At 41.6% G+C, this 71,155-nt stretch overlaps 2 protein-coding genes across 11 annotated transcripts; one reads left to right on the top strand and one right to left on the bottom strand.

The window, feature by feature from the left end:
- Window positions 1-29,475: 29,475 nt before the first annotated feature.
- Window positions 29,476-33,790, bottom strand: NAIF1 (nuclear apoptosis inducing factor 1). Its single transcript, XM_043981537.1, has 2 exons — window positions 33,105-33,790; window positions 29,476-31,921 (listed from the first exon to the last, which is right to left on the bottom strand). The coding sequence occupies exons 1-2, from the start codon at window positions 33,601-33,603 to the stop codon at window positions 31,449-31,451; spliced, it is 972 nt and encodes a 323-aa protein (XP_043837472.1). The 5' UTR covers window positions 33,604-33,790; the 3' UTR covers window positions 29,476-31,448.
- Window positions 33,791-34,617: 827 nt separating this feature from the next.
- On the top strand, window positions 34,618-69,444 carry SLC25A25 (solute carrier family 25 member 25). Of its 10 annotated transcripts, none has more exons than XM_043982702.1 (11): window positions 34,618-35,021; window positions 61,601-61,727; window positions 61,880-61,967; window positions 63,153-63,188; window positions 63,442-63,553; window positions 64,417-64,575; window positions 65,485-65,637; window positions 65,924-66,031; window positions 66,138-66,305; window positions 66,659-66,739; window positions 67,016-67,158. In XM_043982702.1, exons 1-10 carry the CDS (start codon window positions 34,782-34,784, stop codon window positions 66,716-66,718), a joined length of 1,251 nt encoding a protein of 416 aa, XP_043838637.1. In that variant the 5' UTR covers window positions 34,618-34,781; the 3' UTR covers window positions 66,719-66,739; window positions 67,016-67,158. The 10 variants fall into 10 exon arrangements, with proteins under 10 accessions (XP_043838637.1, XP_043838629.1, XP_043838631.1 ...); XM_043982694.1 differs by having other exon boundaries at window positions 34,628-35,021; window positions 66,589-66,739; window positions 67,016-69,444; XM_043982695.1 differs by lacking the exon at window positions 34,618-35,021 and adding an exon at window positions 52,005-52,663 and having other exon boundaries at window positions 66,589-66,739; window positions 67,016-69,444.
- Window positions 69,445-71,155: the final 1,711 nt, after the last annotated feature.

Genomic DNA, 71,155 nt, shown 5'->3' with positions numbered 1-71,155 from the left:
GTACTCCTGAATCCAGGGCCAGTGTTTTATCCACTTTGCCACCTAGCTGCCCCTCAATCCATAGAGTCTTAACCCTTCTTCTGCTATCACCCCTCAAAAATGGTATTTGGGGAAAAAAATTAATGAAAAAAAAGGAAAAACTGGTATTTGGGACCACTCTGATGAGGGGAAAAAGAAGAATATTGTTTTGGTTTGTAGAGGAAATATTCATATTGGCTATAATAAAGACCAGTAGGAGAGGGTGACACAAAGCTACTTTTTTTGGTCCAGTGTAGACTGGTCCCTTGCTCTTTCAGGAAACATCTGTAAGGTTGTCCATTACTACCACTGATCCCAAAGCAGGAAATACTTGAGTCAGTGTAAATGTTTGCCTCTGGCAGGGAAGATGGTACTCCTTTGTGGGAGCCTGGTGAGTCTGAGATCTGGGAGGTCAACATAGGGCCGTTCCCTGTTTATAACACAGGCACTTATAGGAGTCAGGACTTTCAGTTCCTCTGTTAAAGAGGTCCTTAAAGAAAGATCCCACAGTTTCTGGAAGTAAACCAAGAAAAGGTCAAATGGGCTGGAAGGGCCCTGGCAGGCAAACAGCAAAGTAGAGCAGGGAGCTGAGGCTTCCAAAGCTGCACCAGGGCCTTGGGTTCCTCTGTGTATAATAGCAGGCAATGAAAATGTCAACTTTATAAAAATAAGAACCATAACAAAATTTGACAAGTACAAAAAAGAAAAGGAGATGGGAAAGAGTCATAGAAACAAAGAAGATGTCTTTATTTTGTTAGAATGTGTGCATTTTTCTTTTTTTTCCTTTTTTTTTTTTGATGAGGCAATTGGGGTTAAGTGACTTGCCCAGGGTCACACAGCTAGTGTGTCAAGTGTCTGAGGATGGATTTGAACTCAGGTCCTCCTGAATCCAGGACTGGTACTCTATCCACTGCGCCACCTAGCTGCCCCACATTTTTCTTTTAATAAAATAGAATTCATTTGGACTTAATTGTTTTGTGTGTGGCTGTATTTTATGTTTTGTTTGCTTACTTGACTGTTTTGTTTTGTTTAAGATAATGTTTTAAAAAGAATGCAATGAACTCATTTTCTCTTTCTTTATGGGAACAAACTCTCTGGCTGGGGGAGGGGGAGGGTATATTAGGAAATGAAGGTAAGGTGATATGAAAACAAAAAAGTATTGATAAATTTCAGTTATTAATAAAAGGGCAGCATGACACAGTAGCTAGGTAGTGGGCCTTAAAACCAGGAAGACTTGGGTTCAAATCCTGCCTCTGATAAATATTGGCTGTGTGACTCTAGGCACAGGGCAGCTAGGTGGCACAGTGGATAGAGTGCTGGGCCTGGAGTCAAACTCATCTTCCTGAGTTCAAATATGGCCTCAGTCACTTACTACCTATATGACCTTAGGCAAGTCACTTAACCATGTTGGCCTTAGTTTCCTCATCTGTAAAATGAGCTGGGGAAGGAAATGGCAGACCACTCCAGTATCTTTGCCAAGAAAACACCAAATAGGATCATGAAGACTCAGACATGACTGAAAATGACTGAACAACAAGACCCTGGGCAAGTCACTTAACCTGTTGGTCTTATTGACAACTCTCTAAAACTATAAATTACTGAGAGGGGGTTGACATGCCTTGGTAAAAAACTTTCTATACCTAGGAGTTGTCTATACCAATGAAGTGACAGGTCTAGCTTCTATCCCCTATCAATAAAAATAAGATTAAAAAAAATTAAAGGGTTTGATGAATAGAGAGAATTTTCAGGCAGATATCTTGGCTCCTTTTGACTTTGTAAAGGGGATATTATTTAATCTATGCCTGTGGTGATAAGGTCTTCAAGAAGATTTGAGTTGGTGAAGGGAAGACTTAAGTGGGAAGATGATCTTGTCTCAAGACCAAAAAGCCTTCTTTGAAGAGCTCAAAAAGACTTTTAAAAACCAAATAAGAGGGATAGAAGAAAAAATGGAAAAAGAAATGAGAGAAATGAGAGTTACACTGCAAAAAGAAGAGCAAAAATTGACTGAGGAAAACAATTCCTTAAAAAATACAATTGACCAAATGGAAAAAGAAGTACAAAAGCTTACTGAGGAAAATAAGACCTTAAAAATTAAAATTGAGCAAATAGAAGCTGATAACTCCATGAGACACCAAGAATCTGCCAAGCAGAATCAAAAGACTGAAAAAATAGAAGAAAATGTGAGATACCTCTTTGGAAAAACAACTGACCTGGAAAATAGATCCAGGAGAGATAATCTGAGAATTATTGGACTACCTGAAAGCCACGATCAAGAAAAGAGTCTAGATGCCATATTCTAGGAAATTATCAAGGAGAACTACCCTGAAATTGTAGAATTAGAGGATAAAAATCATCATTGAAAGAATCCACTGATCACCTCCTGAAAGAGACCCCAAAAGGAACTCTTCAAGGAATATTGTAGCCAAACTCCAGAATTATCAGGTGAAGGAGAAAATACTCCAGGCAGCCAGAAGGAAACTATTTAAATATCATGGAACCACAGTCAGGATTGAACAGGACCTGGCAGCTTCAACATTAAAGAATCACAGGGCTTGGAATATGATATTCAGGAAGGAAAAGGAGCTTGGATTACAACCCATGATCAACTACCCAGCAAAACTGGACATTGTCTTTCAGAGGAAAAGATGGACATTCAATGAATTAAGGGACTTCTAAGGCTTCCTGAGAAAAAGACCAGAACTGAACAGAAAATTTGATATCCAAATACAAGACTCTAGAGAAATATAAAGAGGTAAACAAGAGGGTAAAAAAGGCTGTTCAATGATGTTAAACTGCTTGTGTCCCTATGACAATTCATATTTCCAACAGCGCTTTAAGGTACATATAGAATTTTCCTCACAGCACCCCTAAAAAGTACATAGTACACATAATCCCCATTGATAGTGTAAGAAACTGTGGCTCAGATATGTTAACAGATTTTTCTTTAAACAAAAAAAAATCTTTTTTGATCCTTCCTTTTTTAACATTTCTTTCATTCTAGGGGCAGCTAGTAGTGCAGAGCATTGAGCCTGGACTCAAGAACTGAATTCAAATCCAGTCTCAGATACTTACTAACTCTCTGTTCACCTCAGTTACCTCAACTGCAAAATGAGGAGAATAATACCTACCTCCCAGTTTCTGTGAGGATCAAAGGAGATATTTGTATTTGGTGCATAGTAGGTGATATATAAATGCTTCTTCTCCTCCCTTCCTTTCCCTCCCTTTCTAAATGACTCCCCTCCCCAGTAGAACCCTCCCTTGCAATAGACATACATCAAAGTGAAATCAGTCCCATGTGGGCCATGTCTGACAATGTATGCCTTATTTCACACGCATAGTTTATCACCTCTCTAGGTAAAGGAGGAAAACATGTTTGACCACAGTTTCCTGAACTTACAATTAGTCTGTACATTAATCAGAGTTCTGAAGTCTTTCAAAGCTCGTTTCCTTTATATTGTTGCAGCTGCTGTGTAAATTCTGTTCCTGGTTCTGCACAAATAGCCTTGTATCAGTTCATATAAATCCTACCTAAAAGACTTTTCCATGATCACACACCTGGTAAGAAAGTGCCAGAGCTAGGTTAGAACCTAGGTTTCCTATCTCTAAGCCCTGAGTTTTTTCTATTCCAGGGCCTCTGAGATGGATAGATAGATAGCGTGGTTAAAAAATGTAGCTCTAGGAGGAACACAATAATTTCCCAAAGCTGAGTAGCAGTAGCAGAAAGAGGATGTTCTAAAACCACAATTTACTGAGCAGGAAGAAGGCTGAAGGGTTAGGGAGAACAGACCCTGCTTAGGCTCAGCCTCACCCTGCTAGAGCCCAGAGGTGAGTGCAGGCGGAAACTGGGAAGAGAGGCAGGAGGTCAGCAATGAGAAGGAATGTTATTTCTACTATAAGAGCATCAGTCAACCCTAATCTCGTGTCTTTCCGAATTGTTCCCATCATCTTTTCCTATGACAAATATTATTGCTGAAGAGAATGTGCAACATCAGCACTTCCTTCCTTGGGCATCTGGGGACTGACCTTTTCCCAAATATCTCCAGGCATAGACTCAGGAAAAGGAGGGGGGTAGAGCCAAAGGAAGATGGAAATGCAGATCCAATTCTCTGGGGGAGGATGTCCATTTGCGGAAATTCAGGGGAATCGAAGAGTTGAAGTGGAATTCCTGGACATTCTAAAGGGGCCAAAGGCCAGCAGTTGAAAATACTCTGAGTCACTGAACTTAGGAGTGAGGAAGATCTGGGCTCACAATGCCTCATGGTGAGGTGATGACTGCAAGGTACAGAATGAGACATGGTATTTTCTCTTTTTTTTTCCCCAAAGTTACATGTAAAAACAAAAATTTTTTTTTCACATTGATTTTTTAAAACTTTGTGTTCTAAATTTTCTTCCTCCCTCCCTCCCTCATCAACCCTCCCTATGAAAGCAATCAATTCAATATAAGTCATACATGTGAAGTTATGCAAAACATCTTCACATTAATCAGGTTGTGAAAGAAAATAGACAAAATAACTTTAGAAAGATGAGCTAACAAATAAAACTATACTTCAATCTGTATTCAGATACCATCAGTTCTTCCTCTGTTGATGGTTTGCATTTTCATGCATCCTTCTGATATCCTCCTGCTCATCTTTTCTTTCATAGTTACTATTGCTAACTACATTACCCTCCATCTTATTCCCTCCCCATGATATTTACTCTATTTTCTATCTTCCTAAACCCTATCCCTCATCAAAAGTGTTTTGCTTTTTACTGTCCCCTCCCCCAATTTGTCCTTCCTTCCTTTGTCTCCTCCCCCCCATCTCCTTCCCCTCCCACTTTCCCTCAGGGCAAAATATATTACTATACCCACTTGAGTGTGTATGTTATTCCCTCTCTGAGCCAAATTCTGATGAGAGTAAGGTTTACTCACTCCCCCACTCCTTCCCCATCTGCCTCTCCACTCCATAAACTTTTTCTTGTTTCTTTTATGTGAGCTTCTTTTCCCCAATCCACCTCTCCCTTTCCCTTTCTTCCAGTGCATCCCTCTTACCTCTTAAATTTATTTTAAAGTTGTCATCATGGGTCAGCTAGGTGACACAGTGGACAAAGGAGACATGGTATTTTTCAATGTGGGCAACGTGGGGATTTGTTTTGTTTGACTAACCATATTGATATAAAGGCATTAGAGGTAATCTTTCTTTCAAACAGGGAAGGGAAGAGCTGGAGGAGGCAGGGCTAGTAATAGGGTTATCAAGGTAAGAAAAGGGGGTCATTAATGATGAGCAGGCAGATTTCAGAAAAACCTGAAAAGACTTAAGTGGACTGATGCTGAGTGAAGTGAGCAGAACCAGGAGAATATTGTACACAGTAACAGCAACATTATGTGATAATCAACTGTGATAGACTTAACTCTTTTCAGCAGTGCAATGATCCAAGAAAATTCCAAAGAACTCATAATGGAAAATGTTCTCCACATCCGGAAAAAAAGAACTGAGGATTCTGAATTCATATTGAACCATACTGTTTCTACTTTTTTGTTGTTGTTTTCTTCTTTTTCGAGGTATTTCTCTTTTGTTCTGATTCTTCTTTCACAACATGGCTAATACAGAAATGTGTCTAATGTGATTGTACATATATAGCCTGTATCAGATTGCTTTCTGTCTTGGGAAGCGGGGAGGGAAAGGAGGGTGGAAGAACAATTTGGAACTAAAAATCTTTTGAAAACAAATGTTGAAAACTATTTTTACATGTAACCAAAAAATAACAAAATACTTTCATGATACAAAAATTAAAAAATTTTTTAAATTTAAAAATAAAAGGGGGTAATTGAAATAGTTTTTTAAATTCACATATGAGAAAAGAAGGAAGGTGAGTAGAAAACAGACAGGCAAGACAGTTTTGAAAATAATAGTTGAATTGGGAGAAGCAAGCTAAGCAGATTCATGTCTGCATATGGAGTCCTTGGTTTTCTGTTGTGCTTTGTAAATGGAAATGTTTATCTAAGTTGGTGTTTGTTAAAAATAATTTTGTCAAGGAAGACCTGGATTCAAATCCCACCTCTGACAGTTGCTAGCTAAGTGACAGTGAGCAGATTGCTTAACTTTTCTGGGTTTCAGCTTCCTCATTTGTAAAATGGAGATAATACTGCCTCATTGGGTATTTCATGAAGATCAAAGGAAAATCTAGGTCAATCACTTTACAAAACAGAGCTTTGTACACCTTAAAAAAACAACACACTCAGCTAAGAGGAAGAGACCAATGGAACTCAAGAAAGAGAGATTTAACTTGGGACAAAAGCCTGAGGAGAGTGGGGTTGTGTTGGCCTCTCAGAGTGTCTGTTTCCCCTCTAACACATCAGGCCATTGCTTCAATGTTTAGACCAGTATCTGGGGCAGGGTAGTGATGCGCAGTGGAGCAATGGATAGAGCACTGGCCCTGGAGTCAGAAAGACTCATATTCCTGAATTTAAATCTGGCCTCAGATACTTAGTAGCTGTGTGACCCTGGGAAAGTCACTTAACCCTGTTGGCCTTAGTTTCCTTATCTGTAAAGTGAGCTAAAAAGGCAATGGCAAACCACTCCAGTATCTGTTCCAAGAAAGCCCCAAATGAGGTCATGAGAAATTGAACACGACTAAACAACAGCAGTGATGTGCAGCAGATGGCCTGTATCGGCCCTGTGGAAAAAGAGGGTATTTTTTTTTTAAATTTAAGTTGTGAGTAGTTGCTTCCAAGTCAGAGGGGTGAAGGCAGAATTTCCCACGAGAGCTCTTCTGAGAAAGGGATCAGGGGAGCTTTTTTTTTTTTTCAGGGCAATGGGGGTTAAGTGACTTGCCCAGGATCACACAGCTAGTAAGTGTTAAGTGTCAGAGATCATATTTGAACTCAGGTCCTCCTGATCCAGGGCCTGTGCTTTATCCTCTGCACCACCTAGCTGCCCCCTCAGAGGAGCTTTTACCCATCAGGCCTGAGTAGGGGTATTCAGCTCTTATTTTCCTGACTCAGTGAAAGTTCATCGGATCAAATATTTAGAGCCAGAAAGGACCTCTGAGGCCATAGTCTGACTTCCTCATTTTAGATAAGGAAACTGAGACCTATAGGTGTTCAGTGACTCGCCCAAGGTTTCACAGACAGTACATGACAGAAGTGGGATTTGAACCTAGATCCTCTGACTTTAAATCTAGTACTCTTTCCACTGCATCAATTCAGTATATGCTCCCTCCAAGGTTTATTTCTATCTCTATTTCTTGGCCATGGCAGCCAAGTAGAGCTAAAGTGCACAGAGAGCTGGGCCTGGAGTCAGGCTGACTTGAGGTCAAATCCAGACTCAGACACTTATTATCTGTTATGTCACAACCTCTGTCTGCCTCAGTTTCCTCATCTGTAAAATAGAGATATAATAGAACCTATCTCCCAGGGTTGTCCTAAGGATCAAATGAAATAATGTTTGAAAAGAGCTTAGCAAGGTGTCTCCAGCATAGTAAGCTCTATATAAATGCTAGTTATTATTATCTCCAAGTCATGCTACTACCTGCTCCACCCCATCCCCATCTCCAACTCTTGTTCCCCTGGGTGTGTTGTCTTGCTCTATTGGAATGTAAGCTCCTTGAGGGCAGGGATTGTCTTGCTTGCTTATATTTAGCACTTAACACAGTGCTTGACACAAAGTAATTCCTTAATAAATGTGTTTTCAGGGGCAGCTAGGTGGTGTAGTGGATAAAGCACTGGCCCTGGATTCAGGAGGACCTGAGTTTAAATTCAGCCTCAGACACTTGACACTAGCTGTGTGACCCTGGGCAAGTCACTTAACCCTCATTGTCTCACCCCCCCCCCCCAAAAAAGTGTTTTCATCCATCTTTCCATTCATCAGCTTTTTTTTTTTTTTTAGCCACACCACACATATTAAAGCAGTTAATGGTGAAGTGGATAGAGAACTGGGCCTGGAGTCAAAAAGACTTGAGTTCAAATCTAGCCTCAGAAACGTACAACCCTTGTGACCCTGGGCAAATCGCTTATTCTCTGTTCACCTTGGTTTTTTTCAAATGTAAAATGGGGATAATAATAGCATCTACCAACCAAGGCTTCTGGGAGGGTCAAATGAGATAATATTTGTTTTTTAAAAAAATGCATAGCACCATGCCTGGCACATAGTAGGTGCTATATAAATGCTTATTTCCTCCCTTCCCTTATTTCCACACACTATCGGTCTATACCCTTACCATCTCCACTACATCCCCCCAAAAGAATAAATATTGTGAATTCTGTTCGTCTTAGAGTGGTTGTGAGCTGTGGAAGGCAGATATTACTTGTCTTTTATTCTATAACTCTGCCATATTGAGCACCTATGGGTACCTGATAAATATTGAAGAGGAGGAAGATGGCCAATGACAATCCAAAAGCAAGACCTAGTGTTGACACTGTACCCTTCCCCGCTCAAACAATAATTCTAGGCTCTGGTCATTACATCAACCCAGGAATTCTGCAAATGGGCATTTCTCTGTACCCATCTACCATTCCAGCTGTTTCCTTCATTGCCTATATGGCTTTTCTCTTAAAGAGCTAAAAGCACTTTAAGAATTTGATTTCATTTATCTTTTTCCATCCCCTTGGAGGCCTGGGAAAGAATTTTGGGTTAATAACTCTGGATTAATGGTGAGCAATCTGAAACCACACAAAAGGGAATAACAACCCTAACTTTAAGGTGGAGGTAAGGTCTGTATTATGATAGATATCAGGATATAAAGGGTGGCTAGGTGACCTAGTGGATGGAGTGCTGGGCATGGAGTCAGGAATATTCATCTTCCTGAGTTCAAATCTGACCTCAAATACTTACTTAGCTGTGTGACCCTGGACAAGTCACTTAATCCTGTTGGCCTCAGTTTTTTCATCTGTAAAATGAGTTAGAGAAAGAAATAGCAAACCAGAATCTTTGAAAAAAAAAAAAATACCCAAATGGAGTCGTGAAGAGTGGGACACAATTAAAAAACAACTGAATAACAATTCAAGAGATAAAGATTCACATCTGTAAGAATCAATTGCAATTTGGGACCCCATCTTTGGCTAAAATTAGAAAGCCTAAGGAGCGCTCCACAGGGCTCCCTCCGCCCCCGGGCACGCAAACCTTGGGCGTGCCATGCCCCAGGTCCCTCCGCCAGGGGTATACACAGAAACCCCAAGCTCCGGGTGTACCCTGCATGGAGACTCTGTGCCCCAGCTGGCCTTGGGCACAGCCCCTAGAGGTGCCAACGAATTAGCTTGGGGTGTGTGGGTGGTCAGCCTGAGTTTTCTGAGAGAGAAGGTTTTTTTAAAAGGAGCGGGAATAGTGAAAGGAGACGGTAGATGGTAAATGGTAGAGGGGAGACGAGAGAGGAGCTACTGAGCAACGGAGACAGAGGGAGGAGAGATGAAAGGAAGCGTAGTAGGCCTCGGTGGCGGCCAGCCACAGAGCGAGAGAGGTGCAGGGGGATAGAGAAAGTTAAAGGCAAAGCAGCTGAGTCTGTTGGCCGAGGTTACAGGTCATATATCCTACTTTTCTTTGTCCTTATTTCTAAATTTGTTCCACATCAGTAAACCCTGTTTTTTGCTTAGTCTGGGAGAAGCAGTTGGGGAGGGGGCAGGCCCTTACAGATTGGGTCCCTGTACGGGGCTTAACAAACCTGGGGGATCTTTTAAAACGCCCCCCTTACAGACTGGAAGCTCCAGCCAACCAGGAGTTTACAAATTGGTGAGGCAAGTAGGAGCTTACACATCTTATTTCAGCTATGAATTCATTACATGACTTTGAGAGAAACATTTCATAAGTAGGCTCATAGATCAAAAACTAAAGGGAACCTCAGAGTTCATCTAGTCCAACCACCTCAAGGTGCAGATAATGAAAATGGGGCTCAGGGAACTGGATTTGTTTGTTCAAGGTCACAGAAGTGAGTATCTAGGGCAGGATTTAAAGCCAGGTCTTTGGCCTCTGATCCAACACTTTTCACTGTAGCGTTTTGTCTTCCTTAAACCAATGGATTCTTCAATTGTAAAATTTAGGATTGACCTTGATGGTCTCTAAGGTCCCTTCTAGTTCTAACATCGTTTGTCTATGTTCTACCTTTCCATTTTCAAAGGCCCCTTCCAATTGGAACACTGGTTCTAGGCACCTAGAAAAGCCTCTAGGTTGGTTACATTGATATTCCCCTGCCCTCTCTCTCTCTCTTTTTTTTTTTTTGGTTTGTTTTGGTTTTTTTGTGGGGCAATGGGAGTTAAGTGACTTGCCCAGGGTCATACACCTAGTGTCAAGTGTCTGAGGCCAAATTTGAACTCAGTTCCTCCTGAATCCAGCGCTGGTGCTTTATCCACTGCACCACCTAGCTGCCCCCACCCTGCCCTCTTTATATGCAAGAGTTTAGTGGTCAGAGAATATAGATTTCTATGATTGGCTCTAAGAAGTATTTGAACTTTCTTGAACTCAAAAAAGAATGACCAGGCAATCAGAAAGTAATTTTTAAGTATGCAAGGAGAGAAACTATGACAGGGATAGTGGAAGGGAGGAAGAAAATGGGGAGGGGGGACGACTAATGTCCCTCAGAAAGGTTAGCTTGTTGTTCTTGTGTTGCCTGGACAGCCAGACCCAAGGCTGCATATGCTAATCCAAAGGCCTTCCTTCACACATTCTCACTCTCTCCTTTCTCCCTAGCCTTAGCTCTTTATATCTTCCTTTGGCATCCTCTTTCTATGGGAATCTGACTCTTGAGGCTAGAATCCACAGCCCTTTGACTTCCTTTCAGTGCCTCTGTCTCCAGTCTCTCACAGTCATTATCATTGCTCCTTGGTATTTTTCTATTGGCTTTTTCCAAGAAGTTTAAAGTCACCCTCTCACTCCTCCTCCCTAAGAACTCTAAATAACCCAGGGAGAGGAAGCCTGGATCAGTGGCAAGAGCATTGGAGCAGAGATAAAGAGACATGGCTAATAACCGTGGCTCTGCTATGAGGGTGATGAGAAACCCGGGTTCTATTGTTCCTCTTCCCTGGGTCTCTCTAAAATGGGGATAAAAACTCCTACCCTGCCAACCTAGTAAGAACAAATGAAAAAAACAGATGTGAAAGTACTTTATAGTCCCCCAAGTATGTGATATTCTTACTAACCCAGTCCAGCCACAGAGAGACTTGAGATTTCTGCTGGCTCCACACATCTGGAAGGAAGGTCATTACCCAGACGGACACTGTCAGTTCAGACACTGTGAGGAACTGTTTACCCGCAGCAGGAATCCAGCTGAAGACAGAAGCTGTCTCAGAATTCATAGACCACTAGAATATCAGGGCTCCATAGGGACCCTCAGGATCATTCAGTTCCTGAACCTCCTCATCTGATGCATGAGGAATCTGAGGCCCAGAAAGGGGGATTAGCTTGCTCAAGGTCACACAGCCAGTTGGTAACAAGACCAGCTAAGGTCCAGCATTTTCCAGTACACCAATCTGCCCCTGAGCTTGATTGACTGGTTGGACCAGTTGTCACCTCTCCCTTTGGTTTCATTGTCGGATGCAGTGGGAGGGGGAAGTGAGGCCAGTGGCTTCTCTCTCAGAACCCAGCAGGTTCTGCTTCCTTCTCTCTTCTCACTTTCTAGTTCTAGGAAGCTGCTTAACAAGGGCAGAGAGGTTTTCCAGCTCTGTTAGACAGCACCATCTGTTGGACATTAAGGAGAAGTGACAAGGGGATCATATTTGATACAGATCTGTGGTTCTCAAAGAGTTTTACACTCAACAATTATTGAGGACGGGGCAGCTAGGTGGTGCAGTGCATAAAGCACTGGCCCTGGATTCAGGAAGACCTGACTTCAAATCCGGCCTCAGACACTTGACACTTACTAGCTGTGTGACCCTGGGCAAGTCACTTAACCCCATTGTCCCACAAAAAAATAAGAAATAAAAAATTGAGAACCCCAAAAAGCTTTTGTTTGTATGGGTTATGTCCATTAATATTTACCAAATTAGAATTTTTTTCTAATTAAAAATTAAAACTGATTTCAGACAAAGAAATCAAAGCTATCCATAGTCATATAAAAAATGCTCTAAATCACTATTGATCAGAGAAAGGCAAATTAAAACAACTCTGAGGTACCACCTCACACCTATCAGAGTGTCTAATGTAACAAAAAAAGGAAAATGTTGGATGTTGGAGGGGATGTGGAAAATGGGGACCCTAATCCACTGTTTGTTTGTTTTTAAAGGGGGCAGTCCCTTTATTTATTTTTTATTTTTGTGGGGCAATGAGGGCCAAGCGACCTGCCCAGGGTCACACAGCCAGCAAAGTGTCAAGTGTCTGAGGCCAGACCCAAACTCAATTCCTCCTGAATCCAAGGCCAGTGCTTTATCCACTGTGCTACCTAGCTGCCCCCCTAATCCACTGTTGATGGAGTTGTGAAAAGATCTAACCATTCTGGAGAACAGTTTGGAATGATGTCCAAAAGGCTATCGAACTGTGCATACCCTTTGATCCAGCAATACCAATGTTAGGTTTAAATCCAAAAGACATCCCCAAAAAGAGGAAAAGGTCTATTTGTACAAAAATATTTATAGCATCTATCTCTTTTTGTAGTGACTAAAAATTGGAAATCGAAGGAATGCTCATCAATTGGGGAATGGCTAAACAAGCTGTGGTATATGGATTTAATAGAATATTATTGTGCTATAAGAAATGACAAGCAGGATGATTTCAGAAAAGAATGGAAAGACATATATGAACCTTTGTATAGTGAAGTGACCAGAACCAGGAGAATGTTTTACATGATGACAGCAATATTATTTGATGAAGAACTGTGAATGACAACTATTCTCAGCAACACAATGATCCAAGACAATCCCAAAGGACTACTGATGAAGCATACTGTCTACCTCCAAAGAAAGAACTGATACGGTTTGAGCACAGACTGAAGCATGCTATTTTTCACTTAATTCCTTTCATTTTTTCTTTTATTCTTGTTTTCTTGGACAAAATGATTAATATGGTAATATTTTACATAATTGCACATGTATGACCTAAAAAGAAAGAGATTAAAACTGATAAAATTTTAAATATGTGTTCATTAATTCATTTAAAATAATAAGTCCATTATATATTAGCACAAATAGAATACTTTTTTGTTTTTGTTTGTTATTGCTGGGGCAATGAGGGTTAAGTGACTTGCCCAGGGTCACACAGCTATTAAGTGTCAAATGTCTGAGACTGGATTTGAACTCAGGTCCTCCTGATTCCAGGGCCGGTGCTTTATCTGCTGCACCACCTAGCTGCCCCCTGAATAGCAGTTTCTTAAAGGTTAGTTGCAATATAGAATATAGAATCTGGAAAATTCCACTGTATACTTGTGAGAAAATGAAAGTGAAAAAAAGGAAATAAAGTCTTGCTACTACTCTGAAAATAGTTTTGACCTCTCAGTCCCCCTGAAAGGGTGTCAGGGACCTTCAGGAGTCCTAGGACCACCACCCTTTGAGAACTTCTGATCTAGTTTAATGAGGGAGGAGAAGATAATCAAGGAAGTAGGGAAAGGAGAGGAAGGGAAGATAGGAGAGGGAAGGGGTTGGGAGAGGAGAAGAAAAGAGAAGAGAAGGGGAGAGAAAGGAAGAGCAGGGAAGAAGAGGAGAAAGGAAGGGAAAGGAGGAGAAGAGAAGAGATGGGAGGGGATGGGAGAAGAGGGGAAAGGGAGGCGAAGGGAAGAAAGGATAGGAAGATGAGAGAAGAGAAGACAAAGGAAAAGGAGGAGAGGGAATATGTACTTTATAATTTGCAAATTGCTTTACAAATATTATTTCATATAATCCTGGGAATAAAGTCATAGAATCATAGAATATCAGAAAGAGCAGGAAAGGGAGCTCAAAGGTCATCTCATCCAACCCCTTTATCTTACTGAGGTAAAAACTGAGTCACAGACAGGTGAAGTGTCAGGAAATCCACACAGCTAATAAATGGCAAAGGACTAATCTATCCTCCAGGAGCTGAGGATTTACCTGCATTGTTGGAAACGGAGAGATATATACCCATGGAAGGAAAACCTTTAGTTTTCCTCTGGAACTAAATTCCCATATTCAACAGCTCTCACCAGCAAGAAACTTCTTTTTCTTCCTTCCTTCCTTTCTCTCTTCTTTCCTTCCTTTCTCTTCCTTCTTCTCTTTCTTTCTTCCTCTCTTTCTCCCTTCCTTCTTTTCTTTCTTTCTTTCTCTAACCAATGCTTTGAATTCTCTCCCATTCTCCCACCTCTATCCCCTTTTAGAATTCAAACCCGTTTCTTCTTAAATAGAATCACAGAATTTCAGAGCTGAATGGAACTGCCTAAGAATTTATCTAGCATAACCTCATTTCATATTGAGGAAACTGAGAGCCAGAGAAGGAAGTGACTTGCTTTAGGATTGAGTTAATCAATTATCAAGCATTTATTAAATGCCTACTATATGGATGCTAAACACTGTGCTAAACTCTGGATATACAAAAACAAAAGTGAAAACCATTCCTACCCTCCATGAGCATACATACAATCTATCAGGGGGGACAGCATATACCTATAACGATATCCACTGAAGTCACCTTGTCCTGAGACTTTTGGAAACACCCTGTCCAGATATATAAAAAGGTGATAGAAGGTGATTTGGGGAGGGGAAGACACCAGCAGGAGGTATCGCGGAGGATGAGGGAACCAGGAAAAGTCTTATAAAGAATGTGGCACTTGAGCAGTTAAGAGATTCTGAGATACAGGAGTGAGGGGAGGGAACATTCATTATCCCAATCCTACCAATTATTCTTTCAATTCCCTTTCTATGTCCCATTTAGCACAACTATGATCTGGTGGAGTAATCCTCTAGTTACATCCACGAAGCTCTTATTATGGGTCACTTCCATGGCACAGAACAGCTTTGACCTTGTCGTGTAAGGAGAAGCTACTCTGATACTTCAGAGTTCTGATCAATGCAACAGCCAAGAACAGACTGATGATGAAGTATGCCACCCACCTCTTGGCGGACAATGGACCTGAAATGCAGATGGAGACATGCATTTTGGGAGAAGGTCAGTATGAGAATTTGTTTAGTAGATATTCATTACAAGGGTTTTGCATTAAAAGTTGCTTTGCTTTAGAGTAGAGTCATGGAGTCAGCCAATGTAAAGGCCCAGAAATGGGCAAGGGAATGCTACATATGAACAACAAGAGGGCTGGTATGGCCCCAGCTAAGGATCTATGGATGGGGGGGAGAAGACTGATGTGCAGAGTTTGGACCAGGACCTGAAATCTGGTTCTTCTACTTACTCTCTGTGTGACTGTAGACATCTATACTTTCCCTTGCTCAGGGTCTATTTCCTCATCTGAAAAATAACAGGATTGGACTAGCTGATGTCCTCACTAGCTCTGAATCTCTGACACTAAGATCCAAGTGCCCTGATTCTCAGTGCAGCCTCTTTCTAGTACATGGCCTTTGGCCACTCCTTTTTCCTACACTATTTAATAGAGAACATCTAGTCATCTTGTCATTCCATGCCTGATTGCCAAAGGGAGGCCGCACCCTTCAAAGTACTCTTCAAACTCTGTCAAAGTTGCTGGGTGTTTGCTGGGCAAAGTGCTCCCCCACTCCTTCCCCACCCCTCCTTGACCTGGATTATCCTTAGGTCTCAGATAAAGCACTGGGATATCTTTGGGTGGCAACTGGTTTGGGCTGGTACTCATAGGGCCCATCAGGTTAGAATAGACTCGAACTTCCTAGAACAGTCTAAGAACTTTTTTACCTTGGCACTCACCCTAATTGCCCTCTCTTGGCATGGAAGAGGGAGAGGGTGTGGTAGCTCCCCAAGCTTCTAAGGATGGGATTGCAAGTTTTTACTTCCCAAGGGAGGCAAGCCACATTTTAATTTGTAAGACTCTATTACTGGGCAGCTAGGTGGCGCAGTGGATAGAGCACCGGCCCTGGATTCAGGAGTAACTGAGTTCAAATCCAGCCTCAGACACTTAACACTTACTAGCTGTGTGACCCTGGGCAAGTCACTTAACCCCAATTGCCCTGCAAAAAAAAGCAAAAAAAAAAAAAAGAAGACTCTATTACTAAAAAATCATAATGGGGAGTATTAGAGAAGTCTCATGCTACAATGGATAGAGTGCTGGACTTGGAATCAGGAAGTCCTGTGTTTGAATTGTGCCTCAGATAACTGACTGTGACCCTGACCAAATGACTCCACCTCCCTGCACCTTGGTTTTCTCAACTGCTAAATGAGGGCGTTGGACTCAAGGACTTTTAAGGACCCTTTAAGATCTTAATCTATGACCCGATAATCCCAAGATGCTTACTTTCTCTACCCTCTACAAAGTTTGTTGTTGTTGTTGTTGCTGTTGTCGTTTAGTCATGTATGATTCTTTGTGACTCCCAGTAGGGTTTTCTTGGCAAAGATATTGGAGGGTTTGCCATTTCCTTCTCCAGTGGATTAAAGTATACAGAGGTTAAGTGACTTGACCAGGGTCACACAGATAGTGTCTGAGGCCAGATTTGAGCTCAGCTCTTCCAGTGCTCGATCCACTGAGCCATCTAGCTGCCCCTAAGATCAGCTACCTCCCACAAAGATCAGTGAATAACCCCCCTCCCCCCCAACACACACATACCTCAGGACTCAGTTCAGTAATTTGCTTTCTCCACCTTCATTCCCATATCACAGAATCATAGAATCTCAGAGTTGGAACTTCAAGAGTCCATCTAATCACTCAACATTCAAACAGGAATCCCCTCTATATCCCCAATGGGTGATCATCCAGCTTCCATATGACTGTCTCCGGTGTTGTGAGGCACTGGAATTGACACTGAATCAAAATGAATCTCAAAGGCGGCATGCAACCTTGAAATGAAGAAGTGACTTATCAGCAAAAGATAACAGATAGCCAAAGGGGAAAGTGATCTTGGGCATCATGGCAATTAACCACTCCTGTTACTTAGAAACAGAAACACTCTACATTTCTATTTCTTTATCTAGAAAGTGGGCATTGTAATCTTTGCCAGCCTGCCTACCTTGACAAGAAGCAGTAAGTGGTCAAATGAGATGCTATTGTGTGTGTGTGTGTGTGTGTGTGTGTGTGCGCGTGTGTGTGTGTGTGCGCGCGCGCCTGGGATTTCATTATTGTAGGAGAGAATTCTCAGCAGAGAAACTCCTTCCACTGATATAGATTGGCTAACATCGAGTATTTAAAAGTTGCCTCTCTCACTGAGAGGTTGAGTCACTTACCCATAGTCATAGTATCAGAGACAAGACTTAAGCCAAGCCTTCCTGACTCTGAGTCCTCTGTCAACTATGCGTGACTGTTTTTCAATATGTGAAAGTCATTTGAAAAATGTCAAGTACCATTACCCAAATCCTACAGATCCTTCCTTCTAGTCCCTCTTCAATGACCTGCTTAGCATCAAGTACATACTCAGAATGTCCTTGTGTTTTCTGGAAAAGGAGAGGGAGAAGTAAATGAAGGGTATAAATAAGAATTCCTTTTCTCCAGCTTCTCCTTGGACTAACAAGTCTAGCAGTTGTTGGGGCTTCAGGATCTTGCCATATTCATTCTTTGCCCCCTGCCCCCACCCCTTTTGCTCCCTGGGTGGCCGGGTATTTGGCCAGTACTTCTTCCAGGTGCTGTGCTTGCCTGAGACTGGGGCACCACCTGGGAGTGACTCAGGAGGAAGCCTGCCTGGGCCTGTGGGTTGAGCCCCTCCTTCAGGAGCTGAGCTGTCTGCTTTCATGTCAGGCAAGGGGGATCCTAAAACTTTTCTGGGGGTGAGGGGTGGGGCAGGAACAGCACTACATTCTTTATACCTCTGTGGCTACCTGGGGTGTAGGGGTTGATCAGGGAGGACCAACACTTCTTGTGTGAGAGCTGGCAAACCCTTTTCAGGCCTGCTCATCCACCTTTGGTGTCCACCTGTCTCCCAATTTTCACCTGTGGCTCCAAAGAAGCTGTAACATGCACAGTGCAGTGACCACAGCTTGGTAAAACCATCTTGCAGACAGGCTAAAGCAGATTGAGGGGAACTGACAGACCTCAGAGCCATCAGTGTGGTAAAGGGATGTCTGCCCCAAGCATGTTTGAAGACTTCTGGCTCAAATGGGCAGATGAGAATAATGTTTGTTTGTTTGTTTGTTTGTTTTTTGCAGGGCAATGGGGGTTAAGTGACTTGCCCAGGGTCACACAGCTAGTAAGTGTCAAGTGTCTGAGGCTGGATTTGAACTCAGGTTCTCCTGAATCCAGGGCTAGTGCTTTATCCACTGTGCCACCTAGTTGCCTCCAGATGAGAATAATGTGGTGCTGTGATGTGCTTAGAGCTTGAAGGTATCGAACAAGCCAAGGTCATCCACAGCATCCCTGGCCACAGCCAGTTTTCCTGACTTTTGTCTTGCTACTGGATGTTGATGACTTGGGAAGAGAGAGTGAGGCTGAAAACTGTGCAGCTCTGGCTTGCTTAAATTGAGTTCAGTCACAAGTGAAGATATCAAGTCTTTGAAAATGAAGGACAAACAACAATAGAGAGAAGCAACTTTTTGCTTTGAAATATTTGACACAAAACACCTTTCCCCCCTCACAACTGAAGGGCCATGGTTCAACTCCATTGTTTTTGCTCAGTGTTTACTGGAGACTGACTCAATCCCATCTAGGAGATCCTTCTTGAGATCCTCCCCACAAGCCAATGACTAACCCATTCCCGGGCTAGCTCTGGGCAAAACAGCGGTTATCAAAGTTCTCTTGGTAGAGTTTCACCCACCCTCTCAGGCACTTCACTAAGATATGAAGAAGACCTGAGTTCTAGAACACATTAAGTAGTTGTGTCATCTTGGGAAAAAATCTTCTCCCCTCTCATGAGTTCAGTCTTCACTTCTATACAGATGACTCCCCAATGCCTGTGTCCAGCATTCATTTTTCTTGACTTGAATGTATTACCAGCTGCTCATTGGCCAGATGCCAAATTGGTATTCCTAAAGCATAGATCTAATCATCGTCAATCCCTTGCTCAGTAGGCTCCCTGGGGACTTTAGGATCAAGCACAAATTCTTCCATTTGGCATTTAAAGCCCTTCACAGGGGCAGCTAGGTGGCGCAGTGGATAGAGCACCGGCCCTGGAGTCAGGAGGACCTGAGTTCAAATCCAGCCTCAGACACTTAACACTTAACTAGCTATGTGACCCTAGGCAAGTCACTTAACCCCAATTGCCTCACCAAAAAAAAAAAAAAAAAAAGAAAACCCTTTACAACCTGTCTCCAACCTACCTTTCCAGGCTTATTATACATTACTTCTTTTCTTGCATGCTACAATTCGGCCTTCTTGCTGCTATTTCTCACATGCAAAATTTGATTTCCTGTCTGTATGAATTTGCATAGCCTTTGCCCACTATGCCTGGAATGCATTACCTCCTGACTTTTGCCTCATAGAAGCCTGAGCCTCCTTCAGAACTCAGCTCAAATACTATCTTCTACATGAGGCAAGCTGCTAGGATTTCCCACCTGTTTTCACTTTGTATGTATGTATACTCATGTAGTTTTTTTTAATTTTTTAAAAATTTTATTACAAAAATTTCCAATTGGGGGCAGCTAGGTGGCACAGTGGATAAAGCACCAGCCCTGGATTCAGGAGGACCTGAGTTCAAATCCGGCCTCAGAACAAAAAAATTTCCAATTATATGTAAAGATACTTTTTTGAGTTCCAAATTTTTCTCCCACCCTCCCTTCCCTCCCCTCTCCCAAAGCCAGCAAGCAATCTGATATAGGTTATGCATTACAATCATGTTAAACATATTTATGCATTTAGTCATATTGTAAGAGAAGAATCAGAACATAAGGGGAAAAACACAAGAAAGAATAAACAACAACAACAAAAAAGCCACAACAAATGTGAAAATAGTATGCTTTAATCTGCATTCAGACTCCATAGTTCTGTTTCTGAATGTGGAGAGCATTTTCCATTATGAGTCTTTTGGCACTGTCTTGGATCATCGTATTGCTTAGAAGAGTTAAGTCTATCACAGTTGATCATCCCACAATGTTGTTGATACTGTGTACAATGTTCTCTTGGTTCTGCTCATTTCACTTGGCATCAATTCATGTAAGTCTTTCCAGGTTTTTCTGAAATCCATCTGCTTATCATTTCTTCCAGCACAATAGTATTCCATTACATTCACATACCACAACTTGTTTAGCTATTCCCCAACTGATGGGCATCCCCTCAATTTTCAATTCTTTGACACCACAAAAAGAGCACCTATAAATATTTTTGCACATGTGGGTCCTTTTACCTTTTTTATGATTTCTTTGGGATATAGACCTAGTAGTGGTATTGCTGGGTCAAAGAGTATGCACAGTTTTAAAGCCTTTTTGGCATGGTTCCAATTTGGTCTCCAGAATGGTTTGATCAGTTCACAGTTCCACCAACAGTGTATTAGTGTTCCAATTTTCCCACATCTTTCCCCTTTTATCTTTTCATGCTCCTCTTGAGTCTTATATTTGTAGATTGAATTTTCTGTTTAGTTCTGGGCTTTTCATTAGGAAAGTTTTAAAGTCCCCTATTTCATTGAATGTCCATCTTTTCCCCTGAAAGATTATGCTTAATTTTGCTGGTTAGTACATTCTTGATTGTAATCCCAGTTCCTTTGCCCTTCAGAATATAGTATTCCAGGCCCTCAGATCCTTTAATGTTGAAGCTACCAGGTACTGTGTAATCCTGATTGTTGTTCCTTGATATTAAATTTGTTTCTTTATGGCTGCTTACAGTATTTTCTCCTTTACTTGATAATTCTGGAATTTGGCTATGATATTCCTTGGAGTTTTCCTTTTGGGGTCTCAGGAGGTGATCAGTAGATTTTTTCAATGACTATTTTTTCCTCTGGTTCTAAGACATTGGGGCAGTTCTTGATAATGTCATGAAATATGCTGTCTGGTTCTTTATTTTTTTTTTAATTATGATCCTCTGGTAGTCTAGTTATTCTTAGATTGTCCCTCCTGGATCTATTTTCCAGGTCTGTTGTTTTTATGAAGAGGTAATTTACATTTTCTTTTACTTTTATATTCTTTTTATTCTGCTTTACTTCTTCCTATTGTCTCATTGAATCATTAGCTTCCATCTACCCAATTCTGATTCTTTTTTTTCCTTTTTCTTTTTCTTTTTTTTTTTTGCAGAGCAATGGGGTTAAGTCACTTGCCCAGGATCACACAGCTAGTAAGTGTCAAGTGTCTGAGGCCAGATTTGAACTTAGGTCCTCCTGAATCCAGGGTAGGTGCTTTATCCACTATGCCACCTAGCTGCCCCCCCCCATTCTGATTCTTAAGGAATTATTTTCCCCCATCAGCTTTTGCATCTCCTTTTCCATTTGGCCAATTGCATTAAAAAATTTTTTTTTAAATTTTTCTTTACAAACATTTATTTTATTTTTTTCCAGTTACATTTAAGGGTAGTTTTCATAAAATTTAGAGTACCAAATTTTTCTTTCTCCCTCCCTCCCTCCCTTTCCTCCCCCCTCCACAAGATTGCAACCAGGTTACATATGTACAATCCACAAGCGTTCTTTTTATCAGTTCTTTCTATGGGGGTGCATAGTAAGCTTCCTCATTAGTTCCTTGGGATTGTCTTGGATCATTGCATTGCTGAGAGTAGTTAAGTCATTCACAATTGCTCATTGAACAATACTGCTATCACTGTGCACAATGTCCTCCCAGCTCTGCTCACTTCACTATACATTGATGTTCATTAGTCTTTCCAGGTTTTTCGGGGATCATCCTGTTTGTCATTTCCTGTAGCACAAGACCATTCCACCACAATCATATAGCACAGCTTTTTCCATCATTCCTCAATTGATGGACATTCCCTTGATTCTCAATTCTTAGCCTCTACCAAGAATTGCTATAAATATTTTCTGTACAATTTTCCCCCCTTTTCTCTTTTTCATGATTACTATTGTTAACTGTTTCCCTTCCATCCTATTCCCTTCCCCATGATATTTATTCTATTATCCCTCTTCTTTCATCCTATCACTCTTCAAAAGGGATTTGCTTCTGTCTGTCCCCTCCCCCACTCTGACCTTCCTTCTTTTGCCCCTCTCTCTTTTTTTTTTTAGTGAGGCAATTAGGGTTAAGTGACTTGCCCAGGGTCACACAGCTAGTAAGTGTTAAGTGTCTGAGGCCAGATTTGAACTCAGGTACTCCTGACTCCAGGGCCGATGCTCCATCCACTGCTCCATCTAGCTGCCCCGCCCCTTTCTCTTTAACCCCTTCCCCTCCTATTTTCCTGAAGGGTTAGAGAGATTACTCCACCCAATTGAGTGTGTACATTATTCCCTCATTGAGCCAATTCTAATGAGATTGAGGTCTTTGAGCCAATTCTGATGAGTGTTAGGCTCATTTACTGCCCAGATTAAATAGATCACTCTACCCAGTTGGGTGTGTGTGTGTTAGTCCTTCCTTGAGGCAACTCTGATGAGTTTAAGGTCTTTGAGCCTTTTCTGATGAGTGTAAAATTCATTTACTGCCCTGCTCCTCTCCCATCTCTTCCCCCACTCCATAAGCCTTTTCCTGTTTCTTTCATGTAGGATTTCACCTCTGCCCTTTCCCCTCCCCCAGTGCATTCCCTTCACCCCTCAATTTAACCCTAAAGATATCATCACCTAGCTAGGTGACACAGTGGACAAAGCATCACCCCTGGACCCGGGGGATCCCACCAAAACCCGGCCTCAGACACAAGACAGTCACCCACTGTATGACTCCAGGTATGTCCCCCAGCTCCATTTTTTTATGGTTCTCTAGGGTCTTGTATTTGAAAGTCAAATTTGTCACTCAGTTCAGGTCTTTTCATCACAAATATCTGGAAGTCCTCTTTTTCATCAAAGTCCCATTTTTTCCTCTGAAAGATTATGTGGAGTTTTGCTGGCTAGGTGATTCTTGGTTGTAATCCCATTTCCTTTGCCCTCTGGAATATCACATTCCATGCCCTCTGGTCCTTTAATGTAGAAGCTGCTAGGTCTTGTGCTATCCTGACTGGTGCTCCACAGTACTTGAATTCTTTCTTTTTGACAGCTTGCAATATTTTCTCCTTGACCTGAGAGCTCTGGAATTTGGTTATAATATTCCTAGGCGTTTTCCTTTTGGGATCTCTTTCTGGAGGTGATCGGTGGATTCTTTCAATTTCTATTTTAGCTTCTTCTTCTTCTTCTAGAATTTCAGGTCAATTTTTCCTGAGAATATCTTGGAAGATGATGTCTAAGCTCTTTCCTTGATCATGGTTTTCAGGTAGACCAATAATTTTCAAATTATCTCTCCTGGACCTATTTTCCAGGTCAGCAGTTTTTCCCAGAAGATATTTCACATTGCCCTCTATTTTTTTATTCATTTGGATTTGCTTTATTGTGTCTTGGTTTCTCATAAAGTCACTGGCTTCCATTTATTTGTTCAATCCTCATTCTTAGGCAATTATTTTCATCAGAGAGCTTTTCCATTTGGCTTTTCAATCTGTTGACTTTTTTCTCTTGTCTTTCCTGCATCATCCTCATTACTCTTTCCATTTTTTCCTCTACCTCTCTAACTTTATCTTCAAAGTCCTTTTTGAGAACCTCTGTGGCCTGAGACCAATTCATATTTTTCTTGGAAGCTTTAGATATAGGGGCCCTGATATTGACATCTTCCTCTGAGGGTGCACCTCAGTCTTCCTTGTTACTGAAGAAACTTTCTATGGTCCTCACCTTTCTCTGTCTGCTTATCTTTCCTTTCTTTTACTTGACTTTTAGCTCCTTAAAGTGGGGCACTATTTCCAGGCCACAGTATTTCAAGCTTAAGAAGTCCCAGGTGGTAGGATTTAAGGAGGATCAGGTCCTTCACTTGCCTGGCCTGTTCCCTGGTCAGTAGATGACCCCAGGCCAACTTGCTAATCAACCAGCTTTGTGTGTTGTGGTTGTTGGCTCCTAAGAGCCTGTGCCCCTCCCCCACCTGGGCCACTGCTGCTCAAGCCTACCTCCTGGTCCTCAGCAGGGGTGAAAAATCCAAGTTCTGCCTCAGCACCAGCATAGATCCTTGCAGTCTCCCCCTTGCCCAGGGTTCAGCCCTCTCAACAGACTGTGAGCTTAGTTCTAGACAACACTGGCACTTCAGCTGATTCAGAGGCTCTGGGGGCCTCCTTCTCTGGTGAGGCCTTCCTGGGACTGGATCTGTGTTAGGGTGACTGTGGGGTTGGGCTCAACTCCTGTCTCAGCACAGCAGCTCCCTCCTTCTGACCTTCCAAGCTGTTCTTGGTTAGAACATGATTTCAGCACATTCTTCTGTGAGTTTTGCTGCTCTGGGCATTTTCCTATGGTGTTATTTGGATGTTTTTTGGAGCGATCATCTAATTGCATTTTTTAATGTGTTTTCCTTAGTCAATTTTTGTCCTTCTTCCAAACTGTTGCCTCTCTCTTGCATAACTCTCATTTCTTTTCCCAATATTTCTTTTCCCAATTTTTCTTCTACCTCTCTTATTTGACTTATAACATCCTTTTTGATCTCTTCCAAGAGACCTTTTTGGTCTCAAGACCAATTCCTCTTCCACTTTAAGGCTTCACATGTAGGTGTTTTGACATTGTTGTCCTCCTCTGAGTTTATGTTTTGATCCTCCCTGTTGCCATAGTAATTTTCTATGGTGAGGGTTCTTTTCTGTTTCTTATTCATATTTTATCCTCTTTTGTGTCTTTTAAAACTGAGTTCTGCTCCTGGAGTACAGTGTACACTGTCCCAAGCTTCTTTTGCTGGGGGCCAGGGCTCTAGTCACCGGTCTTCTGCTCTGAGTCCTCAGCTGCTTGCAGCTTCTCACTGTACTGGAGTGACCCAGACTAGTTGGGCCTTTTGGGTAGCATATACCCTAACTGGCAGATTGCCTTCTGGGCTGGGGGCCTCACAACTGGCCTACTGTGCCACTAGCTCACTGAGCTAGGACCAACGGTCCTTAGCTGCTGATCTGTAGTGTGACTAAGAGCCTTTTGCTGGCTTACCCAGACACACTCTGCACTGAGCTATGCTCCCCTTTTACCCAGGTGAGACAAAACTTTCCTAAAGATCTAGTTACCTAAAGTCAGAAGATTGTTTCGCTCCATCTTTTTGCAGGTTTTGCAGCTCCAAAATCTATTGAGAGGCTTAATTTAACATTGTTTCTGAGGGAAATTTGGGAGAGCTCAGGCAGCTTCCTGATTTAACTCCACCATCTTGGCTCTGCCCTTGTGTAGTTGTTACCAGATAGAATATAAGCTCCCTGAGGGTAAGGACTTTCAGTTTCATCTTTTCATTAGTCCCCTGTACTTTGTATAGTGCCTAACATTTAGTAGGAATTTAATAAATGCTTATTGATTGGTTGGCCCTCTCTACCCAGATCTCCTAGGCATTTCAAATCCAATATGGCCAAAACAGAATTCATTGTCTTTAACCCCAAATTTACCCTCATTTTTAACTTCCTTCTTTCTGTGGAGGGCATCACCATCTTTCCAGTCATCCAGGTTCAAAACTTTGGAGTCATCCTATATTCTACCCTTTCCCCCACTCTCCATATCCAGTCAGTTGTCTAGTCCAGGGCTTCTTAAACTTTTTCTTCTTGAGATCCCTTTTTGCCCAAGAAATTTTTATGTAACCCTGGGTATATAGGTATATAAAATAGGTATACAAATCAAACATTTACTGCCAAATTTTTTGTGACCACCACATTCAATTATGTGACCCCATATGGGGTTGTGACTCACAGTTTAGGAAGCTTTTGTTTTGTCTAATCAAATCTACCTCTACAATGTATCTCATGTCTGTCCCCTTCCCTCTACTAACATCACTTATCACCTGCCTTGTTCAGAACACCTGGTCTCTGTTATAGGTTGGGACTGACACAGGTCAGTCTAATGTCTCAGGTTAAGATTTGGAACAAAATGAAGTACTCATAGACCATCTGACTATTAACAGAAGATTTATTTAGACATAGAAGAGGAAATATATTCAACAAAGATATAGCAACATTGATTCAGTCAGGAACAGCATCCTTGCCTCTGTGTTGGCCACTGGCGAGAAGCTTGATTTGCTTTTTCTCCTGTGCTGGCTTTTGTACCTAGGCCACTAGGAAGTTATATTCCCTTGACCAATTAAGTCATAAAGATGGTTTCAGTACATCTTATTTCATTTATTTATTTATTTGTTCAGCACCACTGAAAATAACTAAGTCATTCACAGCAGATCATCCTATAATATTGCTGTTATTTTGTACACAATACATTTCACTTTGCTTCAGATCATGTAAGTCTTTCCAGGTTTTTTTCTGTAAGCATCCTGCTCATTTTTTTAAAAAATAGTAAACTACATTTGTAAAGTACTTAAAGGGGAGATTTCCTTACAAAGCACCCATAAGGTTGATTATTTCAACAACAATAATAGCCAACATCTATATAATACCTTATACCTGACAAAGAATTTTCTTCACAATAGCCCAGCAAAGCAAGTATCATCAAACGAGGGTTCTGCTACTCCAGGAATTGTCCTATGACATTATTTGGATGTTTTTGGCTTGATCATCTCAGGAGGTCCAAGAGGTTACTGCCATCTTGGCTCTGCCACTGGTATCAGCACATCTTAAAGAAAAACTAGCTTAGCCTTTGTGGGATATGGTCTTAGGATATTGCTTCTACTGTAGTATTCCATTCTCCAACATCTACTCTCTCTAATTCATCCCCCACACAGGTACTAACTTCACATTTTGTTGTTAGTTCCTATTTCTAAAGTTTTTTTCTCTGATATGTTTTGTACAACTGCACATGTATAGGTTAGGTTAAATTGCTTGAGCTCTTAAGGGGGGTAGGGAGGGAGGAAGAGAATTTGGAAAACAAAATTATAAAAATCAATGTTACAATTTGTTGGTTTTTTTTTAAATTTTGTTTTGTTTTGCTTTTTGGTGAGGCAATTGGCATTAAGTGACTTGCCCAGGGTCACACAGCTAGTTAGTGTCAAGTGTCTGAGACTGGATTTGAACGAATCCAGGACCTGTTCTTATTCCACTGTACCACCTAGCTGTCCTCACAACTTTTTACATGTAAGGTGGGGAAAAATTCCAAATAAATAAACAAACAAACAACACTTGGAAGGGGAATTAATCAGAGAAGCCCTTAAACAATTTGATGAACCCTTCAGTCAACTCAATAAGATGACAACTCCAAGTCTATGCCTGAAGCACCTTCAATGAAGGAAAACATGTGACTTGAACCCTTCCTGAGAGGAGAGCCAACTATGGAGACCACTCTAATTGGTTCTCGATGACTATGACTTCCTACAAGATGTTGACTGAGATTTAGAGGGGAAGATTATTGGAAAAATCATTCCCTTTCCCCAACCCCAACCCCAATAAAATCTAGCTGAAAAGTGGCTCCAGCCTTTTGCCTCAGGCTTTCTTTCCCTTGGACTTTCAGACCTGAATGTTCCTAGGGGGGTGGGAAGGAGGGAAGGATGGCTTATCTGATAAGAGATCATCCCTTCTTCTTCTCAGGTACCAATCATGTTAGAGGTAGTTACATTCACCAAAAACCAAACAGATAAGTCTTCTGCATCCTCTCAGCAAGGACTCAAGGCACATGTACCTTGTATGGAGGAGCCCTTCAGACAAAGGTCTATGCTCTATAATCTCATCAGATTGATTGAAGGACTCATCAAATAGATCAAGAGCTACCTGGGTCAACCCATCTTACATGTTTGACCTTTTACTCCACTGTTCAAGAAACTTCAGTAGTTCCCTATTGCTTCTAGGATAAAATACAAATTCCTGTTTGTCTTTTAAAGCCCTTCAAAACCTGGCTCCAACCTATCTTTTCAGAATTATTGCACCTTAGTCCCAAATGCTACCTCCTACCCAAGCTTTTTTCTCATTCCCTCAAATGTTATTGACACCCACTGTTCCAAAACTACTTGTTGCATATTTTGCATTTACCTTTCTGAGTATGGCTTCCCCTAGTAAAATGTAAGTTTAATGAAGGCAGAGCCCCAGTTCTTTGCTCAGTGCCTGGCACATCGCTTAAAATTTGGTGAATTAAATTGAATTGCATTTGGGCCTCACTTTTCTCCCCTTGTAAAAGGAGGGACATAGAGTAGATATCTAAGGTCCACGTAAGCTCTAATATCTATTTTCCCTATGTCCTCAGATGAAAACATGACCACAAAAATGCAGCTATAATAAACAGAGGTCATTCATTACCTGACAAAACTTGCCATTCCAGTAATGTTTACTAGGTAGTAATTGCCAGTTTATTGTGGGCAAAACTGGCTGGATTTCTGTGAGGAAGTCTGTGCTTCAGATATTTACATCCGGCTTTTAAAAGGAGCACCAATATTGGACATCATTCAATGTCAACGAATATTTATTAAGTGTGTGGAGGATACTATGTAAATTGCTGGGGCAGAGAGAAGATGAAACCCATCACAATCACTATCTTTTTGAACAAGACACATTGGTGATGGTCAGCTTTGTTTTGGGGGTAGTTTTCCAATGCAATCCAGAGAGGAAAACTCAGGATGGGGAGGTCAAGACAACAGGTTCAATTATTTTCAACAAAGTCTAAGAAGGAAAAGTCATAACATGGTACATTTCAGATGTTTCTATCAAGATAATGAAATACTTACTGAATTGAACTTAATAAATGAATGTCATTGGTATTTTCTCTAAATGAAACCAATGATAACCCGAATTCTCTATATTGATGCCAAGAGCTTATGGGTAGGTGGAGGCTATTGTTCTTTTCACTTCAGAGCACACTAAGCATTGAGAGGAAAAGCAACTCATCTAGAGACCTTCAACCTATCAAATCCTCAGGAGTTTTCTCCAGATTATGTCATATCTCATCAGCACCAAATTCAAGGGCACACATTTGAGCAACATGAAATTAGTTGATGATGACAATGACAACCACTTTATCGAGGTTGGAATTCATCTACAATGACAGGTCAATATAAGAACGATTATTTATTGCTAACATTAGACCTTCATTCAGACTTTTTAAAAATTGATTTTTTTTCATTATAAGCAGTGACCAGGGTGCTTCAACACAGTAGGGTGGAAAGAGCTCTGGACTAGTAGTTTGAGGACCCAAGTTCAAATCCTGCCTCTCCCATTTACTACCTCAGTGGTCTTAGGCAAAACACAATCTTTCTGGGCACCATTTCCTTCATTTGTAAAATGAGGCAGGTAAACTAGAAAACCCCAAAGGTTTTTTTGTTTGCTTTTTGTGTTGTTGGTTTTTTTTAAAGATCTAAATGTACATTCTAGGATCCTTTAGCTGTTTAGGGGAAAGACTCCAGGAAATTATGCATTAAATACAAACCTTTCATCATTCCTATGAAATCTTTTCTAGTGATACCCCAAAGTGATGGTTAAGTTTTTGGTAGATCTAACTTCACAGATCCTTTCTTTAAGTCCATTACTATTTTATATGTGACCAATAAATAGGCAGAGAAACATTATGTACAAAAAGTGGGCTTTTATTATTAAAAATACTTGGAAAGAACTAGTCCAAGTGACCCCAGGAATCTTCTTTGTACCCAGTCAATTGGATTAGACACAATACTGGCTCAGACTTCAAAAATGGGTAAAATCCAGCTGAGCTCTCTTGTGCATAAATTTTCAAAGAGGCCTCTGCAGTTAAATCCTGATGGAGCTGCTGGTGCCATTGGGACCAAGGGCTTAAGGGGTGCTATTAGCACCCATGTCTTCAAAAACTTTTCTTCTACTTCCATCAGTGAGCCCAGCTCTTTACTGGGACTACATGCATGGCTCTGTAGAAAAGCCATCAGCATTACAGTAATAACAGAACTGGGGAAGGGGGGGGAGTGTCTCTCTTGATTGCAATAGTGGAAGTTAGCAATTCTAAATGCAAGTGCCCACAGAGGCAGCATCTTCCCTTTGTAAAGCTGGGGGCTGGTACCTTGGGTTGCAACCATGGGCCACATCTGGTCAAGGCACATACAGTGATACTACCCAACCTTGTTCATCAAAGGTGACATGGGCTTGTGTAGCTGCAAGGGCCTCAGTGATAAGTGAAAATTTAAAAACTAAACCAAAAATAGCCACTCAATTAGAATTAAACCTTCAAAAATTACTGTGGCTCCCGAAAATAAGGTGAGCAGATTCAAAGAACTGAATAATGAAGTCCAACTCTAAGTTCCTCAAGGTACTATCTCTTTTCCAAAAAGCAGGGATTTTCTTAATGCATGACATTTTTTTTCGAAGCAAGGTTGAGGTGGTCAAATTTCCAAGAATCCAAAAATTCTAGTCTTCACAATAACCTCACTCTACTCTTCCCATATGTTCAGTGTCAACCATGGCTTTGGAATCAACCCAGCTGGAGCCTGGATATCGTGCAGCAATACTGTAGAGCAACCTAACATTTTGGGGAGAAGTGCTCCAGATTGATGCTACTGCACAGTTTCTCTGTATTTAACTTCTGAGGGTTGGAGGAAACCAGAGAGAAGGGAAAATCTGCACTGCAGATCTGTACCCTGAAAATCCTTAATTTGTCCCTGTGACATATGTGTAGAAGTGGGCATGTTTTATGGAACCCATTCAGTTGTAGTCAAGAATTCAACATAGGTCTCAGCAAGAGCAATCCCTTGAGGCTAAGAGTTGAGAGCTAATGATCCTCTATCTCTCTGCTTATCTTCCCCAGCAATTGCTAATCCAGAGCCTGAGTTTAGAACTAAACATACTACCCAACTAAAGGTTGTTGGGGAAAAACAGGCATCAGAGGAGTGGTGAGTCTGTGGAAAACATGTTGGCAGCCAGAGACACTCCCCTCCAACCAAACCTCTCCTGAGCAGCACTGGTGGAGTTTAGCTTCAAGTCACAGAAGCTGGCATCAGAGTTCTAGAGAAACATTCTAGGGTATGAACAAAGGAATCTGCTGCCTGTGGGAGGATACATAACTAAATTCCCCTGGGGGACCTAGGCACAGTGAGAAGAGGGTACAAGTTCAGCCACAATCCTAATGATACTGCCTTGTAGAAGATAAAGGTGGTATTGCACAAATGTCAGCACCATTATCATCACTGTTCAAGATACCAACACCTGGGATTCTCACTCTTGGCTGCACTATTTCCAGTTATGATCTTCATAGGAGATCTTCTAGACATGGGACTAAGTCATGTAATGTTCACACAGCTGTGCCTGGTCCTCCAACAAGGAGATGCCTTGGCCAACCAGTCTTCCAGCTCATCAGATACCAGCAGTAAGCCTCGTGGAGAAGGCAACTCTGGTTCTGAGAAGCTCAATTTAAGTTCCACATCCCAACTTCCTTCAGCTCTCAAACACATTATGCACCAAGAGCACTGAATTCCTATCTGAATTCATGGAAGTTATCCATGTAGTTTATCCTATCCTAAGGACAACCATAGGACCTGCCTGAAATACAATAGAGAATCCATTCAGTCACAGAAGAGGGAGTTCAATTAATCCTGATGTCATTGGATAAGACTATCTTGTTGTCCATTCTGGGTCACCTGACCTGGATCAGATGGTGGAGCAGGATTTGGCGTGTTGCTCTGTAGATATCTGCGTAAATCTTTAATCATGGGACGGAGGATCTGGATAAGGACACTCAGGGCTGCCTGGGTCCCTTCCATTGCTTGAGCCTGGCGCTCCTGAGCACAAGCCTGCACCTCTTGTGAACGACGAATCATCTGCAGGAGGTCATTCTGTTGTTCTAAATGCTGGGCAATTTCCTTTACATGCAGGTTGGTGACCCGTTGTTCCTGTATAAGTTTGGCTGAATTAAGTGCAATACGACTTTTTAGTGCTTGAGGCTTGACAGACACATCAGCTTGGTGGGCCATCATCTCCACAGGTGCCTCAGCGGTCACTGTTGTGGGTGTCTCTGTTGTACAGTACTCTACCACTCCATCCTCCAAAGTATGATATGTGGTCTCAGTGGGAACTAAAGGATAGATTAAAAAAAAAAAGTCAAAGATCTCCTAGAGAGATTAGAATCTGCTCCCAAAGTAACCAGCTGGATTTTGGAACTGTGTAAGAGATGACATGAATATACCCCCTTAGTGGGGGGAGAGGGGAAAAGCTAGAAAGTGACTAAAAGTTTTAATGGGAATAGAAGATAAAATAAAATACAAAAAATACAAACTTCATCCTAGGTAGACTTATTATAGTCCTTCTTACAAAACCTCCCTTGTGCTCTTTGCCCCCATCTTTTCCTTTTTTTTCCTTTTTGGCTAAGGAGCCAAAATGATTATTTGTCAAGATGAAGGAAGCCACAGTGGTAGTCCAATTGACATACAGAAAAGGATAGTGGGTTGAACCAGTTGGTTAGAGGATCTAGGGATGCCAGGATAGCATACCACAGACAAACTCACAGCTATTTATGACTAGTCCATGGAACATCCATGGACACATAGATTACTGTTCTGCTCCCTTCCTGGAACAGACAACAGTCTTTAGAAGAAAGGTTAAATGACTTGTCAAGGATGTGTCAAAAGTTAGATTTGAAACCAGGTCTTCCTGACTCCAATCCCAGTACTCTAGTCACCATATTTCCTCTAGATATAGGAGGGGAAATGGAGGTCCAAGAATGGACACTGTGAATAGTCATTAGACCCAAGTGCCCATCTGTGGTAGAGACCAATAGAATAACCAAGGTAGGTCCTTAAAGCAGTTGGTATTGAAGTTGTTTTTTCTAACTTAACAACCCTTCCTAAAAAGCATCCAGCCAAGCTGCTCAAGACTTCACACATGTGGGAAAAGTCCTGGATCAACAGTCAGGAGACTGGAATTCTAGTCCCAGTTCTGCTACAACCTTTCTGTGTCACTTTCTGCCAGGACTTTCCCTCTATGGGTCTCTGTTTCCTCGTCTATAAAAAGTGGGGAGATTGGATGGAATGACCACTAAGTGACCTTCCATCCTATTCTTTGGCCTGTTTGAGCCAAGATCATCAACCTTAGCAGGGCATCAACCTCTATTGGCTAGTTCATCCTTCTCTGTAAAATTAAGTGGTTGGCCTGAATGATGCTCTAAGGTTCCTTCCAACCTTGCCATGCCACGATGCTATGGTTTCCCAAAGACCCTTCCCGCCGACCTCCTGCCCTCCAGGCAGTATGGGGCCACTCACTCTGTGTCAGGGTGACAGTGGCCGCAGCTGTGGCTGCCCCTAGGGCCACGGGGTGGATCTCAGCTGCGCCTGGCAGGCTGATGATGGTGGCCTCACCCAACAGGTTACAGATGCGCTGTTGCATGGGGGTCAGCAGGACAGGGGCCACGGAGGGGCCAGCGCCTCCAGGGCCTGGGCCAGGGCCACCGGGGCCCCCCTCCTCTGGCCCTCCAGGGGGCTCACTGCCCTCCACAGCAGCCCGGACCTGGGCCACCTTGCGGCGGACCTCAGTCTTCAGGTCGGACCACTTCTTCTTGACCTCGGGCAGCTCTCGGCGGCACGTGGCCACGGCGTTGACCCGCCTCAGGATGTTGTGCCAGGCCGCGCTCTTGGCCGCCAGGGGCACGCCTGCATTGAAGTGGTTGATGAGTAAGTGTTTCTGGCGCTCTAGCTCCTCCACGATGATCTCCACTTCACGCTCAGAGAAGTTCATCTTTCTCTTCTTGGCTGGCACCGCCATGGCCTCCCTAAAGCCCCCTTCCCCGGCTCCCTGCTACTCCTTTTCTTCCTCGGCCAGCCTCCCCCAACAGGGGATGGGCCTCCCCTGCCCACTGCCAAGGCCTAGGCCCTGGCCCAGGCCCTTGACAACCTCCGGCGCTACGCAAAGTGCGTACGGCCCGGCTTCGGCCGCCCGAACCTCCGCTAGGGAGCTGCGTAATGGCTTCCTGAATCTGCCTCTTCCGCCGGGGCGTGCGGAGCTCTCCCTCCCTCCCCTCCCCACTGGGGCCGAGCGCCGGCTCTTCTCCAGGGTAACCTCGCGCGCCGGTTGGACACAGCGTGGAGTTGGTTACTCCCATTGGTTAGCATCACTGTCCGTCATGAATACGAACCACCCTATTCCTAGATTTGGAAGATTCATTGGTCAACAGTCATGTCGATCGAGTTGGGACGCCATGCCCCCTGCTTTTTTTTTTCTGCTTCTCTATTGGATGTATTTTCTATCATTTATTCACAATGTTCCACCAGCTCTCTGGATTTGTCCATTTTATTGGAGGACTGCGATGTTAGCGTACAAAGCTCGGGCTGCTTCAAGGATTATTGGCAAAGGTCCATGCCAATTTTACACTTGGTTCCGCCCACAATCGGAATGCTTCTTTACCATTGGTTTTTACGTTTGCTACTCAAAAGATAGCGGCTTCCAGTTTGGAAGCTACACTCCCTCCTTCGTTCTTACTTTTAACTTTCCGTGAGACGGAATTTTCCCGGGGGCAATCCATTTGCTAATGATGGGAACTCGGTCTATTGTTAAGGAAAGCCCACTTCGAAAACCTGGCTCAGACAATTAGGAAACCTCACTGATGTTTGAATCTCCCCGTAGCAGAACTTTACTCTTATTGGGCCAGACTCGGGGGTGGGGGCCTCGATCCCCCCCGGTACCTCCTCCAAGGCCCCGCCTCGTGCCGGGATCGTGGTTGACGATTGGTCGCTGGAGCTGGGTGGGGAGGGGGTGAGTTGGCGCGGGGCGGGGCTCCCGGAAGCGCGCGGGCAGCCGATCAGAGGCCGGCCCCGCCCAGCCCGTTTGCCGGCGCTTTTTCACTTGAGAAGCCGGCGAGTTCCTCAACGCGCTCGAGCAGCAGCGGGGACATCGACCGCGGACGCAGATCCCTGCCGCCTCCCCTCCACTTCGCCCAGCGCCCGATGGTGAGCCACGTGCTGTGTCGCTGCGTGGCCTCCCCACCGGACCCCGGCGCTGCCCCAGCTCAGTCGTCGTCCGGGGACCCGTGTGGCGGAGCCGTGTGCGGAGGACCTGACCACCGCCTCCGTCTCTGGAGCCTCTTCCAGGAACTCGATGTCAACCGCGACGGTGGCCTCTGTGTCAACGACCTGGCAGTGGGGCTTCGGAGGCTCGGCCTTCACCGCACTGAGGGCGAGCTGCGGGTAAGGAAGTCGCGGCCTGGGGCCAGCCGGGACCCTGAGGGGCGAGAGCGGGCCCTTTGTCTCCGGCCCTCCCTCACCCCTCCTCCTGGCCGGGAGGAACCCGAGTGTGGGAGCCGCGGGCAGCCGGAACTGGGGCTTCCGGCGGGGACCGACACCTGGGAGCATTGGCCTTCCCGTCGGGTTTCCGGCAGAAGACGCCCGCCGGGCTGGGGTTCCAGGGCCATGGGAGGCATTTCCTCTACGCAGCTGGAAGGAGCCCCGGGAGGGATTGCGAGGCAAGAGGCTCGCAGGGGTTAATTCTAGCTCCTGTGGAGATTGCTCTTTGAGTTCGCTCACGACACCCCCGAGTGTGCGACCCCCACCTCTTTGACTAAAAGAAGAGCTGTGATTTCATCGTCGTAGGCGCCCCGTCCACTAATGCAGCTCGTAGCTTCTGGGGTGGCTGCTGTGGCTGAACAAAATAGCATCCCCCACCTGTTGGCCCAAGCTCTGATGGAGGGCGTCTCCAGACTTAGCTAGCCTGATGATGCTCAGTGTAGACATGCAGTCTGTGGGTAATGACGGAGGAGGAAACCGAAGCGTAGATGAAATGGCTTGCCCATGATAGTGAGAACCTGAATCCAGGTCTTATGACATCTTGTCACCGCGGAGGTGTGAAACTGCACCATGCTGTCCTTTAAACCTCGATTTCTTCATTGGAAAAATTGGGAAGTTCTTGCTTGTGTAGTTGTGAGGATGTGATGAGGCAGTGTGTGAAATCACCTTCTTGTATTAGCTGTTATCATCAAGGGGGATTTAGGCTGGGGGACAGGGGCTGGGGTGTAGTGTGTTGTTGAGAGCCAGGTCTCCTACATAGGCTGAACATGGGACTCTTCCTTCCTCTTTCGCTTTTGTGGTGGTGTTGTGCCTGATATTTACCAGAGGTCTTTTGTTCCACTTTGAAAACTTACTTCATTTAATGTGAGGTCACCGGTTGCAATAGGGAGTAAGTCTATACAGTATTAGTTCAATAACCTATTTCCAAAGTAAGGTTTTTAGTCTAGATATACATAGAATCATCAGTGAATTACTTATTACCAGATGTTTGGTATACCGAAATGAATTAAATCAAATGGGTGAGTTGTGCTTCTTTTCAGGATGATTTTTCAATAACTAGGACTATTTTCGGTATTTAGAAATTAGTCCAAGAGACATGGTATCCAAAAAAAAGATCAATTTAACATAAAGGAATGATAGAATTGAGACATTTTCTTCACCTACTGATGACATTTACTGTTTAATTATATCAAGGGTGCAATCAGTTGGTGAATCTAAGTGCTTTTAGTAATATCTTCCTGAGAATAATACTTGCACTACCTAACTCACAGAATAGTTTTGAGAAAAATGAACTTTAAAGCATTTTGTGAGTCTATATCCATTTCATGTTGTCAACAAGTAGATCTGAGTCATTTGTCAACAAGAGGTAAATTATATTTTTAAATTAATATTTGTGAATAGTTGCTATAATAAAGGTCAAGATGTACTCTTAATTCATAGTTCACTTGCTGTCGATGGTAATCTATATTCTTTGGCAACTAATTTCCAAGGGTAAACAGTGAAAAAACAAAACCTTCTGTACTTTGTATGTTGTAATCAGTTTTCTTTTCCAGTGCTGAAAGACGTAGCTGAGCCAAAATCATGATCCATATTTTATGATATGAACATTTTCTTGTGTCAATACCAGCATTTGCAGGTTTCAGCTATACATGGGTTAAATTGTAGTGCAAGAGAGTTATTGAAAATGGTCAGCAATAGACTTGAGAGCAGGGACTATTTTTATTTTACTATCTACCCAGGTATTATGATAGATTTTTCATAAATATTTGGTTGAATTTAAGAGTAAAAAAATTAAAATTAGCTTTTGGGAAAATTTTCAAGTATCAGAGAAAACACCAGCTTGTTAATTGACTGTGCCACAAGAAGAAATCCTGTGCCATATTCCTTCTCCCACTCCAACCCTCCCTCCATCTTTTTAAACTTTATGCCAAAGCATGCAGTTTTAGATAGTTCTGAGAGAGAACTATGTTGCAGTGTTGCATAGAGAGATGAAAAGAGCCAGTAAAAAGGTCATGGGGTTGGGGTGAAATGGGCAAGTTCCTATAGAAGTAAAAAACAAGAGTGAATTAAACTACTTCTGAAAACTGTTTAATATGATCTGTTCAAGAAGGTAGGCTTGGAATAGGAATTGGATCTGAGGATTTATCAGAATCAGTGAGTCAGTCCAGGCCTCGTGACTGTACTCTCTTGTCTGTGTATTATAGCAGCTTGTGGTAAGTTTTCTTTAAAAATAAACCCTGGGACCCGTCTTTGTTGCAGAAGAGATTTTCAAAGGAAAATTACTTAAAATGGAAGTGGGCAGATAAACTTGTGGCAGCATGCCAGGGCAACTTCTTTGGAAAGAGAATGTAGGCAAAGAGCCTTTTCTGGAACAAAAGGGGGGGAGAGTGGTGAGGAATGGGGAAGGAAGTATAGAGAAAGATTCTTTAAAAAAAAAATAACCCAATGATCTTGAGAAATTACTACATCAAAGGATAATTTTAACATTTTTATTATGCTACATAATTGTCACCTTCATAGGACCAAACCAACTCTTGTCTTGTTTGGTAATACATTCTTCCTTTATCCGTTGATCTGACAGGTAAACTTTCCTATGCTCCCCTAATTTGCTTATGGTATCATCCTTTTTGGTCTAACTCAGGGCTGCTTAAACTTTTTCCACCTGTGACCCTGGGTATATAGGTATATAAAATAGGTATACACAACCTTTTTCTGTTGCCAAATTTTTCAAGACCCCCACATTCAGTTACTCTATCCCATATGGGTCCACAGTTTAAGAAGCTTTGGTCTCAATCATGTACCCATTTTGACCTTGTCTTGGTATATGGTTTGACAACCCTTGTCTTAAAATACTTTTAAAACACTGCATTAGTGACTAGTCAGAAGAAAATAAGGATATAAAGGAAGGGATCTGAGACAGGCGAACAAGTTTTGCTTTTGTATTGGGCCTTTGAAGAATAGGTAGAATTTCAGCTAACAGATAAAGAGTAAGGAGAAGGGTAAAGGAAGGAAGGGCATTCTGGGTATTTTGTGGCTACAGGGAATTATGAAGAGGGAGAGGGTAGTAACATAATTTTGGAAAACTTAGCTGGACGTAAGTTGTGGAAGGCTTGGAATGTCTAGCCAAGAAATTTGAGTTTTATTTAGTAGACAGTGGGGAGCTATTGAAAATTTTTGCATAGGAGAGTGTAGAGATATGTTTTAGAATGCTTAATCTGGACAGTTTTAGGATCATAGATGTAGAGATGGGAGGGACCTTAGAGGTCATATGGTCCAACCAGTTTTGTTTTACAGATGAGTTTTTCCTAAAGCCACATAAATGCTAAGTGGCAGAGCCAGAATTCCAACCTCAGCCCTCTGACTCTAAATCCAGTATCTTTGTACTATAGGAAGTTTTGGAAGCAAAAACAGATTAAGAGACTAATATAGTGGTTCAGATGAAGAGATCATCAGACCTGACTAAGATGGTAATGGTAGAGAAGAAGATAGACTTGAAAGATATCAGAAGTTGATCACTAACCAGGATTAGGTGGTGGGAAGGAGAGGATGGAAAAGATAACCCTGAGATGTGGAGCACAGGTAGCTGGGAGATTGTATCATTAACAGAAATAGAAAAGTTGGAGAGAAGCAGTTTGTGGGGAAATGGATATGACCAAAGCCTTTGTTCTTGAAAATCTATAAGATCTCTGGTAATACATCAAAGCCAATAGACCATCAAGCTATTATGCCCCTGTTCCTCTCCTTGAACTGAGCAGTCTCAATGATGCAATCATCTATTGGCACAAATAGTTAGAAGAACCTTTATGTTAAGCCAGTGTTGCTTAACTTAGAAGAAATGTTGGACTATATACTATGGGCATAAATTTGGTAATGAGGGAAGGAGAGTATATAATCCAAATCAGCTGGGCTTTTTATAGAATAATTGGCATTTGTATGGTAAAGTATGAAAAAGGCTTTATGTACTACAAATGTATCAGATGAAATATTTGATCCTCACAACAATCCTTGAGGTGTTGGCTATTATTCCCATTTTATATTTGAGGAAACCGAAGTAGAAAGCAATTATGTGATTGGCAGATAGGAAGGAAGCAAGCATTTGTTAAATGCCTGCTATGCACCAGGCATTGTGATAAGCACTTTACCATATTAGATCTTCACAACAACCTTGAGAGGTAGATAATATTATTGTTTTGGGGTTTTTTTTTTAACAGTTGAAGAAACTGAAAGTAAGTATCTGAGGCTACATTCCAACTTGGTTCTTCCAGATTCCAGGCCCAGTGCTCTATTCGATGTGTTAGACATGAATCTGCAGCAGGCTTTGAATCCACATCTTCCTGGCATCAAGACTAGTGTTCTGTCTGCCACAACACAGTGCATCTTTTTTTTTTTTCACAGTGCCTCTTATAGAAAAATGCCTGATTCGTCCCCAACTATATCACTCTTCCTCCCTGAGTTCTTTAGCGCTATAACCTCTACCACACTCTAGCACTTATTTTGGGTTTTTTTCTAGTTGTTTTTCATGTGCATCCTTTTTTTCTCTTTGACTTGATCATAAACTCATATAATGGTCGGTGTTGATATCTTTGGTAACTCCACCAAGTGTAGCAGTGATACACATCTTAATAAATACTTGACAAAATTTAGGTAATTAACATAGACTGTGAACTTACTATGTCTAGCACTATATTAAATGCTCTAGAGGGTTATGGAAGAAATAGAAGGGAGCCGCCCTAGCCTTCAAAAAGCTTTTAGTTCATTTAGAAGCTCAAAATATGAGTCGGCATTGTGTAGTGGCAAGAATTTTGGACAAGCGAGATCTGGATTCCAGTACTAGTTCTGCTAACTAACATGCTTTGTAACTTAGTTTCCTTATCAATAAGATGGGTATAGATAACTTATTAACTAAGTGGATAGGTGGGTTTGGTTTTGTTTTGTTTTGCAGGGCAATGAGGGTTAAGTGACTTGCCCAGGGTCACACAGCTAGTTAAGTGTCAAGTGTCTGAGGCTGGATTTGAACTCAGGTCCTCCTGAATCCAAGGCCAGTGCTTTATCTACTGCACCATCCAGCTGCCCCAAGTGGATAGTTTGTGGTATAGCATTGTATTGTCTCCACAAGAAAATCTTAACTGAATGCTTAATCTGCTTTTTATAAGGTTACTTGTGATTTGCTCACGGATGTCATCCAAACTACTTATTTCAGAAATTCTGGGAATAAGTCTTCATTCTTCATTTGTATAAGGAAAATAGATGGAAGAGCTTACAAGGAAGCAAGTATGAAATTGGAGGAGACTAGTCTTCATTCAGGCTGTTAAAGTAAATTATGCTTTTGTGCTGTTATATGCCTTTTATTTGGGCCTAGACACAGACCTTTCTCTACAAAGAAATAATAGTTGCTTATTAAGTTTGCAGGTAACAGTCTACCAGTGGCAAGAAAAATGCAATGCTGGTTGAAAAGTATTGAAATGACATATTAAACTGATTTTACTATATTTTAACAAACTTGTTTCTAATAAGGTTTAACTTTGATTAAACCTACCAGTTGGGTTTTTGGGTTTGTTTGTTTTTTATGAATTGAGCAATAGATAGTCTTGGTAGGTGTCTTAACCAAATATAAAAGCAGAAAGTGGGGCAGCAAGGTGGTACAGTTGATAGAACACCATCCCTGGAGGAAGATGAGTTCAAATACAGCCTCAGACACTTACTAGCTGTGTGACTCTAACCAAATCACTTAACCCCAATTACCTCCCTAAAAAGAGAGAAGAAAGTGCTGAGAGTTGGCCTGAACCTGAATTTTGATTAGGTGGTGGTGATTGTTGTTGTTTTTAATCTCTTGAAGATGTATTCACTTCTGAAAATCTTGAGGGATCAAATGAGATAATAATTTTGACGTGCTTAGCACAATACCTAGCACATAGTAGGCACTTAATGCTTGTTTCCCTTCCTTCCCCTTCTCACAGAAAGCACTGGGGAATGATCTCAAGAGGCATTATGCTGGTGAGATACTTGATCCAGAACAAACCTAATATCTTCCTAATGAATTTGTGTTTTTATAGAACTTTATCCTCTTTTCCTCATTGAGCTTAAGGGTCTATAGACTCTTCTTACTTATTCTCATCAGACTCCTATGTCCCTCACAGAATGTCCAAAAGAGATTTAAAGACCATCTAGTCTCATTTTTTCATTTTCCTATAAAGATGCTCAAATGTTAAAGTGGCCTGCCCAGGGTCACATAGGTAGTTAGTGGCAGAACTGTAATCCCAAGTGTTGGGCATCCTTCCCACTTTTCTTCAAAGCTTGATGAACTCATAGTTAGAATCTTAACAGTTAAAAAACATAGTTTAATTTAATTAATCTAGCCCAATCCCCCCCCAACCCCCATGCTCCCTTACAAGAATATTTCTTCGGCTCTCTGGACAGATGGTCAACTGGCCTCTGCTTGGTTTGTCAGTTTTATGGGCATATTGTGTTGTTAGACCTCTACATTTGTTAGAAAGTTTTTTTTGTCATAATGAGTAAAATCTGGCTCCTTAGAGCTTTTATCTGCTAGCCCAGTTTTGTTTTTTGTAATCACATAAAACAAGTCTCTCCTGTTTGATAGCAGGCTTTGGCTATCTAAAGGAAGGACTCTGTTGTCTCCTCTTAGTTTTTTCCAGACTAAACACTCCCATTGAATTCAGTAGTTTTTCCTGTGACACCGTCTCCAGACCCACTCCTATACTGGCATCCTTCCTGGACATGTTGAAGTTTGTCATTGTCCCTCTGAAAATGCAATGTCAAATATATCCCAGAAGACCAAAGAAAGAAGGAAGGGACCCATGTGTACAAACATATTTATAGCAACATTTGTAGCAAAGAATTGGAAACAATGGTTTCCCATTAATTGAGGAATGGCTGAAAAAATGATGGTATATGAATGTAATAGAATATTTTTGTGCCATTAAATTAAAAGGAACAGATTCAGAGAAACCTGGAAGTCTTGGGTGAAGTGATGCTGAGCAAAAGGAGCATAATGAGAACAAAGTGTACAATGACTACATTATAACTCTTGGAAGATGTAAGAACTCTAATTTAATGCAGTGGTCAGTCACAACCTCATGCAGGAGCAGGCCTCCCACCTCTTGGCAGAAAGGTACAGAATGAGGGGACATTTTCAGACACAACCATGGGGTGGATTTGTTTGGCTTAACTGTACGAGGGAGGGCTTTTAGGGGGGAGGGGACAAAGATTTGTTGGGGGAGTAATGATAGCCATGCTAAAAAAGAAAGAAAAACCCCAGTGAGACATTTAAAATGTGTAGAAGAAACCAGAAGAAGGTCTAGAAGAGGATAAACTAGCCGGGCAGTGTTGGTACTACTTTGTTAAATTTCATGTTTACTCTAAAAAATGAGATTCATGGTTTCAAAAATAGTCTGGTTCTGTTTTATGGTTGGAAATATTGTTCATTGATGTTTGTGAAGTTCTTGATTTATTTTTTCATTTTCATAAGATTTAGAGTTCCAAATTTTTCTCCCTTCTTCCCTTTCCTCCCCCCTCCACTAGATCAAAACCAGGTTATATATGTACAATCCACAAGTGTTCTTTTTATCAGTTCTTTCTATGGGGGTGCATAGTAAGCTTCCTCATTAGTTCCTTGGGATTGTCTTGGATCATTGCATTGCTGAGAGTAGTTAAGTCATTTCACAATTGCTCATTGAACAATACTGCTATCACTGTGCACAATGTCCTCCCAGCTCTGCTCACTTCACTATACATTGATGTTCATTAGTCTTTCCAGGTTTTTGGGGGATCAGCCTGTTTGTCATTTCCTGTAATGCAAGACCATTCTGCCACAATCATATAGCACAGCTTCTTCCATCATTCCTCAATTGATAGACATTTCCTTGATTCTCAATTCTTAGCCTCTACCAAGAGTTGCTATAAATATTTTCTGTACAATTTTCCCCCCTTTTCTCTTTTTCATGATTACTATTGTTAACTGTTTCCCTTCCATCCTATTCCCTTCCCCATGATATTTATTCTATTATCCCTCTTCTTTCATCCTATCACTCTTCAAAAGGGATTTGCTTCTGTCTGTCCCCTCCCCCACTCTGACCTTCCTTTTGCCCCTCTCTCTTTAACCCCTTCCCCTCCTATTTTCCTGAAGGGTTAGAGAGATTACTCCACCCAATTGAGTGTGTACATTATTCCCTCCTTGAGCCAATTCTAATGAGATTGAGGTCTTTGAGCCAATTCTGATGAGTGTTAGGCTCATTTACTGCCCAGATTAAATAGATCACTCTACCCAGTTGGGTGTGTGTGTGTTAGTCCCTCCTTGAGGCAACTCTGATGAGTTTTAGGTCTTTGAGCCTTTTCTGATGAGTGTAAAATTCATTTACTGCCCTGTTCCTCTCCCATCTCTTCCCCTACTCTATAAGCCTTTTCCTGTTTCTTTCATGTAGGATTTCACCTCTGCCCTTTCCCCTCCCCCAGTGCATTCCCTTCACCCCTCAATTTAACCCTAAAGATATCATCACCTAGCTAGGTGACACAGTGGACAAGGAATCACCCCTGGACCCAGGGGGATCCCACCAAAACCTGGCCTCAGACACAAGACAGTCACCCACTGTATGACCCCAGGTATGTCCCCCAGCTCCAATTTTTTATGGTTCTCTAGGGTCTTGTATTTGAAAGTCAAATTTGCCATTCAGTTCAGGTCTTTTCATCACAAATATCTGAAAGTTCTCTTTTTCATCAAAGTCCCATTTTTTCCTCTGAAAGATTATGTGGAGTTTTGCTGGCTAGGTGATTCTTGGTTGTAATCCCATTTCCTTTGCCCTCTGGAATATCACATTCCATGCCCTCTGGTCCTTTAATGTAGAAGCTGCTAGGTCTTGTGCTATCCTGACTGGGGCTCCACAGTACTTGAATTCTTTCTTTTTGGCAGCTTGCAATATTTTCTCCTTGACCTGAGAGCTCTGGAATTTGGTTATAATATTCCTAGGAGTTTTCCTTTTGGGATCTCTTTCTGGAGGTGATCGGTGGTGTGGTAAAAAGAAATGAAAGTTTTTTAACAGTCGGTTAGAATAACTGAAAGACACCAGTTTTTGAAGGACCAACCTTTCGGGGAAGAGACCAACGGCATGAGCTACGCACGCCAGTCAGCCTGCTAGCACTCCACTTCCAGGGTGCAAGCTTAAAAGGCAAGGAGAGAACAGAAGTGGTAGCTTTTTCCTGCTCTGCTGGTCTCCTGACTGCGCTGCACAGACAGACGCTGACTGGAGTTCCACTCGGCCCAGCTCGCAGTTAGCAGCAGCACGCGCTTGACACGGTCTCTCTCTCTCCCCAAAGGTGGCCTTGGGCTTTTGGTGAGTTTTATACGGAATATAGACTAAGCCTAGACTTAAGACGATTTGTATTATATTTCTACTTTCCTATCCTTCTAATCAACATCACCTTGTAACTACCATACAATAAAAGCTCTAACTAGAAAACCAGAAGCTTCTTCCATTTACTAGTCTGGGAGATAAATTAAGGGAAAGGTTAAGTAGGGGATATTTATGATCTAATATCCAATTTTAAATCTCACAGTGGATTCTTTCAATTTCTATTTTAGCTTCTGCTTCTAGAATTTCAGGGCAATTTTCCCTGAGAATATCTAGGAAGATGATGTCTAAGCTCTTTCCTTGATCATGGTTTTCAGGTAGACCAATAATTTTCAAATGATCTCTCCTGGACCTATTTTCCAGGTCAGCAGTTTTTCCCAGAAGATATTTCACATTGCCCTCTATTTTTTTATTCATTTGGATTTGCTTTATTGTGTCTTGGTTTCTCATAAAGTCACTGGCTTCCATTTGTTCAATCCTCATTCTTAGGCAATTATTTTCATCAGAGAGCTTTTCCATTTGGCTTTTCAAGCTGTTGACTTTTCTCATGTCTTTCCTGCATCACCCTCATTTCTCTTTCCATTTTTTCCTCTACCTCTCTAACTTTATCTTCAAAGTCCTTTTTGAGCACCACTATGGCCTGAGACCAATTCATATTTTTCTTGGAAGCTTTAGATATAGGGGCCCTGATGTTGACATCTTCCTCTGAGGGTGCACCTCAGTCTTCCTTGTTACTGAAGAAACTTTCTATGGTCCTCACCTTTCTCTGTCTGCTTATCTTTCCTTTCTTTTACTTGACTTTTAGCTCCTTAAAGTGGGGCATTGTTTCCAGGCCACAGTATTTCAGGCTTAAGAAGTCCCAGGTGGTATGATTTAAGGAGGATCAGGTCCTTCACTTGCCTGGCCTGTTCCCTGGTCAGTAGATGACCCCAGGCCAACTTGCTAATCAACCAGCTTTGTGTGTTGTGGTTGTTAGCTCCTAAGAGCCTGTGCCCCTCCCCCACCTGGGCCACTGCTGCTCAAGCCTTACCTCCTGGTCCTCAGCAGGGGTGAAAAATCCAAGTTCTGCCTCAGCACCAGCATAGATCCTTGTAGTCTCCCCGCTGCCCAGGGCTCAGCCCTCTCACCAGACTGTGAGCTTAGTTCTAGACAACACTGGCACTTCAGCTGATTCAGAGGCTCTGGGGGCCTCCTTCTCTGGTGAGGCCTTCCTGGGACTGGATCTGTGTTAGGGTGACTGTGGGGTTGGGCTCAACTCCTATATCAGCACAGCAGCTCCCTCCTTCTGACCTTCCAAGCTGTTCTTGGTTAGAAGATGATTTCAGCACATTTTTCTGTGAGTTTTGCTGCTCTGGGCATTTTCCTATGGTGTTATTTGTATGTTTTTTAGAGCAATCGTGTCATGAGTTCCAGAGCTCACTGCCTTTCCTCCTCCATCTTGGCTCCCATTTTAAGAGTTTTTGAAGTTCTTGATTTTAAAAAAGAACATTTTCGGGGCAGCTAGGTGGTGCAGTGGAATAAAGCACTGGCCCTGGATTCAGGAGGATCTGAGTTCAAATCCGGTCTCAGGCACTTGACACTTACTAGCTGTGTGACCCTGGGCAAGTCACTTAACCCCCATTGCCACAGAAAAACCAAAATAAAAACACCAAAATAAAAAATAACATTTCCAAATATTTAAGGCCAAAAAGTAAACCTGGCATTTTGCCCCAATTTTTTTATTTTTTTTTTTTTCATTTTGCCCCAATTTGCAAAATTTGGAATAAATCAGAAATGAGAAATTTGATAAGGTAATACAGAGTAAGTAGGTGGTAGAGCTGGGATTACCATTAGAATCTCTTATTCAGAGGAGAGTATCAGAGGTTGGCCTTTGGGGTGTGGGGAAGGGGAAAGGAAAGCTTAAGGGCCTTGGAGATAAAAGAAAGGTAAAAATACCTTCAACCCTGTGGAGCCCTTAGGAAGTGGGGTTCTGACATTGCTTTATATATCACTTTGTAGTTTACAAACCGCTTTCATATCTATTTTTATTAAAATTGACATTTAAATAGCAATTTTAATGTTTACAAAGCATTTTACACACATTATTTCATTTGACCTCTCCAACCCTGAGGTAGATGGAATGAGTATCATTCCTATTTTATAAATGAAGATTCAATAGTTAGTGAGCATAACCTTGAGAGCTAATAGCAGATTCTGGAGTAGAACTCTGGTTCCAGTCTCCTGATCTAGTACTCAGTCTACTATACCATATTGCTGCTTTACTTTTATGAGAATAGAAGTATAACATAGTATACATTGCAAGCATTTGTGAAATTAATTTTGCTAATTTATAACACAGTAGCCTGTGCAAAACCTAATATCCCAGCTTTGAAGTCTCACTGTAAAGCTTCCAGGAGGTCACCGTGATATTAGGCAAGAAACAATGAGTAAAGCAGCTGAACTGGTGAATTATTCCTCTTTAAGAAGTCAGAAATACCCCACAATTCACTGCCTTTTTTAAAAAACAAGATGAATTAGAGATTTAAAAATTCACTTTCCTTTTGAGTAATAAATGAACAGCAAAGGCAACATGAGCAAATTTCTTATCTTCGTTCAGTTCTTGGCTTGGGTTTTGCAGGAAGCTTGGAAATGAGATGAGTCATTTGCTCATTTTCTTCTACTGGGTGGATTGGGGAAACCGGAGATGGTGGCTGCTCCTGTTCTCTTTGACTCTGCATTGGGAAGAAAGCAGATACCAATAGATGCAGTTCAGTAGACCACTGGAGTCTTTCCTTCCTTCTTCTGTTCCTGAACCCTTCTTTTCTCTTAGAGCTTAATATGACACTTCTTACTCAAATGCATTGTATGAGGAAATTCACAAAACTATTTAAATGCTGGGGAAGTACAAAGACAGTTTGTCAAGAATAAGAACAAGCTATTTGCTAAATTCTTGCCGGTGGGACTAAAGTGAATAGTTCTGCTGGATGGAGCCAGCTACAGTGTTGGGCTCTATTAGCCACTATGACTTTGTCTCCTGAATATGTGAAACACTATGCTAGTCACTAAGTACATCATTGTTGATACATCTTCAAAGAACTGACAGTCAGAGATTTCTAGAACTGAAAAGGATCTTTATTTCAGCACTCTAGTTTTATTGAGAAAACTGAGTCCCAGAGAGGGAAATTAGTCTGCCCAATATGACATAGCTGATTTTGAGCATAGATTGTAAAAGAACTTGTAATTTTTAAAAATAGTTTTTGGATTGTTTCATAATGAATTTCTGAACCTTGTTTAGTTTTTTTTTTGTCTTGTTTTTTAAAATTCACATCTGGTGTATATATTGTGTTAGCCAGAATTTTAAACAATCTAATCTATACACAGTAGGCGCTACATTTAGCTGGTTAGCTAAACAATTGCTTTTAGAGCTGTGTTTTATAGTTGTATCCAAGTAGTGTTAGATTTGATTCTACCCTCTTTGGACAGAATATTACTAATTAAAGCTAAGAGGAATTGGTAAGTTGGTATCAAACAACTTTAATAAATATCCATAGAAGGCAGTCTTTGCTGAAATTTCACGTTTGCCTTCCCCCCCCCCCCAACTGGAGTACTTCCTCTGTGTTAGAGCAGGCAGCTGGGAAATGCTGAGTTCGCTTTCAGTGATTCTAATGCTCTCAGTTTTAGTATGAGTTCCTCAAACCAGTATTGAAAACTGAAAATATTTAGTTCGTTATTAAGCCAGTAGTGTGCTCCAAAGAAGCCTCAGCAAGTACAGCTATGGACAGGGTGCTTAATGTGGAGGCAGGAGACATGAGTCCAGAGCCTGGTCATCAGCTGTGTGACAGAGCAAGTCACTGAACCTTTCTGTGTCTTTGTCTTCATATATAAAACTACAATAATATTTGCACTGTCTAACTCTCACAGTGTATTTTTTTTTCGGGGCAATGGGGGTTTAGTGACTTGCCCAAGGTCACACAGCTAGTAAGTGTCACGTGTCTGAGGGCAGTTTTGAACTCAGGTATTCCTGAATCCAGGGCCGATGCTTTATCCATTGCGCCACCTAGCTGCCCCAACACAGTGTATTTCTAAAGAAAATGATTTGAAAACTTTAGGCTGCTGTGTGCTATGAGTTGTGACAGAGGTGATTTAGTTTTTAAAATAACTCTTTTTCCCTGTTCTTGCCTTCTTGGTCATAAGGATTATTAAGGCTGTGTAGCTTGGATGCTTATGGCAAATCCAGAACAGGGCAGCATCCCTCTCCTACCTCTCTGTGGAGATGCAATTGAAGGTCAAATCAGACTTGATGTAGGGCAGGTACCCCTCATGCTGCAGCAAGTTCAAAGGAGTCTTTGAGTTGGGGAGGTGACAGACAAATAGGACAGGATTTCTGGTCTGGAAAGATTCCCAAGAGAGGTATTTCGCCCTCAGGAATTGCAGTGAAATAGACTGAGCTCTTTAGCATTTCCAAACTAGTGCAAGCTGTCTAGTTTTCCTGGGGCACTTTTTTTCCTGTATCCCATCAGACCTCTCATGTATTGATTATTTTCCCTTTGTGTTGACCACACCATAATTATTTTTTTTTAGCAATTGAGAATGCACTTTTATTTCAATTCAACCATGATTTTAATCATAAAAAATGTAGATTGTTAAAACTATTTGTGGGGGGCAGCTAGGTGGCGCAGTGGATAGAACACTGGCCCTGGATTCAGGAGGACCTGAGTTCAAATCCAGCCTCAGACACTTGACACTTACTAGCTGTATGACCCTGGGCAAGTCACTTAACCCCAATTGCCTCACCAAAAAAAAAAAACCCACTCCAAAACGATTTGTGTATTTTTAACCACTCAATGTAGCATTGTATATTTTATTCTTGTGAGAGAATGGTACAAGGTGTGCTGCTTCATGATATTTCTGAGATGCTGGGCCTTTGGATGTGTATGGTAACCAACCTAATGCTAATGTTCAAAGTAAAAGAAGTAGCCATAAAACAACTCTTTTGTCCCCTTTAGTTTAGAAAAATTTGGCTGATTCCATCTAATGGGCAGCTAGGTCGTTTCATGCTAACCTAAAGAGTACATACCTTTTCCTCTGACAACGCAGGTGTCACATTTCTACCTCGGAAGAAAGCTTCCAATGATAAAAGAGAAAAGATAGGGGTATGACCAATGGCAGATCAATTGAGCAGAGAAATTAGGATGAGTTTGGTTTCCTTAGAATTTGAACTTCTATATTGTCTCACATTTCTCTAAACAACTATAGATTGTCTTTTCTCTCAAATCTGGGTTGATTCTAAACATTTGATACCTCAATGGGACTCGTTCTTTGCTGTTAAGTATGGGCTATTGAAGAAATTAATGATTCTTTGAGAAGTGCCCTTGCATTTCCTTATTAACTTGCCTACTGTTCCAGCACAGACCTTCTTGACTGGAGTTTTCTTCAAAGCTGGACTTTCCAGTTTCACTTCCTAAGACAGAAATACATCAGGGAGTTTCACCTTTTTCAACACTGAAGTTTTAATATCATTGTTTTCCTAGTTCCCTTTGTCATGAATGAAGCATGTGGCTGACTCCTCTTCATTTTTAATTGTGGGCTGAATCACCTGGGCAGGAGTCACTTTGTAACTCTTGGCTGTTTGCAGTTGCCCACAGGCCTAGAAATTGGAATCTTGTTTCACTTCTGTGAATGCATATGCAGTGAGGTGCACCTGCTAATATGTATCTATAAAGTTAAAATTTACACCATTCTACCTCCATTTAAAGTACTGCATATCCTCAGTGACCTAGGAGATTGCTTATTTGAAGAAGTTAAAAACTATAAATGGCCCTTGAATTTCCTATGGATACTTAGAGTTCCTATTTATGTAGTACTTTGCAATTTAGAAAGTACTTTACTCAAAACAATCCAATGGGGTTGTTATTATAAATAGTAGTAGCCTAATTTTACAGGTGAGTAGAGAATAAGTAACTTTGTCAGGGCTGCACAATAGGTATAGTCTCAAGGATAAGGTCTTCAAGACTCAGTCTGGTTGCTCTTCTCAGTATACCCTCCTGCTTCTCAGGTATTTGCTAGCCTTGCCAACATTATAAGGTCTTTAAAGTAAATCACATAATCCCTTTTTCCTATTCATGTTAGGATTGATAGTGCTTTTTATTTAAAAAAAAGATTAGGAATTGAATTATATTTACCTGCTTTGTTTCCCCAATATTTATTTTTCAATTTAACCATACACATTGAGTTCCATATCTACCATTAGTTGTATGGTCTTGAATAAATCAATTCTTGAGCCTCAGTTCCCTACTTTACAGGGTTGTTATAAGGGGAAAAAAAACTTTGTAAGCTGTGTAGATGTAAACTATGTGCTATGTAAATGGGAACTGTTATTAATTAATAATAAATGCTTGGTGACTATTTTAGCTAGTCTGTTTCCTGACTTTATAGTACTCACTACTAACCAAGAAGTAATAATCTAGTGCTTATTGTATGTCTGACAGTATGACTGTATGTTAAGGTTTTGCAAGTTATTGTAGTAAAACAATATTATGTAGCTATATATGCCTTGACTCCGGTTGAGATATTTTTAATTGATAAGTGATCAAAAGAAAATATTTGGTCTGCTTGCCACTAAATATGATATTTCTGGCAATAGTGAAATGGGTACTATGACATAAAAACATATTAATAAAATCATGAGGCAAAGATAGAAGACAAAAATGTTTGAAGTATAAATATACTTTATGGGTCTAAAGTGTACAGAATGGATCAGGTTTTTTTTAGCATCATATAACTTAACAAACTTGAATTTCATATCATGTTCATGGAGATGATTCAAACACTAGTAGCCTTTCAAAGTTTCACCAGACTATCTCACATCTTGAATTTTTAGACTGGATTTTTTTCTACTATTATATTGAAACTGTCTAGTTTCCTGACAATTTCTTCTAAGAATTAGACAAGTACATTTCATGTATCAAGGGAATGTATTGAATATGATAACTACTCTCAACTTTTATCAATGAGAGATATACATTAAGTCATTTGTCTTATTTTCTCATCTGTGTCTTAGATATCTAGGAAATGTGTATGAAAGTCATGATAAAATGGTCCCTGACATCAAGAGATTTGTACTCCAAAAGAAGGAGAGACCATTGCATTTATGTGCCTGTGTATTAAGAAGCAGATGGCCAAACATGAATCTGCTTTTAGAGGAATGATTTTGCATCCAGTATTTAGAAATAACTGTGTGAAATAGTGCGTGGGATGGATTTCTAGATTCCACAAATTATACTATGATAGATCCCCAGTCAAGTTGTAGAGAGTTGAGTCTCTGCTAATCATTCCCCCTGCCGATTCTTTGAGAACAGAAACTCATTTGGAGGTTGCAGGCTGTACTTCCCTGCAGAATTGTTGGACTGCATGCAGGAAATCATCCGGCTGTGCACTCTTGTGATTGGAGGAATATTGCTGGTTTGAATAATGAACATGTTAGTGTCGGTAGAGGGGATTGGCCAGACGCTGCTGCAGTGAGAATGCAGGCTGGATGCTCAGGTCTTCAGCTTGTCTGATCATTAGTTGATCTGGGGACAGCTGGTTAATTGGGAGCACTAAGTGGCTTCTATCACGGGGAGGGTTTTCTTTGCCTTTTTTTTTTTTAATAAAGCTAAGTACTTTATCATCTTTCACCTGGCACGGGTAGGTTTTCATCTCGAGCCATTTTTGGTTTTTGTTGGTTTTTTTTTCCCCAACAGCCTGGTGAAGCATCTTACAGTAGGCTACTTCTCAGGCCAGGCACGACAGCAGTAACAGCAAATTTGAAAAGGGAGGAAGCAATCGCTGAAAGCATAGTTTCTTCAGCCTTGGAACTCCCAGGTCAAGTCTTTTCAAGCTGCTGTATAGCCTGTAACATTTGGTATTGTGGCCACATCCCTCCTTGAAAGTGAACAGTCACCAACTGCGGAGTTTTTCTTGACTGGGAGATTGGAGGGAGCAGTGATGCTGCAGATGCTCTGGCATTTTCTGTCTAGTTTTTTCCCTAGGGCTGTGTGCCAAGGCTCTACAGAGAGAAAAGATAATGAAGCCAAAGGCAAACAAGATTCTGCCCAGGGAGACCAGGTGTCAAACCTGTTGGGGAAACAGGACAGAGGGGCTGATTCCACGGAAAAGAGACCAACCATTTTACTAGTGGTTGGACCTGCAGAGCAGTTTCCTAAGGTAATGGCAATTCTGAGAGGCTTTCCTAAATAAGAGGATAACTAGGGGTCATTTCCCTGACAGAAACCATCTAGGGAGGTTGGAGGGTGTGTGTGTGTGTGTGTGTGTGTGTGTGTGTGTGTGTGTGTGTTGGGGGAGGTTTTCAGCAGAGGAGAACCATCCAGAGGCAGAAGTAATTGAGAAGTCCGTGTTCAGTAGGAAATTTTATAGTTCTTGTAAAAACTTCTTTCTTCCAAGATGAACATGTAGAGGTAAAGAAGTTGCTTTCAGTGAAAGCTTTACTTCAGGATATGCCAGTTCAGACCCCAAAGCCATTTTAAAGTCCTATAAAACTATCCAAAGTGTCCTCACTCATCTGAATGATGTGGGATAGCCTGAGCCAAAATGAGAATTGATTGTATTTTTGAATGTTCAGTCTGAACTTCAGCTGAGGAGATCAGTCCTTAATTTTGTGTATTGTAAAGGTCAGACTCCCCTTGTCTTGGGCCTGCAAAAACTGTCCTCACCTTTAAAATCTAGGAGAAGAAAAAAGGGATTACAGAGGATGGAAGGATTCGGGATATTGAGATTCCCAGTAGAAAACAGTAAAGACAGTAAGATGGCAAGTCTGAGAGTTGATCTTTATGGAGTGTGGTGCATCTCTACTTAAAAGCAGCTTAGTCATCTGTACGTTTAAGACTATTAAGTGGCTTGTAAGACCAGGTGTTAAAATTGGCAGGTGACACAGTCTCCTACATAAGATAGTAAACTCGGTGATCTTTTATCTGTTTGCTGAACTTTGATTCTGAAAAACAAATAAAATGCCTCTTTGACCCAATACTAAGTCAGGCTGAGAGGGAAAGGTGATTTTACTCTGTTAGAAGTGAAGTCATAGCCATCCCTCACTGCTATATCAGCGACTTTTAATGCAACAATTTTGCAAACAATCTTGTTGGTTCTGAGGCAAAATTCTACCTTCCAGTTTAGATTGTGGGTTAGTTAACTGGGAAATTTTTATGGAGTTTATATAATAGTTTTGATTATGTTCAAGCAGTATGCCTTTTGATTACTGAAAAAGGTTAGGGACAGAGCAATTGTGTTTCTTTTGTGAAGTACTTATATCTTCAGAGTCACTTGCCCTGTAGCCTTGGATGTCTGGCTGACTTTTTGAGTTTACCGATTTTTCATTACTGATTAACTTCTATTTCCTATACCCATAGTAGAACTTTCTGCATAGAACAATGGCACTTCTGCAGAGAAGTCCTTGTAGTCTATGAAACTGGAATAGTCAGAAAAGAACCTGAGTCCCCCACTTTTCAGAAGGGAATATGTGCTGTTAGAGAACTGAGGAATTTGTTGAACTAGAGAGTAGTGAATTTGGGTTCTGGAGAGGCAGGGCTGGATTTAACTTGTATGTTTAGCCAGCATATCCCAAAAGATAATTTAAAGGAAGTAGGAAAGTGCCACATCAGAGTTAGAGTCCTGCTAAAAGCAGAGAAATCTAGAATTGGATGCAAATAGAACTACAGAACCTATTGCCTAACATTTTCTCTTGTTGCCTGTTTATATTCTGACTAAATCTGGAAGTAGTTTAATGTTGGGCTGTATTTATATTGCTCCTCCCTCTGGGGTCAGTCAGCCAACCTGAATTTCCCCAAAGCCCCCCCCCCCCAGAAGTAGTAAGGTACAATACATATAAAAAAAACCCCTCCATTTGCAGGCCTCAGTTTCCTCATCTGTTAGTTGAGAGTATAAGGTGGCTTCTAGCTCTAAGTCCCATAATTATTTTTTTTAATTGATGAATTATAGTTCAAAATAGTTAACACAAACCAAAACCGTGTGTGTGTGTGTGTGTGTGTGTGTGTGTGTGATTTTGTAATTTATCTTTCCTTAAAGGAAAAGAAAGCTCTATATTTTAATTTTAACAGGATAGTACCAGCATCATCCATTGCTAAATCCCATGATTCTGTGAACACAGATTCTGTTTTACCTATGAAAAGAAGTATCTAGAATAATGAATGAATTTTTATAGAAAAGTTCGCATTAGTTCTTGGGGTTTCAAAAACATCCAGAGACATTACTGTATTTTGCTTCTTTTGCCATTCCCTAATTCCCCCCCCCCAAAAAAAATTTTTTTTTAAATGTTTGATCTTGAATCTCTTTCCTCTCTGGAAGCATTTGCCCCAGGAACTGTTCCAATTTTTCTCTTTATCTCTGTTTTACAGTTAATCCTCAGTGGGGGGAAAAAGCAGTTTTTCTGGAATCAGAGATGTTCTGTGGCTTTGGAGTGTTTTAATCCTGAGGGGCTGGCTCTCTTCTCAGAAGCTTGAAGAGTTCACTCATTGTGTGTCTAATTGCTAAGGGTAGGCCGGTGTCATTGGAAACGCAGCACTGTGCAGTCATGGCAACTCGGTCATCAAATGATACTGCAGCTCTGGCAGCGAATGATGTGGGTTAGCCTTAAGGGTAGGTGGAGCTTGAACCAAGCCACTGGTATGGCTCCTTAACTAATTAGTATTTCCGGAATTAAATTGAGTCATTGCAAATGGGGTGGAGGGGGGGATACTATTTGACCTTAACCCCAATACTCTGAAAGCTACCGGTACCTGCCCTTTTTCTTACATGTGATATTCTATCACATGCTTCACTGGTATGTGCAGAGGTAGTATAGCAGGTAGAAGCTGCCAGTGACGTTAATTGGTCTGGGGGTGAGAAGATACCTATGAGATAAATTACTGGTTTATAGGCCAAAGGAAATATACAGCTGAACTCCAAGGATATCTAGAGTTAGTGTCATTGTTAGAGGAGCCTGTTTTTTTTAATGGAATAAGCATCAGAGGAGACTTGGCTAAGTTTATTTCAGCATAGTAAATTAAAGTAGAATATGGGAAGTTAGAAGAGTTATGGTTATCCAGAATTTTGGCAAGATTTAATTTGGGTATGAATTGTCAATAGTGGAATATAAGTTCTAGTTTTGCCTTCCTTTTTGTTCCTACTGGATATATCTAGCGAAGCTGCTACACATTTTTGAATCTTAATTTAAGTGAGTTTGATGCTTCATCAAATCCTTTGTACCACACAACTAAAATGACCTCTTACAAAATAACATTTTTAAAAAGGATGTTTAGAAAGCTGGAACATGCCTTGTTGCTAAGGTTTCTCTAACTTGTAGGCAATTGACCAGTAAGGGGCCCCATTCTATTCTGAATTCTAAAATCCCTTGTTGGCAGTGCCTGCTCCTTGGCACTGTGACATGGTTGGTGTAACAGAGTACTGAACTGTATTGTAGCCCTTAATATGAAGCTAAGTAGCCCAGTGGCCTTAGGTAAGTCACTCCCCCTCTGGATTTCATTTTCCTCATCTGTAAAATAAGGGAGTTAGTCTAAATGGATTTCTAAGGCACTTTACATTTCCAAAATTCTGCAGGGATTTTTTGTTGTTGTTGTTATATTATTTGTTTATATGAAAATTTCTTTCCAAAGTTTATGAAAATGGAGTTCAGAATTAGCTGTGAAATTCAACAGCATTAGTTGTGAAAACAAACACACTGGTTTGTTTAAAAGAATTCTATGGAATTCAAATTAAACAATCATGCTCTTGTATGATGGAACCCTTCTATAAAACAGGTCTTTATAGAAAATTAGGATTTAGAGCTAGAAAGAACTTTGGGGGCCATTTAGAAAACTTCTTTTTGAAGGAAAGGAGACCTTGAGGATGAGATGAATGCTACCTGTGTTCCATTTTAACACTTTCACCCATGACACATGTGGTGTTTTTTTTTTAAGTAATACATTTTCTCATAATTGGAAAGATTTTTTAAGAAGTTAATTCTTATTAGGTATAAGTTTAATATGTAATCTTCATAATGAAGAGTTATAGATTTTATTTCTATTCAGTACAAATTAGGTATTCCAAAACATAGGTTAGTTTTGATATTTTTTTCAAATGAATTTTGCAATTCTGTCAGAACAGAGTTGACTTTTATTTACTAAAACTGAAGCAAAAATTTCTTTGGGAAATTTTTACATATCTTTACATAGATATTTAAAATACATTTTATTTTAGCAAACTAAAAGACTCCATTTAAAATTTTAACTCTTGAAAATTATAATTATTGATTTCAATCCTTGCCATTATAAGAATTAGATTATATTAGAAAAAACTACAAGTGTGATCAGTGTTTCTCACTGATCCTTCCCCATTATGTGTAGCTCAATGGGATGAAGAGTACACATCTGGCTAAAGGAGTGGCAGCATTTCCAGTTGATGACATCATCTCCAATCCATCCAGGGCCTTTCCTTTCAAGTACTCAGAATACAGTCATGCAGATCTTCAGTCTTCACCCCAAAAAAGGATGAACTATATAAATAACTTCCTCCCACACTGAATTATTTAATTAAATTAAAATGAAATTAAAGCCTGCTAATACAGGCTTGGAACCTAGAACTCTGGGTCGTATATTTTTAGGCCACAGCTGGCTTAGATGATTCTGGGGAGACAGCAAACTGACACCCATGTATATCCCATCGTCACAAAAGCCATTTGTGCCTTTAGAATCCTTGGGACTCCTAGGTAATTTCTTAAAGGTTTTTTTATTTGTGATCTCGGGTTGGGGGAGGTTCTTTTTTTTTTTTTTTAGTGAGGCAATTGGGGTTAAGCCCAGGGTCACACAGCTAGTAAGTGTTAAGTGTCTGAGGTTGAATTTGAACCCAGGTACTCCTGACTTCAGGGCCAGTGCTCTATCCACTGCGCCACCTAGCTGTCGGGTTGGGGGTTTCTTGAGAGGGTTTTTCCAAGGGGACTCCTGGAAGAAATTTGAAGTTCTGTAAGGACTGAAACTTAGTCCTTTGCAGGGTTTCTTTGGACCAGGAGCCAGGCTGAATTCTCCAGGAGTGAATGCTTAGGGTGACTGGGGCAGGGTAAGTCTCTAGTAACGCTCTAGTGTTCTCTCTTTGTTCTAAGCATGAGGTATTCTACCACGAGACTAAAATATGTAAAAATATCTATTTTCTAGGATAAGTTCAAACTTTTCCTTAAACTCTGCTATTATGCAGTGAATTAAACTCATTCATTTAATGATAGGTGTTGTCCAGTCTTCTCCATTAATTATACTGGGAATTCTTTACCAGAAGGAAAAGACCCACTGACCTTTGAAGCATAATATGATGGTGGTTTTTTGTTAGAACATTGTATTTAAAAAAAAAAAGTAAGTGCCTTAGGCCATATGTTCACCTTGGGGACAGGGACCTATGTAAAAAAAGTTTACTTAAATAGAATAGATCACATCAGTGCTTTTGGATGAAAAAGAATTAATGCTGGGGAAGTAGGTGAAGAGTAAGTCACCGAGGCTGTTTGTTCATTTTGGGGACTGGGACCTAGGTAAAAAAGGTTTTCTTAAATAAAATAGATTGTATCAGTGTTTTGGATGAGAAAGAGTTAATTCTGGGGAAGTCGGTGACGCAAAACTTACCCTGTACAAATCTGGACATTGTGCAATCTTTCGAAGGGTGCTCTTGTCATCGGGTTAGCTTTCATTGGTTGCTTGGGAAGGATTTACTGTGGATTTTATCAATTAAGTAAAAGGGCAGGGTTTAAACAGCCAATGACAGCTGAGCAGAAATAGCTCATCTGTGAGCGTTACCAGACCGGCACGGCACCGGCATTTCCATTCTTCTTGCCGGAACTTCTCTGGGAGGATCGTTAAGCTCTTTGCTCCTCCAGTGACTTAGCACCCAGGCTCATTATCAGAATGCTCTGCCTGTGCCTCTATGTGCCACTGATTGGAGAGGCCCAAACAGAATTCCAGTACTTTGAATCCAAGGGGCTTCCTGCAGAGCTTAAATCCATCTTCAAACTTAGTGTCTTCATCCCTTCTCAGGAATTTTCCACCTATCGACAATGGAAGCAGGTCTGTATTTATTCATCATCAATTCTGGAAGTGAAGGGGGGAAATTAAGGGTTGGAGGAGGGGAGTAACTTTGGAGATAAGAAGGAAAAGGTAGTATAGTACGAATATAAGGGATATGATCTGCTTAAATGAACGAATATATAAAATGTGAAACTTTTTTTTCCCCAGTTGGGTTGGGCCAGCAGCCAGTTTCTGTTCTTTGTCATCAGAGTGACTAATTTCCATGTGACTTAATTAGGTAGGCAGGAATTTCAGGGAAACCATACTTTCGTGTAAATTAATTCTAGAAAATGAATTATTGTGCTCCAAGTAATTTCCTATGAGTTGAAAAAGATAGGAAGAGGTCTGGAAATAGCACCGCAATTGCAAAAACTCTTGGTCCTTTTACAGTTATTTACAGAACCCAAATATCTGAAAAGGTTAATTTGAGGCTTATTGTAAAATAGAGTGGGTTTTTTCTTTTTCTTGTTTTTCTTAAATTATTTTATTTTTAGCATTTTTTCTTTTTAAATCTTGAGTTCGAAATTTTCTTCTTCCTTCCCACCTCCTCACTCACTCACTGAGAAAGGCAAGCAATATGTTATCAATTATATTGTATAGAGTATTAATGGTTTATGGGATCCTACTTGTAGTCAATTTAACTTTTTGTTGATTCTTATGTCAAGAATGTTTTTCCTTTATAATCTGGCCAGGGCAACTGATATACTTGGTGGTTGGTTAAGTGAACTGCTAATATGTGTTTGAGAACTTGTCTGTCAGCATCTTGAGGCAACAGCACATATAAGAAATAAATGTTTGTTTACTGAATAAATGAGAATAAATATTTGTTTGTTACTCATCCATCTAGACAAACCTCATTATGATAGATTTAGATGAGCTAGATCTATGTGTAATCATTTAGTGCAGGTGACCTTCTGAGATAGAGCAGGGCCAGGAATTATTCTTTCTCCAAAGATAAAGAAATCAAGCCACTCTCCAAAAAAGTGAGTAAGTAGTGAAGCTTACAGGAGCACCTTCAATGATTCCCTTTACAGCAAACACTTGCCATCTGGGTTTACTACCAGATTTTCTTGCTGGGATCCAAACATGTAATGCTTTTTCCTCTGGTGGAGGTGATAACAGAGAACTCCCGTTCCCATGGTATGCTTTATGGCTTATGAAGTACTTTCCTCTTAACAAAACCCTAATTTAGGTCGGATTTTTATCCTCTTGTTCCAGATGAGGACATCTGAGGCCCAGAGAAGTAAAATGACATGCCCAAAGCCTTGTAGTTGAGCAATGGCAGAGCCTGGACTTGACTCATCTGTCAATTCTATATTGCAGGAAGCTGGAGGTGTGGAGCTACTGCACCTAATTGTTTAAAGCAGAGAAGCAGAGTTGTTTGGCAACATTTTGAAATGAGCAATGAGAGGTGCTCTGAATCACAGTTGTCAGTTTAAGGAAATACCCTATTGTAGCACATCATGGAATGCCTCGGCCTCAGTCTAGGCATTGACAAGTTAGGTGATTAATGTTTGCTGCTACCTTTGATGGAATCTAAATTCTATCTGGCCTCTGCTATAAACCTAGAAGCAGTGCATTGCTCTTGGATGAATGAATGACTATCCAAGGGTAAACTGTATAGATGGCAGCTGAAGAATATAATAGCATTTCTTTGCCACCCCAGCTCATCTGCATTTATTCTTTTGGAAGAGTTCCTGGGAAGCAGGTGTCTTCAAAAGCAGGGAGTCCTTTCTGCACCTTTAATGTCTGTGTGGTCTTGTTGAGCTTTAGACTGGTTGCAAGAGAAGAAGAAGCCAGCTAATAAGCTAACTAGCTTCAAACCTCACCTTTAAAACCCTGGTCCTAGTACCAATTTCCAGCTGGTGTTGAGGTTTAACTCTTAGAAAGGGAACACTCATTTATTTATTTGTTTGTTCATGTATGTATGTACATATTTATGTATTTTAGTGATGCTTGGCTCCAGAAGCCTGTCTCATGATTAGATCAGTTCAGGAGGTGCCTCTGTGATTAGCCTTCCACATGGCACTGGAATCTCTGTGAAATGTTCTCCCATTACTGACCATCTAAAAATGACTGCATCTGCTGAGTGCAGATAACTTCAGAGTAAGCTAAAGGCATTTGAAACACATGGGCTGTTGAAAGCCTCTCTGTAAAGCAATAAAGGGTTCTAGTGTTTCTGAGCTTGTTATAGGCCTCACTTTGATATTACTAAGTACGGTTCCCATGGCAGAGCATTAGGCTTTCAAATACCCAGTTGAGAGACTTGATATTATGCACATCACTCTTGCCTGAGATTAGGTACTGGCAGTACCATTCAACACATGCCTAGGAGTGCTCCCCTTGGCCTCCTAAGATTGAGCAGTATTTCTGCCAAGGTCCAGCAGGGTGTTTTATTCCTTGGTGTAGGAGGGGGAGGAAAGAAGAGAGCAAGAATGGGGAGCCAAACTGGACTGTTCTTGGGTTAATGCCACTTCTAAGGTTGGGTTAAAGAGAGAAGCAGAGTTCTTTTCCCTTGTGGTATTTAAGTTTGCTTAGCTGTATAATCTCAAGGTCCAAGTCTAAACCTCCCATGGCTCTGTGAACTTGCCCCTATGAGAGCTTCTTCCCTCCTAGGAGCTATACTAGGGGTCAGTATAAAAGTGCATAGCTGCCAGGTAGCTAACTGGCTAATACCGGTTGTACAATAAGTTAGCCTTCAGGTCACTTCAGAGAACCCTGTACTTTACCTTGGTACTGTGTCTTAAGCTTTTTTCCCCTATTCTGTGAGGAACGCAGGCCAAATTCAAACAGTGGATTTGGGAGAGGTTGGCTTGAACTTGCTGGCTTGTGTGTTTCATCTTAAGTAGTAGTTTTGAGAAACTGATGGAATTCCATGGACTGAATGAAGCAGTGCCTTGAAAAAGGGACAAGTGGAATTGCATGATGTCAGGCTAGCCCGTGTGTGCCACTTGGCACAGATTCCGCACCAAATGAGTATTGCATGTGGGGAGAAGCGAGGTATAGTCTAGCTAAGGAATACAACCATACTGTTTTCTTCCCCCTGCAGAAAATTGTAAAAGCTGGAGATAAGGACCTGGATGGGCAGCTGGACTTTGAGGAGTTTGTTCATTATCTTCAAGACCATGAGAAGAAACTGAGACTTGTCTTTAAGAGCTTGGACAAAAAGAATGATGGTAAGGCTCAGGTCCATTATATCGGCCTAGTTAACAAAACCCTAATGCCAACCAGGTTGTTGGCACAATTTCAGCCTAGTATGCCTCTCTACCCACCCCTTTGATTTCCTGGACATTTGTTCTTAAAGGCCCACTGGCTTTTGTTGTTGCAGGGCGTATTGATGCTCAGGAGATCATGCAGTCCCTGCGGGACTTGGGGGTCAAGATCTCTGAACAGCAGGCTGAAAAAATCCTTAAGAGGTAAGGAGTTAACCAGCCTCTGTATTCAGGTCAACACGTGTGACAAAAAGAACAAAGGACTTGTTCTGAGATTAACTCTCCCTGTAGTTGTCTTCACATGTTCTGACTAGTGCCTTTCCTACTCCCACCCAATTTCTGTTCATCTGTACTTTGACTTTTCATGATTGGAAAGGATGAATAAATAAGCCTATCTTAGAAGCAATCAGCTCTTTTAGGCAAGGGTTATTGTTCATAGGATCACAGAATTAGATCTAGATTAGACCTTCCAGGAAACCTAATCCAATCCTCTCATTTTACACATGAGGAAATAGGCCCAGATAGGTTAGGTGACTTGACCATCCATGGTCACAGAGGTAATAGCAAAGCAGGTCTTCTAATCCCAAGTCCTTCTCCTTTCACTATACCACACTATTGGGAGAAATCCTCAATAACCTGGAGTGATTCAACCAGGTATTGGTGAATTGTTTCACCTGCACACAAAGAAGAAAAGACTGGCTGTGAAAGGGGATTGGTCCCCCAAGGGGTCATTGGGAAATGTAGCAATCAAGGAGTGTTCTGATGCTATAAGAAGGAATAGTTTTAAATGCAGCAGAAGAGATCTCAGTTAAGTTTTTTCCCAAAGAATTGAAATGTTAACTCAAATGGTTAGAATTGTTATTGTTTTTTATTAGTAATGGCAGAAATTTCCTTTCCTGAAGATATTTGTTAGGATAAGCCATGATTTTTCTGCCCTGGTTTAGTTGCTGCTTTACCTAGAAGCAATTGGAGCCAATCCTGGTGAGCCCTAGGACTTAACAGTTCTTTTGTTGTTGGCCTTCCCCTGCTACCCCCCATGAATCTGGGGCCTACAATAACTTTGAGATGCTCTCTAGAGGCTGGCCCAAAGGTATCCGTGGAATTTTAGGTATTAATAGCTATTACCTATTAATTAAGCTTCTAATAGCTATTAATGCTTAAAACCCCACAAGACTCTTTGGGACAGCCTGTATTCGTTGCTGATGAGCCCAAATCTATAGCAAATCATATGTCCCTGAGGTTGTTGCTTTGGAGGGGAGGGTGTTAGGTTGTTCATACTTTCTACACTGTTAATTACTGTATGCTTGCTTCACTAACATCGGCTAATGGGCATTTATTTGTACTGTTTTTTCCTTTCTCCTTTGCATCCTACCCTTGTCTGTCTGTCAGAATACGAACGGGCCATTTCTGGGGCCCTGTCACCTAGTAAGTATTTGTGTCACCTCGGTGATTGCTCTCCCTACCTGTTCTGTCCAAAATCCTTTCGTTTACCTTGAATTTCCTTTTGGTAAGATTTGGGATGTAGAGCTCCTGGTCCTTTTCAGGGCCGTTCTATGTGGTCACTGCTGTCAGTATTTGGGTTTGCTGGGGGTGGGAGTGGGGGGTGATCACTGACAGATATAGCCTGTTGACATAACGACATATTTCATATTTGCTTGTTTTTGGTTTTGTCCTATAGCATGGATAAAAATGGAACTATGACAATTGACTGGAACGAATGGAGAGATTACCATCTTTTACACCCAGTTGAAAATGTTCCTGAGATCATTCTGTACTGGAAGCATTCTACGGTAGTCATTCATTTTCCTGGGTTTTGATCTTTATTTTTTCAGCTTAGTCTTAGTAATCCACAGTTTATGTGGTTATCTCAGTAAATGCTTGCCATTCCCAGGGTGCCTTCTGCTTGCTCTAGTGTGAATTTTTTAAAAAGTTGCAAGTGGAACTCTCCAGTGGAGAAGAGGGCAAATGAGCAGATGGACTGGTTTGCAGGGGTTGTGGTTCCAGAAGTCAGCTCAGAGCTGGCTTTGCCTTGCTTGGTACCCTGCCAAGACTAGAAAGTGATATGCACGCATTAGAGCTTCGATGATATTTGCTTAGGGCTTGCATAATGTTCTGCCAGGGTGATCTGGTTAAGTTTCAGAAGTTTTCCTCCCCACTGCACTTTGACCTGTACCTTTTGGACATTTTATCTGAGTTATGGGAATGTCAGGTAACCTATCTAGGAGTCCTAAGCTGAAACAGCTTGATGTATTTGTAATTGTCCTTAGGCCCTGGTGTGGTTTTTTTGTTTCTCAATGAGTTTTTAGCTCTAGAACTCTGGTCCTTTATCAATATTTGAAATATGTTTCTTAAAAAAAATTAAGCATTTGAGAGGTTCTTTCATTCATCCTTGTTACTTCTGAGCAGAATGGAAGCTTAGAGAGAAGCTCACAAATCAAGTAATGAGAGTAATAGATCAACCTGTTCAATGACTAAGCTAGCCTCATGTCCTCATAATTACCAAGAAAAGATGTTTTGTTGCTGTTGTATAATTCATATTTGCCCCTGTTAGAGGACTAAAGCAAGTGGGTTTGGCAATGACATTCTTGAAAGAGTTCTTAGGCCCCTGCTTGTGAGTGATCACTGTTTTGTCTTTTGTTGGCTGTCCTTACAGATCTTTGATGTGGGAGAGAATCTAACTGTCCCTGATGAATTTACGGTGGAAGAAAGGCAGACAGGGATGTGGTGGAGACATCTCGTAGCTGGAGGAGGAGCAGGGGCTGTATCCAGGACCTGCACAGCCCCCCTGGACCGTCTAAAGGTGCTCATGCAGGTAGGGAGAGAAAAACAAGCCTAGGAAATGCCCGCACTTGCATCTATGTTCAGCTCGCTGCTTTAATTCCAGAGTTCCCTTGCCTACTAGTGAAACAGATGGGAAGAGAATTCTTGCCTCAGACAAACGCAGCATTTCACCTGGGTCCGAGGGAAATTTGGCTCATAACTGATTTAATTTTATCTGACTTGTATAAGAGTTACTTTGAGCTACAGGACTTAGCCTGTGAGTGTGATGATCAGATGGGTGTGTCTGGAGTCGGTTTCCTTCAAGCACATCTTGTGCAGGGCACTGGGAAAGGAGCAGATCCTCACCTAACCCAGATGCCACTTGGAAATGGATCAGTAGTTTTGGCAAAGCCCCTAACTCCACGTTGACAGGGCCATAGGGAGATCATCTAAATTGATGTCAGAGGCAGAATTGCAAAATTGGGTTGTAAGAGGACAGTATGTTGGACTTTGCTTCGTGTCCATATTAACAGTGACCCGTTGTTCTCTTCTTCTCCATCTCCCCACCCTCTTATTCCCTGTTTGTTTTCTAGCACCTTGTGTGCTAGAGTCCACTATGGGCACAAGAAAGTCGTCATTTTCTCAATTTTTTTCCCTTGCCCTCTGTTCTCTTCTCTGAAAGTTGGTCAATGAATAAAAATTAACTTGCTGTCTGTCGTTTTGAAATAGAAGTGCTTGTTGGGTCTTTAGAATATTAAAGTAGGGGAAAGTTCATTGAGCAACAACAAACATTTATTGAAGATCCATGTCCAGAACACTTTACTAGGTGCTATTGAGTAAGACATAGAGAGTCCTTGTTGCTTTAAGGCTTGCCTTCTTTGATCCTTTTTTTGAACAAAAAAATGTCCTCTCTCTGAGAAAGGTCTAGCCCGTTGGTGCTGATCAATTTTTCTTTCTCTAGGTCCATGCTTCCCGAAGTAACAATATGTGTATTGTTGGAGGGTTCACACAGATGATCCGAGAAGGAGGGGCCAAATCTCTCTGGCGTGGCAATGGCATCAATGTCATAAAAATTGCCCCAGAATCAGCCATTAAATTTATGGCCTATGAGCAGGTGAGGATTGCTTTGTTTCAAGGTCTAGTTGAGTGACTAATGTGTCTTGAGTACCTACCAACCTGAGAGCTTCCCCAACTTTATACCTACCTACCTTCCTACAACATGGAGTAGAGCCTTGCAGGCCCCTTCCTTCATCTATAAAATGGAAGTGACTGTAGTGGGGCAAATAGAACTTGACTGTTTAATGCAAACTGGTGATGAGAAATCTCTAGGATAAGGACTGAGGTTGGAAGCAGACCTTCTTAATCCCTCAATTCACCTCCATCTCACTTCTTTTTTCCAGATCAAGCGTCTTGTTGGTAGTGACCAAGAAACACTGAGGATTCATGAGAGGCTGGTGGCAGGCTCTTTGGCAGGAGCTATTGCCCAGAGCAGCATCTATCCTATGGAAGTAAGGAATATTCTTGGTTACATGTGTGGAGATGGGGGCAGTGATATTGGCCTCTGGAATAATGGGGTGAGCTCTCTTGATACTAGTGCCCTTTTGCTATTTTTAGGTCCTAAAGACAAGGATGGCCCTGCGGAAAACAGGGCAGTATTCGGGCATGTTGGATTGTGCCAAGAAGATCCTGTCCAAGGAGGGAATGATGGCTTTCTACAAAGGCTATATCCCCAATATGCTTGGAATTATTCCTTATGCAGGAATAGACCTGGCTGTCTATGAGGTAACTGGATGCACAGCTGTGGTGGGGAGTAGCTAATTTTTGTGCCCTGACCTTTTTAAACCCATGGGCAAGTTTAATGCCTATTGCTGCAGTGCCCCCAGAGGAGGGAAGAGTAAAAGAGGGACTAAAGGCTCCATTTCCCCCTGAAGCAATCCAGAAGAGAATCTGAAACACTTAACATCTCATCTCAGAACAACTTGTGTAGCTTGATTCCCCCTCTCCTCTAATCCTTTAGCTGGCATTTAGCAGTTTCTTAACTCATTTGCTATTCCTTTCCTTCTAGACACTAAAAAATACCTGGTTACAGCGTTATGCAGTCAACAGTGCAGACCCTGGTGTGTTTGTCCTTTTAGCTTGTGGCACAATATCCAGTACTTGTGGACAGCTGGCCAGTTACCCTCTGGCTCTTGTGAGGACTCGGATGCAAGCCCAGGGTAAGAACACTCTTAGACCAGTCTGTTTGCTTCTTTGGGGGGGGGCAGGGCAGTTGGGGTTAAGTGACTTGCCCAAGGTCACACAGCTAGTAAGTGTCAAGTGTCTGAGTCCAGATTTGAACTCGGGTCCTCCTGAATCCAGATCCAGTGCTTTATCCACTGTGCCACCTAGCTGCCCCCCTAGACCAGTCTGAAAAGAAATGCTACTGGGGGCCCAGAGGGCTTTGGGAGGTGCCCATGAGAGGTCTCTGACATTTCACTAACTTCTCATTCAAGCTTCAATTGAGGGAGCCCCAGAAGTGACCATGAGCAGCCTCTTCAAACAGATCCTTCGGACAGAAGGAGCATTTGGCCTGTATAGAGGCTTGGCCCCCAACTTCATGAAGGTGATCCCAGCTGTGAGCATCAGTTATGTGGTGTATGAGAACCTGAAGATCACCTTAGGGGTGCAGTCGCGGTGACGGGAAAGTTGGCTCCAGACTGTTGGACTTAAGGATCTTGGGCTGAAGGCCCAGGATGTATAGCCATCTCATTCTGTGAATGTGTCAACACTAAGCTGACTTAAGCTAAGCTGTGAAAACCCCAGAATGTGTATGAGAGGTAGAAGAGGCAGGGGAAAAGAGGTCTGAGCCTTTGGTTGGCATGTCAGTCTTGATGTCCCAGATCTCATTGTAAACCCTGAGAAAACCCCATTTGTTCCTGCCAGAGCCTCCTTCAGGGGCCATGGGATTGGGAACACAGGACCTGGGGCTTTCAAGTAAGGAGAGAAGTGCTCCCTGCCATGCCTGCTGAAAAATAGAGGCTTGGGAACTGGCTTACTTCCACCATTTTGTGCTAAGCAACCAAGCTATTTTGTTCCAGGGGTTCTTAACCCTCTGATTTGTTAAGGGTTTTCCCTTTTCAGTCTTTGCTCACTTCCTATTTGCTGTTTTAATTTTTAAAACACACTGTGGTGGGACAGTCAGTGTTCCCAGGTCACACCTGTTTATCATGTATGCTCCCATGGTGAGAAAAAGACTTAACCTTGAACTTCACAAATAGCATTTTCCAGTGTACAGAGTAAAAGCTGCCCTGGTTCCTGCAGGAAAGAGAATGACCAACTTCTGTATTTGCTATAAGCAGAGCACCTCTCTCATGCGAGAGACAGTGCAGTTAAATTAACAATGAACTGGTGCCCTGCATGTTTGTATGCATGGCAAGGGTGGGTAAGGCTAATACCTTATCTATCTTAACAGCCTCACATCGTAATGCATGACTTCATGAGTAATATTGTTCAGCCCTAGGAACTGAAGGGCTTCTCCTCCCTAATTGGCACCCCAAAGTGCCCTGAGCTGGCTCCCAGGCAGGAGCCGGGCCAAGTGTCCACTCAGAGCATAAGCCACTCTCCCTGCATAGCAGTTGGTCTGTAGCTTGGGATTGGGAAGGAGACTCTTTGGCTTATTTCTCTTCCCTGATGAGAATTAAAGGCCTTAAATTCTGGTGGAGTTGGAGTAAGAGGTTTTAGTTCATCAGAAGGAGAAATAGTCGTGCAAATTCTTCCTTTGCTTCTGTTACAGAGTGGGAAGAGGAAGGGGTGGAGGCATTATTTCTCTGACTACGTTAAGGTCTGTTTTGGGTCAGGTTTCTAATCTGAGGGATTCTTATCCAACTCTTAATTGGGGCAAAAAGGGATCAGCCTCACATTCCACTGAAGCAATGTATTATATACTGATTAAGGCATATTTATTTTGTATTTATTTGAACAGAGTTATGTCCTAACTATTTTTATAGATGTGTTTAATTATTAGCCTGTCCTGTTTAGGTTTTTTTATCCTTATTTATGTTCATAGTTGATCGCACCTTCTTAGCACTGTGCAGCAGCAGGAAAGCTATGGGGAGGATCACAGGCATGTGAAAGGGACCCTGTCGTTCCATGTAGCCTGTGCTGCCTGCCTTAGGTCTGCAAGATCAATCAGGAGAACTTTCCTTCTAGGCTGGAGCCTGAGGACTGTGGATGAGAGAGCTAGGATCATGATGGGGAAGAGACTTTCCTTTGGTGGACAGAGTCTAGGCTTGCTCTCCTGGAGCAGCAGTGCATGTGATTCAAGAAGGGATGAGGTTGTGTGAATGAGAGAAAATTTGGGTTAATGGGCACAAAAATTTATTTGGAGAGAGGGAGAGTGGGGAGGGAGAAATCTCAGGGATTTCCAAGATGAAAATCCAAATAATTTCCCAGAATCAGGAAGAATGTTTTCAAAAATATTATTTCTGTTTGAATCAAGTGGCTATAATGACCTGACTCTCCAGGTGCATGTGGAAGAGGGGGGAGCCTTCTAGCAAGGGAAAGCTTGGTTGGCTGGATGGGTAAGTGGGAATGGTTTGGCATATTGTCTGGCCCATTGGTAAAATGGGCCTGTCCCTTTTCCATTCAGACTGGCAAATCCCTTTCCTGTAGCCAGGATACTAGCTGCTTTTTGGAGCCTTGGGTCTTGCTGCTTCCTTCCTCCCCCTTCTTGAAATAGTGGTTGCAAATCATTTGACTAGACAGTTGCACTTTCATTCCACCAGTATGGCCTAATGGGAAAAACACAGGATGCAAAGATCAATGCAAAATTACTGTCTTTTTAGTTATAACTGGAATTTTGTCCAAAAGCAAAATTAAGCAACACAACATGGAAGTTTTCACTTAGAACAGCCTTCTAATAAAGTTATTTCAATGCTGATCAGACTGTGGTGGTTTTAATTTGTGGTGTGGGGAATTTGAAGGGGTTTGTATATTCAGTCTTCTCTGGCTTACTAGCCTATATTCTTGGATTCTTTCCTCATCTGGGCCTGTTAGGGCCCAATAGACATTTACTTTGGTTACATTGCTTTTGTACACGTGTCTAACACTTGGACACAAACAAATCTCACCTGGCCAGTCTAGACCTGGAAGGACTGAGCTGGGAATCATGAGGCCAACACTACACAAAAGTCACTCCATTCTGTGTAAAATTGAAGTGGCAGTATATAACCCTCTTAGTAACACTCTATTTTTTTGTTTGTTTGTTTTTTGGTGAAGCAACTGGGGTTAAGTCACTTGCCCAGAGTCACACAGCCAGTAAGTGTATGAGGCCAGATTTGAACTCAGGTTCTACTGACTCCAGGGCTGGTACTCTATCCACTGTGTCACCTAGTTGCCCCAACACTCTAGAAATAATATTCCAACCACTAGTTCTTGACAAACCAGGCTTTCCTCACATCAGCTCCTCTCTATAGAAGGACACAATTGCTAGGACTTCTCTTTACCTAAAGCCCCTCTCTCTCTCTCTCTCTCTCTCTCTCTCTCTCTCTCTCTCTCTCTCTCTCTCTCTCTCTCTCTCTCTCTCACACACACACACACACACACACACACACACACACACACACACACACACACACACACACACACACACACACACACTCCAGTCCCCAGTATGAACATTGAGTTCTACTTTTCTCCTCTACCACCCCTAAGATTCCATGGATGTCTCAACCCTGAACAAGCAGCCTCTTCTCTTTTCTCTTATTGTGGCCAAGTCAGGTGTCTTCTCTTCTTTAAATTCCCTTATTTCTACCTTCCTGGGTAACCATCCACAAAAATTTGGATTGCTGGTTTAGGGATGGTGTTTCCTTCCTTTCCTAGGTATTTGGAAAGAAATCTGAACCAGGCATAGTGGCAACCAAACCTTTGGATTTTTTTTTTGTTGTTATTCCCTAACTGGGTTTCTTAATAACATCTTCCTGCTTTCTGGATTGTACTTAGAGCTTGTTCTTCTAATGATCAAGTTACAGGGCTAGGTTTCAGCCCCACATTGTACTTGGAGGAGACAAATGGAAAGTGGTTAGTCATTTTTGGCAGCACTTGCCCCCTTGACAGAGCAGTCAGTCTGTAACATGCAAATCCCATGGGATTAAGGATAGTCCTTGCGACAGATTGTTTTATCAGCTGTCATCTAGTGATAATCCTACTGCAGACTTCAGACAAATGTTTTTTGAGTACAAGATAAGTTCAAGACCTTGCACTAGGTTCTAGACTGTGGGTGAGATTATAAGGGTATGTAAGTGCTCTTATTATCTCCATTTTTCCAGATGAGAAAACTGAGGCAGACAGGTTAAATGTTTTACCCAAGGTCATACAGCTAGTAAGTGTCTGAGGCAAGATTTGAACTCAGGTCCAGCACTTTATCCATTGCACTATCCATGCTGCCAGTACAGATAAAAACAGCCACTGATCTCAAGGCGTTCACTCTAATTGGGGGAGACGACATAGAAGAGAGTCTAGTTGTAGAGCAGAGAGAAAAGCTTCAAAGCCCTGAGGACACTGTAGCAAGGCATTTGGCATTAGCATCGTTATATATGTGTAAAGCACCAGTCAAGTCAGTATACAAAAAAAGATTCCGTTCCTGCCTTTTAGGA

This window comes from Dromiciops gliroides, chromosome 2 (genome assembly GCF_019393635.1).
Source record: "Dromiciops gliroides isolate mDroGli1 chromosome 2, mDroGli1.pri, whole genome shotgun sequence".
Taxonomy (NCBI): Eukaryota; Metazoa; Chordata; class Mammalia; order Microbiotheria; family Microbiotheriidae; genus Dromiciops; species Dromiciops gliroides.
The sequence above is the reverse complement of the archived record's forward strand: the minus strand, read 5'-3'. Positions and strand labels throughout refer to the sequence as shown.

Excerpts from the sequence above, each read along its gene's own strand:
- NAIF1 (XM_043981537.1), bottom strand. The coding sequence starts at position 33,603 with ATGGCGGTGCCAGCCAAGAAGAGAAAGATGAACTTCTCTGAGCGTGAA. Across the intron at positions 31,922-33,104 it reads CACTGTCACCCTGACACAGA|TTCCCACTGAGACCACATAT; the intron begins GTGAGTGGCCCC and ends TCTATCCTTTAG.
- SLC25A25 (XM_043982694.1), top strand. The coding sequence starts at position 34,782 with ATGGTGAGCCACGTGCTGTGTCGCTGCGTGGCCTCCCCACCGGACCCC. Across the intron at positions 66,032-66,137 it reads GCAGCATCTATCCTATGGAA|GTCCTAAAGACAAGGATGGC; the intron begins GTAAGGAATATT and ends TGCTATTTTTAG. Across the intron at positions 66,740-67,015 it reads GACTCGGATGCAAGCCCAGG|CTTCAATTGAGGGAGCCCCA; the intron begins GTAAGAACACTC and ends TTCTCATTCAAG.